The sequence below is a fragment of the Ictidomys tridecemlineatus genome, chromosome 8 (genome assembly GCF_052094955.1).
Source record: "Ictidomys tridecemlineatus isolate mIctTri1 chromosome 8, mIctTri1.hap1, whole genome shotgun sequence".
NCBI lineage: Eukaryota > Metazoa > Chordata > Mammalia > Rodentia > Sciuridae > Ictidomys > Ictidomys tridecemlineatus.
In genome coordinates, this window is record NC_135484.1 from 148,611,374 (window position 1) to 148,683,462 (window position 72,089).

The following is a 72,089-nucleotide window of genomic DNA, read 5'->3' on the forward strand; positions in this document are numbered from 1 at the left end:
AGAGAGAGAGAGAGAGAGAGAGAGAGAGAGAAGGGTACAGGGTACAGCTTCTCCTAAAGAGAAAATTATTGAGATAGAATGATTAACATTTTTAATTCATAGAAATTTGACGTTGGATCCAATGAAAAGGTTTTGATCTAATACTGTTCTAAGTAAACGTTATTCACAAAAATGAAGAAATTAAACAAAAGGCTTACAAATTGGGCTCAACTTTGTTCACTGCTCTGAAAGCCTGGGAAAATCATATTTATGGCTTCAATCTGATCAAATCTTCTGGGATCATTATGTGCCCACAAAGGAGAGTGAAGGGTAAAAGTGAAAGTTAGAGTAAGGAATTCCTAGTTCTGCTACAGCCTGAATATCCCTTACCTGAATGCTTGGGACCAGAAGTGATTGGATTTCAGATTTTAGAAAATTCGCATGTACACACTTGTTACGGTTTGCATACGAGGCGGCTCCCAAATCTATGGTTAATACAGGGATATTCACAGGCGAAATGATTGTGTTGTGAGAGCTGTCACCTAATCAGTTCATCCTAGTTTGAATGGACCAAGTGATGACTGTAGGCAGATTGGGTGGTGGCTGGAGGAGGTGGGTCACAGGGGGTGTGTCCTAGAAGGGTGCATCTTCCCTTCAGGTCCTTCCCCCAACCCCCCTCTCTCCTTTCTGGCCACCATGAGTGGGACAGGGGTCCTCTACCACACCCTTGCACCATGGATGTTCTGCCTCACCTTCGGCCCAGTGCAATGTAGTCAATCCACCATGAACGGAACCTCCGTCAGACACCGTGAGCCAGAGTAAACTTTTCCCCCTCGACGTGCCTTCTATACACATAACCTGCTTTTAATAATTCTGTGTATGAAACTGAGTCTATGTGCTTTGAGCCATCAGACTTGGAGCGTCAGGTTGGCTCTCAAAAAGTTTCAGATTTGAAACATTCTGGATTTGGGATCTTCAGGTAAGGGAAGGTCAGCCTGAATGATTTTTTTTCTGGGAAAATACTTGGCTTCATCTGTTCCCCAGGAAGCAGACCCTGAGATAGTCCCAGGTCTGCAGGAAAGGGCTCTCAGAAACAACTCCCAATGGGGAAGGGAAGACTTGGCAGAAAAAAGAAACGGAACTTGTCTTGAAGTTGTAATTGTCAATCTCAAGGGAAGATTCGAAGCTTGCTTCAAAGATGTCCTACGCTGAGGCAAGAAGCAAGCCTTGTACCTTCTCCAGATAGACATGTCACGGACGCAGGCTGAGAATAACCTTGGTGACATGGCTCCCCCCTGCCAAGAGCAATGACTTGGGGAGGAACTCAGGTTGAGTGCTGTGCAGGCCGCGCTCACACAGCCAGGGAGAAGAGCCTGGGTCCTGGAGACATTTAGGTGTTAACAACAGTGACCACGATGACCCACCAGCAAGGGTGCCATGCTCCCCTTCCACCTGGAGGGAGGGAGAGTGGGGTGATCAATTCAGACACGAGGATGACAGTGCCTCTCCATTATCACAGCGGCCCCGATGCTGTGTCAGAGAGGAGAGGAAGCAAATGCGGAACACGAATACTCTGCTAAGTGAGGTGGAGAAGAGAAGGAGAAAACGGGTAGAGGAAACCAAGGAAACCTGACACAGAGATGCTTTTATTTTATTTTTCTTAAGGCAGGGAGTGCACACCTGAAATCCCAGCAACTCCGGCGTCTGAGGCAGGAGGATCATACTTTAGCAAGACCCTGCCTCAAAATAAAAATAAATCCAAAGGGCTGGGATGTCGCCCAGTGGTCAAGTGGCCCTGGGTTCAGTCCCCAGTACCAAAAAATAAAAATACATGGGAGAGATTTGAGCATATTGATCAATGAAGGAAGAATTGAGTTAAAAGATACCGAAAATACAGATGAGAAAAAGCGACTGGGATAAAAAGTACCGAGAAAGAGGCCTGGTTTAGAACGGAGAGTGCACCCCGGGGCGGGCAGAGAAGCCACTCTCTGAAGGAGACAGGAAAGGTGGCTGCAGGGAGAGAGGGAAGGGCTTCGTGGCCACCGTGCAGCCGTTTTTATTTTTTCTCAGTGTAACAGGAGACCGTCTTCTGCCGAGAGAGACGGGCTCTGGGCAGGTTCAGGATTCGATAGAAGAAAGGATGATCTAAGGTTGCCGCCTTGGGAAACAGGGGAGAGGCTGGGAATGCTGGGATGGTCACGGAACCTGTCCTGATGTGGTTTGGGGTTTTAGGTTTTGCTTTTGTCTGGGGTTATCTATATTTTGGCCCAGGGACAGGAATGGAGGAAATGAAGGGTCGTGGAGATCCTGGGCGAGGGACTGGCTGGGTCAGCTGAGGGAAGAGAAAACTGGGCGGTGAGGAAGGGCGTTGACCAGCTGGGAGTGGGGCTGGTCAACGTGGATGAGCAGAGGGGCCAGGAAAAGGAGAGGTTCCGAGGAGGAGAGAGCCTTGAAATGGTAGCTGTAGACAGAGGAATTCCATCTCAGGTCTGTTCAAATCTTCCTGGTCTTGCCAAAAAAAACCAAAAAAATCCAGGAGCCACTCTGACTACGGGGCCTGGTGAGGGACCATCACATCTCCAGGGGGCTCTGACTCATTTTGGTCCTTCACTCTCTCCTTAATGTTGCTGGAACCACAAGAAGGTCACTATCACACCTCTGCAGCAGGCTGTGTGGTACCCTGGTGCTGCTGGCGAAGCTAGCCCTGCCTCTGGGATTTCCTCCATCTCTCCTCAAAACCGGACCCTTTCTTCGTAGCTAAAGACAAGGAGAAGACGCTCTGTGGCCGAATTGATTTTATCTCAAGACAAAAGCTTTGTGCGAGCCGAATGGATGTTTTCCATAGGGAACGTGGCCATATGCAACTACAATGAGTTTGTACTCGCCTTGGGGATGTGTATGTACACAACAAGACTCATGTCCCTCCCTGCTTAGGCACACGCATTGAGACCTCCTGAGAATTCACTGGAGATTGTGAAATGCTTCTGTTCTGCGGGGTCACATCAGACTCCAGGTAATCTGTATTTAAATGACGTGGAACAAGGTAACCTGAGAACTGCTGCGGCTGTTTTGGGGACAACAGTAGAAACTGGAGATGAACAAGGCCGTTTAGTCACTCAGCACTTTCAGTTCCCTGGCAGAAAAGTTCCGTCCAAAGCCCTCTGCTCAATTACACTTGCCCCAGGTTGGTTTTAACAGACACAAGAAATCAAGCTGCCAGCCCGCCTGTTCCTCGGGACTTTCTTCTTCTAGGAGTTGATGAAGACCTTTGGCCCTGTCTTGCTCTGATTTAATTTGGTTACCGCCTCCCGGCTGAATGGCCTTATGAAATTCCTGAGCATATCTCCTGCTTACCATTAGCTGGGTTTCAAAGCGCCTTCAAGAAAAGGAGAGAGAGAGCACATTCCCTGTGTGGAGGCTTTGGACCCAATGACCCCACACAACCCACTCACATTGACCTAAACCAGAAGCCACCGCAGAGTACTTCCCACTTGCCTTAAAGACCAATAAAGAGAGCATCCCAGGCCTTATAAAAGAGCTGAGAGCTCAAAGAGGAGATGCCATAAATAAGTAATGCACTCCCAGGTCCAATTTCTTTTGTTTAGTTTAAGTGTCCAAATACCACCTTGTTTTATTAATGTGACGATCTTGTTACCCTTCTCAGTTTCAATGCCGATGGAATCAAAACAGAACAAAACAAAAAAACCTGCATCTGTTAACAGACCAACGGCATCGTCTACCTCCCCTTGAAAAGTGCGTTAATTCCATGAAGACATTCCCCTGACCTCCGCGCCCGTGGGATAGTTTAGGGTACGCACCTTCCTCTCCCACCTCGCCCTTTGCTGCTTCTGTACCGTCTTAGATCAGAGATTGCCTGGGACTAGAAAGTTGCTTCTTCCATCTGTGTGATCAGCTCAAGGACAGCCCTGTTCATAAGCCAATTCCAAGTTTGGACCTAGAGCTAGGAACCTGGAAGGGACTCCTGGGGACTCAGAAGGAGCAGGAACCTTAGAAAGGGTGCAGTCCAGTCTCCCTCTAATTTGCAAGAAAACGGGGTTTGGGCAGTTTAAATAACTTCTCCAACATGAACATAAGCTAGTGGCAAAGACAAGAGTAAAACTCAGTCCTCCAGATTTCCCAGTCCAGCACTCCAACCTCAGGTTCTTATACAGACCCACTGAGCAGGGGACGATACCATCATGTGCCAGGAAACAATCCAAGCCATAGCATAAATATATGCCCTTCTTCCTGAATCCTGAACATTACCTTAAGGTGAGTAAGGCAAAATATTTTTTATTTTTAAAAAAACCCATGTATTTATTATGCAGGAGGAAACAAACTCGCAGGACTCTTTGAGGAAAACACAAGCCCCATAGGAAGTCTGAGCTTAGACCATTGTGGGTGGTGTTGCTGCACCCCACTGTCCAGCATGCACCGTGCACCAAGCCTGACTTGGCACCACATGGCCCCCGATGCCCTGGATGCCCCCCCAGGACCACTGTGACTATTTTCTTTTTATCCTAACCATTTTTTTCTACATGAACAAGTACAAATGATTCAAACCCATAGGTACTGAAATCCACTTTATTTTCTTCTTGGAGAGAAGAAATGGCCTAAATGTCTTAACATGTTTTAATTTGGGGGTTTGGGGGGTTTTGATGTTTTCTTTTTCTTTTTTTAAGATATTGCCTAGACTGGCCTCCAAATCCTAGGCTCAAGTGACATTCTTGCCTTAGCCTAATGGGTAGCTGGGATGATAGGCACATGCCACCATGCCCAGCTTCGAATCATTTTTATGCTTCCTTTGCCATGTACTTTTTGGACTATAGATCCAACTTGGAAAAGCCAATTTTTTAGAAATATTAAGCCTGGGAAGGAACTGCTCATTTGTTTTCTTAAAAAAAAAAAACATCTTCCCACTTAATTCTACAGAGTGCTTTCTGGGAGTTTGCATTGTAAAGATGCTATTAAAATCCATATTTATTTTTCTTCAACTCAATTTACTATCACTCCCATGTTTTAAAGAGTAAACACAGGTTTTCTTCTCCTTTCACTTAATTTATCCTCTGTCCTGCAGAAGAAGTTGCTCTTGGAATTCAGTAAAAGCAGCCATGACAGGAAGCATGTCCGAAGTACAAATCGAAAGAGCATTTGAATGCTTTCCATGCCCTTTACAAAATCTCTTCCGGTCAGAACAGCTAGCATGACTTAGGTAGGCATTCCTGATGTGCTTCTTTCCCGAGAAGCAAGCTACAAACATTCATTTGAATTGCTCCTTTTCACTGGTTACCTTGCGTGCATTATATCAATGACTCCGATTCTTCACCCTGTCTTACACAATGCGCTTGTCTTAGAACTTCACAGCCCTTCCTGCCAAGTGGCAGGACAGACTTTCCTGTTCTTTGGTTCAAAGTTCAGTCATGTGACTTGCTTTGGTGAATGGGATCTTAACAGATGTGGCATGAGCAGAAGCTCAAAAGGTGCTTGCACATAACTGCTTGCTCTCTTGTATCTCTCCCACTACCATGAGTAGAACATGCTCAAGATAGCTTGCTAGACCTAGGAGGAAGATGAGAGGCAGATCAGAGCCAACCCAGGAGCTCAGGATATGTGAGTGAGTCCTGCCACAACCATCAGTTGGTCACTTCACCTGAGACTTTTGAAGATTATCTTTCCATTGTTCCTGGCTTCCATTGTTCTGTTGAAAAATCAACTGTTACTCTTAAATTTTCCCCTCAGACTGCTTGCAAGATTTTGTTTTCTCTTCTGGCACCCTGCGATGTGCTTAGATATGGTTTTCCTTATATTTGACTCACCTGAGGTCTTTGATGTTTCTTACATCTGTGGCTTGATATCTTTCGGGGGTTTTGTTTGTTTGTTTTTTAAATTCTCAATCATAACTTCTTCATTTATTACCTCTACCCACATTGTTTCTCTCTCCTCCTCTTCCAAGACTCCAATAATGAATAAATTGATATTTTCAGTATATGCTGTAGGTGTATTATACACTATGTGGTATCTTCCATGTTTTGTTACTGTTATTGATCTGGGGTTCACTGTAGATATTTCCTTTTGATTTATCTTCCACTTATCAAATCTCTTTTCACTTAAGTCTGTTCTGCTAATAAACTTATTCAGGGAGATCTTAATTCCAGCTATTATATATATATATATATATATATATATATATATATATATATATATATATATATATATTTTACTTCTGAAATTATTATCAGGTACATTTTTATGTTTTCCAGTCATATGTGAAAATTTTCATTGGCTTTTTAGAAATTTCCTGATCATTTTTAACCTTATCTGATTTGGTATAATATGTAGATTTATTTCTATTTTTATTATTATTTCTTTTGAGTCTTTGTTGTTTGGCCATGGTCTGTATTCTCCTCTTGTGACAGGTTAATTTTAATTACACATGGAACATTACATGTGAAGATAGCTAAGATAATTTTAGGTTTTGTATGATGTTATATTCCTCCAAGGAGATTTATATTTGTTGCTAACAGGCTAGGCTATGGCATTAGCAATCCCAGATCACCTTAATCTGATCAAAGATGAGATGATTCAAAAGTGGTCTATTTCTGATTCACCCTTCCTTCTAAGATGTAGTTCTTCATGATTCCAATCCAAAGTCTTAGGGGAGAGTTACCACCCTTGCCAGTCCGTAGTTCTCCTTTTGGTCCTCCAGGATTCATGAGTCAGTATATAACTCTTCTCAGATTCTTTCCTGTCTCTTCTGAAATCAACACATATCTCCAAGAGAAAGCAGCCACAAATACTGAGCTCAGCTGTCTGTGTTTCTTTTTTCTTCTAGATCTTGACCCTATAATTCTCCAACGTCTTGATAACTCTTACATCTTCAAGCAGATTTTTTCCCATATTTGTTCTCAGTGGGAGAGAAAAAGAAAAATGATAAAAAAAGAATAATGAGATGCACTAGAAATGTTGAAAGCCAGAAGACAATAGAAAGCTTTCAAGTAATGAAAATGAATGACGTTTTTCAAGCAATGAAAGGAAATAACTGTTAACCTCGTTTTATATTTGACAATTTTTTTTTCAAAAGTAAGTGAAATCAACACACTTCCACATCAACACAAATGGAGATATTTGTCACTATTAATGCCATTATAAAACAAACACTACAGGAAGTTTTTCAAGTGGAAGGGAAATGGTCGCACATACATGCAGGAAGAAATGAAAAGCAACAGAAATGTGTAAATTCATACAAACATTGACTGTACAGAGCTAATAATATTTTACAGGGTTCAAATATATAGAATTTAAGTGCATGACAATCAAAACACAAACGGCAGAAGTGGATAGATGGAGTTAATGTGCTCTAAAGTTCTGTTATTTTCCATGAAAAAGGTAAAAGTATTATTTTATATTAGATTTGAAGGAGTCAAGAATGTGCTCTATAAGTAACCACTAGTAAAAAGACAAAGATCTAACCTACCTGTGGGTGGTAAATAGTGGAGAATAGAAAGACAAAAGAAATAGATGATGAATATCAAAGAATACACGAAATGAGAGCGTGGACAGCATAGGACCAATAAAGGATAAATAGAAAATAAATGATAAAATGGAAAATATAATCCAAACATATCTGCTGCAGTCTGGCTGGGCACAAAATAACTGAGCCGCCATGAGGCACTTGTAGGTTCAAACAGGAACTACTTTTTTGCCCAAACTCTCACCCGTACTCTCACCCAGGAACTCCCTCAGCTCTCCACCAGGCTCCGAACTCTGCGGGAACTCAATGGGAACTCAAAAGTAGCGGGCGCCCGAGGCAGCAGGAGCCCCCCTATTGCTGGACAGCAACTGAATACACAGCCTGCCCCAATCCAGCATCATCCAGTCACAGCAATTATACACAGCTTAACTTAATTATCATCATCTTAATGGCTCGCTGCCCGTCACCTCTCAACCACTCCTTCTGGCAATGCCAGGTGCCATCCCAACTCGGCTGTGGCTCTCAACAATATCTGTATTTGGAAAAGGGGCAGGAGGACGGAGAATGAACGTGCGTGCGTGCGTGCGTGCGTGCGAGCCAATGAGAATTTTGATAATACTTTCAAAAAAATAGATTTTAAAATGAAGGAAAAATAGACAGAGCCACAATCATAGTGAAAGAATTCAACTTAGTTTTTCTTTCTTTCTTCAGTGCTAGGGATGGAACCCTCCAGGCACACTAGGCAAGCCCTCCACCACTGGAGCATCTCCCCCTCCCTTAACTTTTCCATCTGTCTCTGTCTCCTAAACAGAGGTCACATGGTGTGGGGAGGAGCCAAGGCCCTCAGTCCAGTGGCCTCTCAGGAACTGCAGTCTGCCAACCATGAATGAGCTTGGAAGCCATCTTTCCACCCCAGTCAAGCTTTGGGATGAATATAGCTCTGGCCCAGGACTTGACTACAACCTTCTAATCAGCCAGAGGCAGCTAGCAAAACTGCACCCAGATGCTTGACCCAGGCAAACAGCAAAAGAATAAGTGCAATCTTAAGCCAAAAATGTGTAGCAATGCGACACCGATAAACATTCCAGCCAATCAATAAGGAAAAGTCAAACCCTTAGGAAAATGAGTAAAAATAGATGAAGAACTGAGCAAAGAGAATATACAGTGGCCAATAAACTAATGGAAAAGAGTATTCTGGAAAACGTGATTTGAAGTCATAAAGAGCTACCTCAATCCACCCACCAGTATGGAAAATAGATTAAAAGATTAATAATACATGTTTACTCTCATAATTTTTCTAACTCTTCATATTGAACACTTGTAACATTGAATTTCCCTTTGTCCCAGAGCAGACAGTTTAATTCAAGTGATTCAGAAAAATATATGTATATCTGTCTCTCATCTGTCTGTCTATCCAAAAGATGACAAGAGACTAGGTGGACAAAAGATGGGTTAGCAGAATATTAGTGCCAGGAGCACCTTGGCCCCTGGTCTGCAGGCCCCAGCCCCTAAGCAAAATCAGGCTGAAACCAACTTTGTAAATAAAAAGGTTTTAGAACACAGCCACGCCCTTTCATTTAAACATCTATGGCCGTTTTTCACAACAGCAAATCCTAAATTGCTTTTATTAGGTTATAAAAGACTGGCTTCCACAGTGTTAGTGAGGATGCAGAGCTATTGGAACCCTCGTGCCCAGCTATTGGGAGGGGAAATTAAAACAATCACTGGAAAATTGCTGGGCATGTCTACCAAAGCTGAACTACCTTCTAAGTAAGTGCATTCACACCCATTAAACATGTGCCCCTCCCCACATGCATGCACACACAAATCCTAAATTCAGCTAAGAGACAGTAGAGATTCCTTTCAAAGATACATAGAGTTTTTTTTAATTTTTTTATTAGTTGCTCAAAACATTACAATGATCTTGACATATCATACATTTGATACAAATGGGGTACATAATCTTATTTTTCCACGAAACACACATAGAGATTAAAAAAAAATCCTAGGCTATAAAAGAAGTCTCAACAACCAAAGAATTAATATAAAACAATGTCTGTACTATTGGACAACCTAAGGCAGACACAGTCCCTAAGCCACATGCTTGTTGTTTAAACAGAGAGGGGGAGATGTTGAGAGCCACAGCTGAAGGGGCCCCAGCAAACTTTCAGACTGCCAGCTGATGATTGGCTCACAGCGGCCCAGCAACATCTAGCTGATTGGCTCCTCTGCGGTGATGCTCATTGGGCTGTTTCCCTGCCCTTTCAGACCACGGAGCTGCTCACTGGGGGACTTTTTTGGCTCCACCCATGAGACCCAGCCAGTCGGCCTCATGGAGAGGCTGGTGGTAGACAGAGGCTTGTGGGAAGCCAGTGGTGGCAGTTGGGCTCTGAGGGTTTTTCCTGAGGAGCTGTTTTGTTTGGCGTTTGTGGTTCTAAAAATAAAGTTCGTTTCTTTTGACAAGTGGCTCCTGAATTGTGCCCAGCCAGATTGCGGCAAATGTCTGATCACAGTGCATTAAAAATACATTCTAGAAAAAAAAACAAACAAACATTCCTCATCCCCACTGTGTATTTAAGATAAAGAAATGAAAGAGTGATCTTTAATTCATCAGCCAAAAAAAAAAAAATAAATCAAGCATAAATTAGACATATATCCCTAACTGAAATTTGTCAAGAAGTGCATACACAAATACATACAATTTCTAGTATAAGCCTAAGATGAAATTTAGAGGAAGTTCATAATATCAGATGGACTTAATAGAAAAGTAAAGACTGAAAATCAGTGATATAAGTATCTACTAAAAAAGTGAGAAAAAGTAAACATATGTAAATAGAATACCACTTAAGCAGCATTTGATGAAATAGGACACAGTAGCAGCTAACAATGAGTTAATTGTGGCCAGGTGTTATAGCCTGACAACATTTCAGTTAAGGACTGGCCACATACACCCTGGTAGCTCCCTAAGATTATAATGGAGCTCGGAAATTCCTAACACCTAGTGAAGACGTAGCCAGGGTAATGTCTCAGCAAAGCCCATTTCTCATGTGTTTGTGTGATGCTCGTGCAGACCAACCTCCTGTGCTGCCAGTCATGTGAAAGCACAGCAACACAATTACACACAGCACCTCATACTCGATAAAGATGACAAATGACTGTGGCTTGCTTCTGTGCTTACCACATGGTACTTACATCATCATCTTAGCGTGTGCTCCTTCTGCTCATAAACAATGCTCACTGTAAAACAGTGAGCTGGGTGGCGGCAGCAGCAGCAGCTCCACACATCTCGTGCTTGCCCAGCCTCCTGATGGCATCAGGAGGCAACATCAAGTGACTGACCTGGGCCACTAAGCTTCATGTAAGTGCACGTTACGATGTTTGCACAAACCTCAAAGCACCAGCAATGCCTTTATCAGAACCAGACTCCATCATAAAACAACATATGGCTGCTATTAAGGTTAATATCTGTACTCCTTCAAAAATACACAAAGATTTTTTCCACATTGTTGTCTAGTATGCTGTTTTCATCTTGCTTTCTTTGCTAGTTTCTCCTTTCATCCCTTTCCCTTTTGCAGTCCAATTTCTTCTTACTTACATATATCTTTTAGTAGTTATCGAGGCTCTTGTGAATAAATTGTGTGTGTGTGTGTGTGTGTGTGTGTGTGATCACACTTTCATTCCAGCTCTCGTCTTGAATGATTCAGATGAGGAAGGACTTAGTTTAGTTTTAGTTAGGCACAGAATTACATTGCTCCCCCCACCTTTGAGCTTCTATTTATGCTGATGAAAAATCTACAGATTAGTGTCATTGTCATACCTTTGCAGAGAACAGCTCCATCATGAGTATGTTGGGAGAGCAGAGTGACAGGGTACAGCAGATTGCTTCACTGATCTCCTCCTGCTCATTCCATGTCCCCTGGAGAGCTGGCATTTCCATTCTGTTGGAGGGAATCTAGTAAATGTACCATAATTTTACTCATCATTATCAATTCATAAAATTACCTGGTAATTTCTCAAAATGGACTTTATATGTTAGAACAATTTTTACAGAAAAATTGAACAAAGACACAGAGATTGCCCATATGCTTCCCGCCCCGCACCAGCACACGTCCCCCACTTCAATGGCACGTTGGTGATGATGGAAGAACCTGCATCATTATAACCACAGTTCTAGCTTATCTTTAGGTTCACGCTTGTGTTTTGTGTTGAACAGGTTTGAACAATTATATGATGCTGGAGAGGAAAGGAAAGGAAGACTTATGCTTCAAGAATTGCTTGTACAAATTTAAAATAGATAATGATTCACAAATATTTTTGGAAAATAAAAGAACATAAAGAGGAAGATAAGGGTGGAAAATAATATTCATTATGGTCCATAGAGGAGAATCCAGAGAGTCAGCAAAACCTGGTACCAACATGCTCATGCTGTTTCTCTAATAATGCTTCTTTACCAGTTTTTGAGAAATTCTGCTCCCATGACTTAAAGCCATGCAGAATGTTGACTCCTTTCCAGATACTGCAGAGTGCAAACCCAGTAATACCAAGCAGACACCCAGCACCCTCAAGACCTCAGACATGGCAGGCAGCGCCCTGAAAGGCAGTCTTCAGAACCGGGCCATTGTTCATTGTGTGACTTACATCTCCTAGGACTTTCTTAGATGCAAAGCATAACACCCTGCTGATGATCGTCAGTGCTTCCTCTTGCAGGTACAAACGCTCTTCTTTCACCCACAAAACTATTTCCTGTTGGAAAAACAAGAGCCATCTTAGAACCATGGAATTTCCATTTCCTAAGGAGCCCTCCCTCTAGTCACCAGTTTGGGGGTCCCATGGTCTTTTGATTAATCCACGCTTGACCTATGTTAGCTTAAAAAAAAATGGACAAAAAAAAAAAACAATTATATGATGCATACCCACCATGATGGCAGCACATGGAACAGTTTCACTATCCTAAAAATCCTCTCTGCTGGGCCTATCTATCCCTCTACCTAACCCTGATGACCGCTCATCATTTTGTCGTCTCCATAGTTTTGCCTTTTCAAGAATGCCGCGGAGTTACAATGCACATACAGTCTGAGGCTTTTCAGACTAGCTCCCTTCACCTACTGAGAAGCCCTGCTCTGTCCATGTCTTTTCCAGGCTCAGGCTCATTTCTTGTTTAGTACTGAATGACATTTCATTGTCTCCATGTACCAGAGCCCATCCACCCAACTTCTGAAGGACATCTCAGCTGCTTTCAGGCTTTGGCCGTGGTGAATAAGGCTACCATAAACATCCATGTGCAGGTTTTGGGATGAATATAAATTTGCATTTCCTTTGGCTAAATACCAAGAAGCAAGACGACTGGATTGTACGGGGAAAGTTCTTTCAGTTTTGTCAAAAACAACAAAACTGGGGCTGGGATTGTGGCTCAGCAAGGCCCTGGGTTCAATCCTCAGCATCTCATAGAAATAAATAAGTAAAATAAAGGTTAAATATGCCGCAGTCCGGCTGCAGCAAAATAACCAGGGGGGGGGGTGACGAATAACTTGTGAACGTTGATACAGCAGGAGTAGGAGCCGGTTATTGTAAGACAACAGAGCTATTTATACATTTTGCACAGCTTATCTTAATTAGCATAAACTAGATACATCAGTCAACCAATAAGGAATCTCCACACTTAATGGCTCGCTTTTGTTACTTCTCAAACCACTCCCTCTGGCATTTTGCCAGGCACCATCCAGACTTGTTTACGAACTCTAACATTCCCCTGGAAAAATACCAGGTGTTATTTTGACTTGTTTACAGACCTTAACATAAATAAAAAACCTGACTTCTAAAGTGTCTGCACCATTTTGTGTCAGTGGGTGCTGGCCATGTCCTAGGTTGGGGCCATTCCTGTTTTAATCTGAATTTCCTGGTGAGAGAGGGTGAGGAACATCTTTTCATATGCTTATTTTCCAGTGTATGTGTTCTTTGATGAGGTGTCTGTCTGATAAGCTCCTTGATCCGTTTTCTAATGGAGCCATATTCTTGTTGAGTTTTAAGAGTTCTTTGTGTATTTTGGATTAAAGCTTTTTTTTCACATGTGTGTTTTGCAAATATTTTCTCCTGGCCTATGGGTTTTCTTCTTATTCTTTTGACATTGTCTTTCATAGAGCTGTTTTTAATTTCAATAAAACCTAACCAATTAAACTTACTAAATTACTAAATTCTTCTTGTGGTCCATGCTCTGATATCGAATTTTTTAAAAAATCATCCCCACACCCAAAGTCATGTGGTTTCTCTCCTTTGTCATCTTCAAGGAGTTTTATAGTTTTACTTTTTTGCCTTTAGGTCTGTGATTTATTTTCAGTAGGTTGATGTGTGGTGGGGTGAGGTATCCATATTTTATTTTTTACATGTGGACATGCAGTTGTTCTTGCATTGTCTGTTGAAAATACTTTGATGACTTGGATCAGAATTTTGTATTTTCCTCATATATTTTGTTCAAGTTATACTTAAATATTCTATTTTAGGGGTCCTTAAGGTAAATGGAACTATGTTTCTATTTCAAATTCCAAATGTCCACTACTGATATACAGGAAGGTGATTGACTTTTGCTTATTAACTTTGTATCCTGCAAACTTGCCATAATCAATTATTATTTCCAGGAGGGGTTTTTGGTCAGGTCTTTCATATTTTCCACACAGACCATTGTGTCTGTGTGTAGAAAGTTTAATTTCTTCCTTCCTAACCTGTATGCCTTTCTTTTCTGATTGCAGTAACTAGATCTTCCAGGGTAATGTTGGAAGCAATGTGACTATGTTTAATTTGTAAAATAAAAAGATTCATTTTAGTAAATGGAACATTCTTCCTTGTGCCTAATAAGTCCTTCCACCGGGGCCTGCTTCACAGTAGAGGCTTGCAGAGGGAAGGGAGGGGCAGCTACATGTCCTCTGCCCCTCTAAGGCTCACCTCAGCCCTTGACCAAGCTGATTCCTAGATCCTGGGAATGGAGTGGGGGCAGGGCCGCAGAGCTAGTTTCCCGGGAAAGAAGGGTCGGGCAAAACCGCCTTACTTTGTGGATATGGTCTGGCCTGAGGCTTTCTAGAATTTGTGGATTTTAGTGCTGGTTCTTCCACATAGGAGCAATGTGGCACTCTTGTCCCAAGTGAGGATGCACATGGCAGTTTCAACAGGGGCAATACCCTAGTCACTCCCGTAGCCCGCCCTCTCGGCTGCCCCTCTCCTCTGTGGTGGCTTCCTGTGTCCCTGCTGGCTGCCTTTCATGTTGGCAAGCCTCCTTCTTGGGCAGGCTCCCTTCAAGATGGCCCCTGTTCAAGAATCCGCAGTGTCTATTTAGCCCTAGGAAAGATGGAGATGGATTCCAATTTCCACTCTTGCCTCTTGCCTTTCCTGGCCCCTACAAGTGGTTACACTGAGGCTTCTGGAGACTGCAGTTAAGGGCAGGGCGCAGGGGGTGGAATTAATCCCTGTACTTTTTCAAATTCTAGGGCACAGTATCAGGTTCTCTAAGTGATCTTCTCCAGGTCCCTTTTAGTCGGCATGAAATGAGTACACTGTGACCACCCCAACCCCTCCCCACACACACATATATAGGTGAGAATATGGAAAATGCCTTGAATTTTTCCTAAGGAATCCTTTCCTGGATTCTTGAACTCACAGCTTCATATTCTCAAAGTGTCTTTAGCGCTACACTCCACATCCTACCGGGGTGGGTGGGCGCCTCTCTTGTCATGAAGAAGAGATGCTTTCTATTACTTTGTTATTGACCTTATTGGGTCTCAGCAGAAATTAATAATAACTTATACTATGAATTATAAATCAGTAGTATCCAGTATAATATTCTATTGTGTATCTTTTTTCAGGTCTATTTTTCTTTGATGGGCTTCAGTATTGCCCCCATGTCTTTAGGAGTGAGTTCAGTCTTACTCTACTCCCAAGTTGGTGTGCCTCTGCACATCTTTCTTTGTTTTGGAAAAAATCTTCACCCACTCTCTCCAAACACTGTGTCTCTTCCGACAGCATTTCTTCTACCTGGAACTCCTGTTAAACACACATTGGGCCTCATGATTCTGTCTTCCATGTTTCTTAACATCTGCTCTTTTTCCATCTGTTTAACCTCTGGGTATAGTCCCCATGCCCGCCATGTCCTCTGGTTGAATCATGTAGCTCCTTCTTCGGGGACACTGTTATTTCTCCTTTCATCTTCCTTTTTCTTATTGGTCACATTTTCATCTTAGTTTCCTTCATTTTGTAAAGTCCTAGTTTTTCTTTTTAAAATCGACTTTTTGGCCAGGCGCAGTGACGCACACCCCTATGCTCCGGAAGCTGAGGCAGGAGGATCCCGAGTTCAAAGCCAGCCTCAGCAATGGCGAGGCCCTAAGCAACTCAGTGAGACCCTGTCTCTAAACAAAATATAAAATAGGGCTGAGGATGTGGCTCTGTGGTTGAGTCCCCCTGAGCTCAATCCCTGGTACCAAAAAACCAAAAAATATAGAAAATGTTATTAAAAGAAAAAAAATTCTCTTGATTCCCAGTATCATCCTATCTTTCAATGTTCTTTGTTCTTTTTTTTTTTGCCTCTAATAATTTTACTTTATTTTTGATGTTGCTGCTAACTGCTGAGAATGGAACCTGGGACCTCGCTCCTGCTAGGCAAGTACTCTACAACCGAGCTGTACCTCAGCCCTTGAATCATTTTAACCCTGTGTTTTGCAGTTTCCCAACAAGCTCTTGGGTTGGGTACCTGGATGACTACTTGCTTTTATCCACTGACTGACTCTACCATTGCCTGTTAGCTTTCTGGATTGTTGGGCAGGTTTTCTGGTCCCTTTCACACAGAAGCCAAAGCTTCAGGACCCCCAGCTATAATAGGGAATTTCCATCCAAGCTTCCTGCAGATCCAGGTTCCTGTACCCTGTTTCCTTGTGGGCATTAAAATCCCGCCCAGTGTATGGGGCCTGTTTGGGTCTGGTATCCCCTCGAGACTATCTTCATCATTTTCTTCTTAAGACTCCACCTAGAGCTGTTTCCCTCTTCCGGCACTAGGCATTTCCCTAGTATCAAACTAGGATACCAGGATAGGTGTTATATTCTATTATTGACATTTCTTTTTTCTTTTGGTACTGGTGCTTTAACACTAAGCTACTTCTCCACCCTTTTTATTTTTTACTTTGAGACAAGGTCTTGCTAAGTTGCAAAGGATGTCACTATGTCACCCTGTTGCTAAGGCTGGCTTCCAAATGGTGATCCTCCTCCCTCAGCCTCCCAAGTTGCTGGGGTTACCAGTATGTACCACCATACTCAGCTGATTGATGCTATTTCATGTTATTTAGTATCACATGGTAGCTAAAGTTCTGGAATTAGACTTCCTGGATCAAGTCTTAGCTCTGCCATATATTGCCGGTGTGACCATGAGCAAGTTATTCACCTTCTTTAAACATCAGTTTCGTTAGTTATAAAATGAGAGAAAAAACAATACACAGCTCATGAGATGGCTATGCAGATGAAGAAGTTAATATATGCAGAGGTCCTGGAGTACCACATGGCACATATTAAATGTCCAATAAATTACTTACTATTATCATTGTTTTGTTTTGCTTATGATCATTATCAACATTATCATCCTCTGCATTCCCATGAGTTTATTTTTTTAAAAATCCCCCCCGACTTTTTTCATGGACTTGCTACCATATATTTTCTTTTTAATCCAAAAATAGAATCACCCTGCCATCTGTGACACTAAATAAGACTCCCTCCTCCCTGGCTTAGAAGATGCAAATCAATCTTAAATTTAGTCTGTGTAAACTATCATTAGGAAGGGTGAAATTTATGTATTTTGGAAATAATTATAAATAATTTTTATTGTCTCCTCCTGTTGAAGAATGACCTGCATCATGACACCCTGTATCCAGGAAAATCGTTGGGAGACGGCAGTTTCATGTTGGTGACAGCAGCATGGCTCAGCCATCAAAGTCACGCTGTTTGAGTCTCATGCCCTGTTGTAGACCCCCAGAGAGAGAGGCCCTCAGAAGTGAGTCTCAGCAAGAGTGAGCGAACTGGAGCATCATCGGGGAGGCTTTGTAGTCAGATCTAATGAGTGACTGCCCGACATTCTCTGATCTCTGACATGACGGGCATCTGGTGTTTATCAATAAATAAAAAGGATATTATCACGTGGAGGCTGAGGCCATCAGGTTGGGTAGCATTTCATAAGCTGGCAAGCTGTCTGCCCATCCTTCATCCCAACAGGTAGGGTAAAATGAAATGTCTCTGTAAAAATCCATTCGTTGCACATGATAGTGTTGGGTGGTCTTTACTTTTCCCCAAAGACACAGTAGGTCATGCTCTAATCTGTGTCCGTGGATGTCTGCTAATATATTATTTAAATGACACGTCAGGGTCATCACAATCAGTCCTAGGAGCTTCCAGTACACTTCCTTAAACGTATCCCCAGTCTGAAGGCCGGGCATTTCCTGAAGAGAGCAAATATTGCCTGGTGTGGGGTGCCACTGGGCCATCTCTGGGCTCTGTAAAAAAACCCCTCACAGACATAGATCTGAGCCCTTGAACGCCAGCCTGCAGCAACAGATGAAGTACATCAACAAGGAAACTCCAGTAGGAAAGACGGAAGGACAGACTCCCTGTCTGCCTGTTTTCTACATTTAGACTGCATCTGCACACAAAGTTTTGTCTAAACGGTGCACAAAGGGCTGGGGTGGTGGCTCAGTGGTAGCATGCTTGCCTTGCAGGTGTGAGGCCCTGGGTTTGATCCTCAGCACCACATACAAATAAAGAAAATAAATAATAAAGATACTGTGTCCATCTACAACTAAAAAAAATTTTTTTTAAATAGTGCACAAGGTGCAACTTGGATCGTAGTGCCAAATGAACCTTTGACACAGACCTCAAATTGGCCAGTTTCTTAGAGAGAAGACATTACGTCTGTTCATTAATCGCCCTCTTGGATAAACTCTTGGATGTCACCCTTAAATCCTTTCTTTCATATTCCGTTTTCCATCTTCAGGAAATTCTGTTGGTTCAACCTTCAGTGAACCCCAGAAACTTCACCACTTCACACAGCTCTGCCGCCACCTCGGTGAGCAGCAAGAGCCCCCTCACCTCCCGCCTGGACAACAGTGGTCACCTTCTAGCCTTTAAAAAGTCGGATCAGGTCCCATCACCCTTCTGCTCAAAATTCTGCAAGAGTCCCAAAGTCTTGTCTACGAAGGTGCACCAGTCCCTCTGGCCTGGCCTCCCAGGCCCTCTCCCCGACCCTCCCTCTCCCTCACTGTTCTCCAGCTCACCGGTGCCCTTGCGGTTCCTTCAATATTCCAGATGCTGTCCCCAGCCTGAAATCCTCTTGCATTCAATTCTGGAGGGGTATTTCAGATTTCTGTTCAAATCTCCCCTTCCAGTGAGGTTTACCTCACCAACCATCCGCTTAAAGTGAGAACCTCTTTCAACAGGGGAGAGAACATCGGTACACCCCGGCTCAGGGATCCTACTCTCTTCTTTAAATTCCTCTTTACATAGTGGATTTGTTCTCTAACACACTGTACAGCTCACCATTAATTGGGTCCATTGTCTTGTCTACCCTTCCCTTCTAAAACATGGGTTCTGTGAGAGCAGGAATTTTCTTCCAGTGACACGCCCTAAGTACCTGGATTAGGGCTGCTAGATAAAGGTACCCAGTGAAATATAAATTTCAGGGAAAACAATGAATATTTAAAATAAGCATGTCCTATATGTAGTTGGCTTAATGATTTTTATCTGAGATTTGAATTTACCGGGGAATGTTGAACTTTTATTTGCTAACTCTGGCCACCATTACTAAGAATAATGGATAACATCATCAACACAAGCAGCATTAGGTATGACTTACTAAATCAAAATTAATTTAGATTTGAAATTTTAATGGTATTTTGAACTAACCGGAGAGCCCGGGAGTATTAGAGGCAAAACTTTACATCACCACAGTAAGTTCATTTAGGGAAAGTGCAAAGCCAATCAAATGGAAAAGGCTAAGTACACCACCCACAATTCAATGGCCCACAGAGATACATTAAACTGATTTTAAGAATTGTGCATTATGACATTTGGCAAAAGAAAAATGAAACCTTCGGAAACCCAGCCCAAATTTGAGAAATATGTTGGAAAAAATCTCATTAGAAAGAAAATCTAGAGATGTGAGAGGCAGCGTAGTCTAATATACTGTTGCTTCTGTGGATAATGAGGGCAAGACCCACATAAGGTATATACCTGACTTCTAGTCTTCCTTCCCAATCAACCGCTTCCTCTCGGTACTTATTTGACAGGTAATATCAAGGAATGATGTCGTGTCCCACTAAATCTCACTAGTATCAGGGCTGGGGCTGGGGCTCAGTGGTAGAGTACTTGCCCGGCACATGTGAGGCACTGGGTTCTATCTTCAGCACCACATAAAAATAAATAAAGATATTGTGTCCATCTCTACAACTAAAAAAAATTTTTTTGAAATCTCACTAGTATCTCACTTTTATAATAAAATTTATAAGGCCTTCTCTAAAAGTCTGTGATTCGACCAAAGTCGACTCCTGCAAACCTACAAGAAGCCACACGTGATAACAGATAGCACCAGAGTAGCCACTATAATAAGCTGTTCACTGATTCCAAAGTCATACCAGTGCTCAAAACGTTCTTGGCCGTTTCCTTTAGGACTTTTCTTGTAGGAGGGTAATATCAAAGAAATATTCAAACTGGAACCTGCCTTCTCCGGTCTGGGATACACACAAACTTGAACTTATGTGTGGCCTTCAGGGTTCCCAGGAATATGGCAGAGATTTCCAAAGCTCCCTATAGATACCTCATTCCAAAGTTTTTTTCCTTTTTGGTCGTCATTGGTTGCTACCACCTGCCACAAACTGGAGGTTCATGTTCTCCCCAAACTTTCATGTGGAAATGGTAACTGAATGAAGGGACGAGGCCTTGGGAGGTAATTAGGTCCCGAAGATGGAACTCTCCTGAGCAGGGTTTGTGCCCTTAGGAAAGAGACTCAAGAGAGGTCCTTCAGAGCGCTGAGCACGTGCGGTACAGTGAAAATGGGACCCTCTATGAAGGGGAGAGCAGGCCCTCACCAGACCCCAAATCTACTGGTGTCTTGACTTTGGACTTCCAGCTTCCAGAACTGGGAGAAATATTTTTTTGTGTGTATAAGGCACCCCAGTCTGAGCATTATGTAATAGCTTCTGAGAAGATTAGGAGACCACCTTAGGGAGCTGCGATGTTGAACAGTCGCCACTGGAAATTTCTGCACAGTGTCCCAGGACAAAGGTTATCTGCTCTGAGTGAGTTCTGCCTGGGGCCAAGAAAGACAAGCTCAGAGGTGTTCAGGAACAGCCAGACTGGGCTGATAAGGACAGTTTGCATGTGCTGCTTTGGGGGGGATGCGCCAACACCATTTTGTCCTCTCCCGTGGCTGCCGGGCAACTCTGTTAGCCAGGCGCGGGGACACACGCCTTAATCCCCTCACACCCATCAGGAAATGACTGTGAAGCAGTCAGTCCTGAAGGCTGTGGGGAGCCAGGGAGAAGATGAACACGAAGCTCAATGTTCTCATCAAGATGGGCCTGCTTTTAAACACTCCTTGATCGTTTCAGGCCTTTGATGAATCCCTGCAGTCCTGAAATGTTTGACCTTGACCATTTTTGTCCGTGTTGTCCTTGCATCTAAGGGAAAGAACAGATTTCCCAGGTCCACACTCTTCCAATTCCTGGGGAGCTTCTGCTATTCCCCCTCTGTTTAGACCCATTGATTCTTTTTTTTTTTTTTTAATGTTTTTTTAGTTGTTGACAGACCTTTATTTTATTTATTTTTATGCAATGCTGAGACTCAAACCCAGTGCCTCACACATGCCGGGCAAGTGCACTTCCACTGAGTCCCAGCCCCAGCCCCTAGACCTATTGATTTCTATGGATGAAGAAGACAGGTCACATTTTGGACATTTTGTACCTTACTTTTAATACATTGCACATCTTACGCTCTTACCGGCAGCTTCTCCAAATAGAATCCTCTTCAGTGGGGCCCCTCCTTGGGTTTGACATGTGCAAATGGATGATGCTGAGCAGCTCATTGATTTCTATAAGTCCTTTTTTTCCTACGTGTTAGGTGCTATTTCTTGTTAATTTTTTTTTCTCACATAGCTTCCTGAAATCTTTATCTCCTACCCCTTTCCTCCTGGTTATAATAGTTCAATGGGGCTTTGCTAAGCTAAAATATCAGGTAGCACATGTGCAGTCACCTAATATTAAAAACCAGTGTCACGGAAAGCGGGATACATCGTGCCCACCAGTCACTTTTCAAACCAGTTTTCCACTGCCCTAAACCAGTAAAAAAGACATAAAGGGAGGTTGGGTAATCAACCTAGCTTTTAAAATCCATCCTGTCTATGGGTGAATGTGGTCTGAGGATACCATGGAGGATAAGTTAATTTTTAACCCATGTGTTATGGCATTTAGAAAGGATGATTTTTACACATCCAACATGGTTACAGGAAAAAGAAGAAGATTTGAATTTCCTAAAATATTGAAATTCTTCAAACCTGCGATATTGCACTAATCAGAAATATTTTGTTCTTCCCAAACTTTACCTCTGATGATGAGACTTCAACATCAAGTTAGATATATATGTGTGTAAAACATGTAATACACATGTATGCATGAGTATGTGTGTATAAATTAAGAAATTTATTTCTAAGAATGTAAACATTTAATGTCTAAATATATATGTATATATGTGTGTATATATACATATATGTATATATTTAGAGAGAGAGAGAGAGAGAGAGAATTTGGACCTAGCTAATTTATCGGTACATAGTTCTGTAATACTTCTTGCAGAATATAAGATGGAATGCTTTGTCAGCATGTTAATCAGCTTTGCATTGCTGTGACCAATGTACCCAACAAGAAAAACAGGAGGAGAAGTTCATTTTGAGCTCACAGTGTCAGAGGTTCATGATCAGCTAATTCTATTACTCTGTGCCCAAGATGAGGTAGAATGTCATGCCAGAAGGGCGTGGTGGAGAAGTGTTGCTCAGCTCATGGTGACCAGGAAGCAGAGAGATCACTGCTTACTGGGGACCAAATATAAACCCCAAAGGCACACCCCGAGTGACCTCCTTCCTCCAGCCACGCCATGCCCCCCCCCACCTGGCTACGGTCACCATCCAATACTGTACTCCTTTCAAATTATAATCCATCAAATGGATTGATCAACTGATTAGGTCACGGCTTTCCTAATCTAATCCTTTCACCTCTGAACATTTCTGCATTGTCTTATACATAAGCTTTTGAGGGACACCTCATAGCCAATTCATAACACAGCCTAATAAGATGTTTATCTGCTTTCTCCATGTGAAATTACTTATTGGATTTCTCTCTCTCTCTCTCTCTCTCTCTCTCTCTCTCTCTCTCTCTGTGTGTGTGTGTAAAATTAAAAATAGGTTTTTAACCCATAAGAATACAAGATAAAGAGAAGAAAAATTAAGATTGGAAGAAAACAATTACATAAAAAATATTACCAACGGGAGCTGGGGTTGTGGCTCAGTGGTAGAGCGCTTGCCTCACCCATGTGAGGCACTGAGTTTGATCCTCAGCACCACATAAAAATAAATAAACAAGATAAGGATATTGTGTCCATGAATGACTAAAAAAAAATTTAAATTTATAAATATCTCTCCAAAGTTACACAACTATGTAACTGTTTGGTTAGCCACTTAACTGACATAAGCTTTACATCACTGATCCATCACTTGAATCGACCTTTAAAGTTAAAAGAAGTGCTCCTTTAATTAAGATATCCTACGTGGAGGCTGACCCTCAGCGCAAGCAGAAAATGGCCCTGTCCCACACCCAAAAGGAGCCAGGTTTTTCTGCGCAGTGCAGAGTAGACAGAGACAGAACAGATGACCTAAAGTAAGTTACTTTCAAAAAATACTTGGGTCATTTCTCTGTGTTCCTGAGGGACAACTGGATGAACTGCTTTACTTTGTAAACAGAAGGAAATGTCTCCTTTATCTCCATCAGAAGTGCACTGATGACCTTGGTAGCATTACTCTCGCCATCGAGGTGATTTAAAACACAGCGCTCAAGGGTTTTCTGACTTGCGCAAGTCCCCCTCGGAATCACTGCAAGGAGATGACAGAAATCCTGGCTGCACTTCGACTCCTCAGAGTGCTTTCAGCTAATTTATTGGTGCTGGTCTCCCTGGCAGGTCCACTGAGCTGCTTTCTAAATGGAGAAAGCTAAGTACACAGACCGCGTGCTTTCTTTAATAGACACTCCTGCACTCCATCAACGGGCCACCACGCGCTCCCTCAGCTTCTCCCTTTTAGGTCCCAAATTTCCACAGTCCTCCTCGCGGGATAGATACTTGTGATTGTGTAGGAATATTATGAGTTTAAGGGGAAAAGAAATATTCAGCCAGGCACAGTGGCGCATCTCTGTAATCCAAGTGGCTGGGGAGGCTGAGGCAGGAGGATTGCGAGAGTTCAAAGCCAGCTTCAGTTTTCATGAGGCCCTAAGCAACTCAGTGAGACCCTGTCTCTAAATAAAATATAAAAAAGGGCTGAGGATGTGGCTCAGTGTTTGAGTGCCCCTGAGTTCAATCCCCAGTACCAAAAAAAAAAAAAAAAGAAAGATTCAGATGATAGAGGAAACATCTGGACTGTTTTGAGACCCAGAAAATACCACTGGGGGTAGGGAGAGCCATGGAAAAGCACCGTGGTACTCTAACGAAGCCACACATCTGGGAACTCATACACTGCACTTTCATCAGGCAGCCTGGATGTCAGCGGAGTGGGAACTTATGATTCCTCCTGTCCATCTTCCCTTAAAAGGATCACATAGTATACCTAGGCAATATCCGCAAGTTCTTATATCAATGAGCATAAAATTTCTATGCTTGGAGTCGTGAGTATGTCGTTTGGAAGGAACAAACATCTATGGATAAGGGGGAAAGAATTCTGAGGTGCTGAGGGTTTGCCCTTGCGCCTATGGATCTCCTGGGAGAAAACGTTGGCCTTGCAAGTTTTGTCTCCATGTTGACCTGAGTTCACTGAATCTCCTGCATTTTTAGTAAAAGTTTGCTGCGAATCCAATGAAATAAGTGGGATAACTGTTACATAACAATCTTCAAGTCATGTTTGTTTGATGGATTTTAGAAATGAAGAAGTATGTATATTTAATATAAAAGGAGTTTTCACCCAAAGTATCTATGTTTATAATTGATGTTTAAAATTCCAGTTCAGACCACGACAGAGTACCTGGTATCAGACTCCCCTTCACACAGAGCTAGAGACACTGAGAGAATGTATAGAACTACAGCTGCAAGGTTTTGCACAGCAAGCGATTCCTAGGTGCCCCTTCTCAAGAGAGGAGAAATATACCAGGTGAGCCCCACACTCGCTCTAGATTCCCTCCCTGAAGTTATTTTCCATTCTAAGCACAGGGAAGTAGAGGCCCAGAGCAGTTGTATTTGACAGAGGAAGAAGGGGTCAGAGTTTAGTTCTGCTGGTAAAGCTAGGATTTGGCAGACAGGTTCCAGGTAAAGGAGAATTAAAGATGAAGGGACCAAAAATTTGCATAAAAATTCTTGGAATTTCAAGTAAATGGGACATACACAAAAAGGAAGCCTATTAACTCACACACATAGCTTTTGGTATGCTAATTGATAAGATTTCAGAGGTTCCAAAATGCTGTGAATCTAAAAAATGCTAGTTTAAGCAAATACATCATAGGAAGAATAGTCTTGTAAGAACCATTTAAAGAAATTTTTTGCTGGCCCAGTGGCACATGCCTGTAATCCCAGTAGCTTGGAAGGCTGAGACAGGAGGATGGCAAGTTCAAGGCCAGCCTCAGCAATTAAGGCTTTAGGCAACTTAGCAGGACCCTGTCTCAAAAATAAATAAATAAATAAATAAATAAGCTGGAGGGTATGGCTCGGTGGTAAAACACTCGTGGTTTCAATCCTCAGTCCCCAGAACCAAAAAACAAGGAAAAGAGAAGATACATTCAACATAATCATTGCAATTTAGAGCACAGAAGTTAAAGAAGAAATAAAAAGCACGTAAGAGGATAAACATATGGGTTTAAAAAAAAAACCAAAACACTAACAACTAAGGTAACAATAACAAAGCTTTGTGTGTTGTAAAATATATATTGAGGTACTTATCAAAATAGCAAATTCAAGGGGGTAAATGGAATTAAGGCTCTTGCATTTTTTCAGAATGTAGTATAGTTACCAATTTAAGGTGGACTGTAATGAATTAAGAATATGTTTTGTAATTTCTAGAGTAAGTACTAAATATATAAGGTTATGACACACCAAAGAAAAGTGATAGAGGAAATGTAGTGGAATAATGTCAGGAAAGGGGGAATAAAGAGGCAGAAGACACACAGAACAGAAAACAATGAGCTGGTAGACTCAGATCCCATTAGAGCAATAACAGATTGAAGTAGATTAAACAATCCAATTAAAACACTAACAATATCAGATTGAATCCAAAAGAGATATGAGTCTGCTTACAAGAAATCTACCATAAAGACACTGGTGGGTTTAAAATTAAAGAATAAAAAAAAAAAAAAAAAAGATGCCCCCTAAAAACACTACCTGAACATCACACAAAGTCAATCTTAAGATAAAAATTATTATGAAAAAGAAACACATTTCAAAATGATAAAAAAGAACAAATCAACAGGAAAGAATCATAAATTTATATGGTTATCCAGCTTCAAGATATATAAAGCAAAAATTGACAGAACTCAAAGAGAAATCCCCAGTCCTTGGAGATTTTGAAAAACTGTTCTCCGGAATTAATACAAAAAGCTGACAAGAACCATATCAGTGACCTCTACAGGGTTTTGACGACAATTAATAACTTGATCCAATTAACATTCACAGATTCCCATACCGTCATTGCAGAAGGCATGGTCATTTCCAAGTGCACATAGAATATTTATCAAAATAGAGCATATTCTGGGCAATCAATAAGTTTCAACAAGTTTCAAAAGGTCAAGAGAATAAAACCACACAGTGTCTACTTCCAACCACTTTGCAAATCAAATAGAACACAGACACAGAGGGTAACTAGAAATTTCCCAAATGTTTGAAAGTTTATTCACCTGCTGAGCTAGGGATTTGGGATCAACAGAGAGGCACCCTGTCCTAAAGGAAACGCCCATTGAGAGGCAAAAAACACCCAGGAACTCCTGAGCAGCCACTGGGCCCAGGCCCTTGACCCTTGCCCTTGTACAAGGAGGGCGATGAAGAGCACCAGGAAAATTGTCATGGAATTGTGCAACTCTTCCCAGCTCCACCTCAAACCCAGCCCCTAAACGGAGGTCCTCTATACATGATAATAGCCCAAGACCAGCAGGGTGACAGGCGCCTGTAATCCCAAGAGCCGGGGAGGCTGAGGCAGGAGGATTGAAAGTTCAAAGCCAGACTCAGCAATTTAGCAAGGCCTCTGATCTCAAAAAAATAAAAAGGGCTGCGGCTCAAAGCGGCTCAGTGGCAAAGCACTCCTGGGTTGAATCTCCAGTTCCCAATAACAAATCCCAACAGTGCACACCACGGGGCTGTGTTTTGTCACTATGGAGGTGGCCTGCATGCTCCTTTGAATACACATTCCTTGCTTTTGACAGACACATGCTGAAATTCTTTTCTGTCACAAATGCCAACAACCTCGCTAGTTAGTCCTGAGTCAAGTTCTCCCTTCTCTGGGAACTCCTTGGACTCTTCTCCAGAGAAATGTCTTCTCCTGTGACAATACCTTTAAATAAACCACGGGTTAAAAAAAAAAAAAAACTCACAATGGACATTAGAAGACATTTTATGATGAATGAGGATGAAAATAAACGCAACCTTACAAGAAACTTACAAGAAAAGTCGTTTCTCTTTTGTAGGGGTCTGGACTCGGGATTGGACTCAAGGGTGCTTTACTACTGAGCTACATCCACAACGCTTCTTATTTTGGAACAGGATCTCACTGAGTTGCTGAAGCTGCCCTTGAACTTGTGATCCTTCTGCCTCAGCCTTTTGGGTTGCTGGGATTCATGGTGTGCACCCCCGAGCCTGGTAGCAGCTGCCAATGTTTTAAATGACTTTTAGAAGGTAGACTTCCTGCTGTGGAAGAGTAGTCAAAGTAATTAACTGGCACCACCCCTGTTCTCTAAAACACCACAGTAATAGATAAAATACACGTGGCCCTGTGTTCCGACACTCCATAGACCATGAGGGACTACAGTCCCTGAGGGCAGGCAACCCTGAGCTGAACACTAGGCTTGCCCTGGCTCTCTGGGCATAAGTTCCTGACCACACACCGTGAACCCGTGTCAGCAGGGCTTGGATTCCAGTTTGGGGAAGATGAAGTGCCTAAAATCTACGGGGCAGGGCAGGGCATCAGAGACCAGGGAGCCCTGAGAGACAGGAAGGTGGAGCCTGGGGTGGCATGCGGGATGCCCTACCAGTCCTTGTCTGTGGCCTGGGCTGCACCTACATGGGGCAAGACTCCATGAAGTTTAGCAAACAATGGCGATTTTTGGACCAAAGATACCAGAAAACAAGCAGCTGCTGAGAGGTAGAAGAATTTCAGAGCAGCCAATAACTCGCTCATGCCTCATGAATCTCCCAAGAGCCAACTGAGACTCCCAAAACGCTGGGCTGTCGAATTAAGAGCTACACTCTTTTTGTTGGGGGCAGGGCAGGGTATCAGGGATTGAACTCCAGACACTTTATCACTGAGCCACATCTCCAGCCCTACTTTGTATTTTATTTAGAGACAGGGTCTCACTGAGTTGCTTAGCTGCCGCAGCGCGGCAGGCTGGGCAAAATAAGGGGGGGGGTGACGGGTGACGAATAACTTGTGTACGTTGATACAGCAGGAATGGGAGCCGTTTATTGTAGGACAACAGAGCTATTTATACATTTTGCACAGCTTATCTTAATTAGCATAAACTAGATACATCAGTCAATCAATAAGGAATCTCCACACTTAATGGCTCGCTTTTGTTACTTCTCAAACCACTCCCTCTGGCATTTTGCCAGGCACCATCCAGACTTGTTTAAGAACTCTAACATTCCCCTGGCAAAATACCACGTGTTATTTTGACTTGTTTACAGACTCTAACACTTAGCACCTCGCCTTTGCTGAGGCTGGCTTTGAACTCAGGATCCTTAGATCTTGCCTCAGCCTCATGAGCCACGGGGGATTACAGGTGTGTGCCACTGTGCCCAGCAAGAGCTAAATTCTTGATTAAGGCCTACTATAGACCATCCCCAAAAAGACTAAAACCATGTCCTGACAAATTCTTCTGGGGAGATAGAGTTGGTGTGTTGATTCCTGTCCAGTTAATGTGACTTGGGGAAACCCTCCATAGTGCTGCCTTAACAATGTATAAAACAAAATCTGCACACCTCTAAGGTGGTAACTTAACTGCCATTTAGCACAAAAACCAGCAGATGTAACCATGCTGGACACGGAGGTGCACACCTACAATCCCAGCAGCTAAGGAGGCTGAGGCAGGAGGACTACTAGTTGAAAGCCAGCCACAGCAAAAGTAAGATGCTAAGCAACTCACTGAGGCCTTGTCTCTAAATAAAATTAAAATGGGGCTGGGGACATGACTCAGTGGTTGACCCTGGGTTCAATCCTGGTACCCACCCCCCAAGAAAAAGTCTTTCCCAATAATTTTTTTATAAAAAAAGAAAGAAACATACCTGTGTCCAAATCTCTCTGATGTCATTGCCAAATGCCTTTTCCAATTTAAAAAAAAATTACTAGACATGCCAAAATAGATCATTGTGCTCTATAGTTAAAAATAAAAACACTACATCAGTCAATATAAACCAACTCAAAGAAGGCCCAGATATTGACTTAGCAGACAATGACTTTAAACAGAAATATGCTCAAAGTTTTTTTTGTTTTGTTTTGACTCTCTCCTACAAAAAAACTCAAGTTTTAATGAGTGGACAGATATCGAATCTCAGCAAAGAAACGGAAACTTAAAACATGAAGATGTCATTATAGAAACTATCATAATTGAAATTTAAAAATCACTCCTTTGGTTTAACATCAGATTGAAGGCCGCAGAAGAGCCAGTGAAACTTAACAGAGATCAATAAAAAATGTTAACCTGAAAAACAGAGAGAAGACAATTGAAGGATAAAAATGAGCAGAGCCCCAGGGACTGGTGGGAAAATATTAAAATAGTGTAAAGTAGATGTAATTTGAATTCCCGGCAGGGAGTAAAATGAGAATGGCACCAAAAAGACACTTGACAAATAAGGGCCAGAGCCACATGAAACAGGTGGACAGCCAGCGGACACCACGCTGATCCACTACACTGAGCGGTGCTAACTGGACCCTGTGAACAGGAAGCAGAAACCCTGGGGAAACATGGTGTTTCTGAGGGAGGGAAACAGGCATCCAGGGTCGAAGGCATCAGTCAGGCTTTGCTCCTCCAAAACAGAGGACAAACTGCAGCATTTCCCACTTCCCTCCATCTCAAAGGAATTACTCTGGCTGGTGGACCATTTTGGGTCGTGAAGACAAATATCCTTCACCTAGGACTCTCTCCTACTCAGTAAAAGGCACGATGAAAGGCCACCAGCTTTTAGTGGGGGCAGAAGCAGGAAAGAGCACCATGTCCAATCCACACTGTGATGCAAACAGCCCTGTCACCTGGGCCAGACACCCTGAGAGACCCTGCTATCTAAAATATCAGTGATGGGGAAAATACTATGTGACATTTATGGAAAGTCCTCCTAAGAGAATTACAGCACAGACCCCAAGGGTTGCAGGGTGAAGCCATTTGCAGCAGATAATAATACATCTTCTGAAAAATAGCTCTTGGCATGCTACTGGGCCCTGGTACAGGCAGAGTGCCTGACCATGGGAAGCCAAATGACCATGCGCTATGACTCCACCATGAGCTGGGCTGTCAGAACCACTGAGTTCTAAGGGTGCACAAGCCCATTAAAGACGGAGGCGTTACTTGGCAGAGTGGTGAACACAAACCAGAGGACACAATGCTACTTGAGCAGGTGGAGCAGACTGTCACCCACTTTTTTTTTTTTTTTGAGACAGGGTCTCACTGAGGTGCTTAACACCTCGATAAGTTGCTGAGGCTGGCTTTGAACTTGTGATCCTCCTCTCCGCCTCCCCAGCTGCTGGAATTACAGGCAGGTGCCACCATGCCCGATCTGTCACCCACTTTTGACCTGCACTTCTCCCTCAACACAGTCTTATGCTTAATCCTTTAGAACCAACTGACAAAAGGAAAATCCCCAGCCTAGCTCATGGATGTGGAGAAGCCAAAAGCTACACGGCCCCCTCTACTCCAGCCCCACTCAGCCGTGGCCTGAAGGACAGAGGTGAAGGGAACTCCTGCCATGGTACGTGGCTCTGGTAGTACCCAAGGTCATCCACTTCTGTGTGGATAAAAGAGGGGTCCAAGGTCAGAATCCATACAGATAGGTGGCAGCAACGATTTGGCCATCCTATTGGAGATCAGAGTCTAGAAAGTCTTGAAAGGAAGAGGACCTAGAAAGCTATCTGACAGGGACCCAAAAGCGTGGAGAACTCTGGAGCATGTGTTAATGCCCTTGAGCCACATTCAGGTTGACAAAAAAGGCTAGAGTAGTTGGTGTCAGCCACCTTCTGTTGTGAATGACTCTGGGCCGGCACCATGGGCACCCGGACAGACTCTCTATGGTGGCCTTACCGTTCTTACCGAGGCTCATCAGGTAACTAGGGGGCTGGTGGCAGATACCCACGCTGGGTCTGTTAGACCACGACGCAAGAAAAGACCACTGACTCCAATTAGAATCAAATTAAAGCAAGCTTATTATTTCGACCGGCCGGGCCGCCTTGCCCATCAAAATCGTGGGAGCCAAGGACAGCCCCGAGGCTTCTTTGCGGCCCAGTTTTATAGCCCAAAAAGTTACACCAAGGGGGGTTACAGATAACAACACTCTAAGGAGCATAACACAAGTTTACATTTTTGCTGGCCCCGGCATCAGAATTTATGGAGATTTTAGAGACTCAGAGAGAGTCGTTATCCGGCCAGGGAAGGCCAGAATTTATGAGGCGTCACTAAGGTTTAGGAAAGGGTTGTTATATGGTCAGGGAAAACCGGACATGGGTGAGTTCAGGGCACAGGCAGGCATTCCAATCAGCTTTACAACATCAACCGATGGCCAGGCCATACAGACATCCTGATATTTTTACAGAAAACAGAAATGAATCCTTCATAACTTGTGACAAGCTGGCTTCCGATCTAATGAGATAACTAGGCTAGGTATATCAGGTCCACAATACACCCCCTCCCCCTCGAAGAGACCAACCAGTCCCTTGAAAGCAAGTTGACCACTTTGGACTCAAGAAATTAGATCTTGGGAAAGAGTAGAAATTTTGGAAGGGTGCAAATAACTCTTCGAGAATGAGTCTGCCTTGTGTGCCCACAGGATCTAGCCCAGGACCCCACCTATTATGTTTGGATGTGAAGTGTCCCCCAAAAGCTCACGTGTGAAACAATGCAAGAAGGTTTAGAGGAGAAATGACTGGGTTGTAAGAGTCTTAACTCAATCTGTGAGTTAATCACCTGACCCGATTAACTGAGTGGTAAGTGGAGGTGGGAGGGGTGTGGCTGGAGGAAGTGGAGTCCTGGGGGCATGCCTTTGGGGTACATATTTTGTATCTGGAGAGTGGGGTCTCCCTTTGCTTCCTGATCATTAGGTGAGCTGCTTCCCTCCACCACAATCTCCAGCCTCAACTGAACCCTGAGGAAGACAGCCTCCTGTTCATGGACTGACACCTCTGAAACTGTGAGCCCCCAAATAAGCTTTTCCTTCTCTATGATTATTCTGGTCAGGTCTTTTAGTCACTGCAGCATAAAAGCTGACTAAAACACCACCTAACTGCAATGGACCAACAGATCCACTTTACCACAAAGAAGAAACGAGGCTGTGAGGACATCCCACAACTCAGGACCCATTGAATCCGTTGAAAACAGCAACACCCTATCTCAGAGGTAGTTCCTGGTGAGACCAGGACAGGGCACATACTTTAAATCAGTGACCCTCACGTGGTGACTTGTTCCTGCATGTTTTCTTCTGATACCAACTGTGTGGTGTCTTTTCCAACAGCAACAAGCAATTCTCACACTCTGACACCAGCATCCAACATCCAACATCTGGGCATCCAACGATTCAGTTCAGTTCTAACAGTAACTACCCAGAGTTAGGGTAGACGCCACAGGTCAAGGGTGCAGGGGGGCGCGCCAAGTGACCCTCACTGCCCTGCTGACTACAAATTCAAAGGTTCCCACAAATCCTTCCTCGGGGTCAGTAATGCGCCTGAATGAGTCATGGAACTCAGGGAAGTGCTTTACTTATGATTTCCAGTTTATTATCAAAGATGCATCTCAGGAACAGAAAAATGGAATATATGCATAGGGCAAAGTCTGGAGGGCTGGCCAGCACACCAACAGGTCCATCAACCCTAGGGGTCTCTGAGCCTTGTCCGTGTAGGGATTTTGTGGAGATTTCCTGACATAGATGCAGTTGATTAGATTATTGGTCCCTGGCGATGGAGCTCAGTCTCTAGCTCCTCCCCCTCCCTGAAGGTTGGAGGGTGAGGCTGAAAGATCTGTCTAATCCTGTGTTGGATTTTTCTGCTAACCAGCCCCCATCCTCAAACCCCACTTCCTGTGAGTCATTTCATTAGCATATAAAGACAATAAACTCCAAGGGTTTGAGGAGCGCCCCCCCCCCAGGAACTGAGGACAAAGACCAAATATTTGTAATTTATGGGTCTTAGAACCAATGAGTAAAATTTAGAGGGCCCTATTTGCCATCATCCCCTAGGACCCTATATGACAAGTTCTGTTTCCTATCTCTGCGACTCAGAGCTCTTTCAGTTTAAGAACACAGCAAAAATCACATTCAACTACCAGCAACATTGCCAGCAGGGCACTTGAGCCTTGTTAGGTCCGGGCATCAAGGAAGGAGAGTATTGACCCCAGTCATCAGAGGAAATCGGCTGCTTCTTTCCAGGAGGCGGGAATGTGTCTGGCATGATCCACTTGGAGGAGGCTCTTGGTACTCCTGTGCCCCATTTTTGACAATTTTAAATAGACAGCATGTAATAAGAGTGGCTTGGTGATTGGGGGCTCACATCCCTCAGGATTGAAGGTCTGGGTTCCACCCTGTGATGGTTATCTTTATCCATCAGCTTGGCTGGGCTATGATGCCCAGTTGTTTGGTCCAACACTAGTCTAGATGTTGCTATGAAGATAGTTTGTAGATGTGATGAAGATCTAAATCAGTTGACTTTTAAGTCAAGGAGATTATTATCAATAACATGGATGAATCTTGCCCAGTTAGTTGGAGGCCTATAAAGCAAACTCTGAGATTTCCTGGAGAAGAAAGAATTCTGTCTGAGTTTCCAGCCTTCTGAACCTCCTACAAATTTCAGACTTGCCAGCTCACAGATGCATTGGCCAGTTCCTTAAGATCAGTCTGGATAATGGATGGATGGATGCATAGATAGATAGATAGATAGATAGATCCTATTGATTTTATTTCTCTGGAGAATCCTGGCCAATACAAATGACTAGGCAAACCACCAAGTTTAAGAGAAATGACAGCTTAGGGGTCCAGAATGGATAGAAAAGAAGATGATGATGAGAGGAAGAGGCAGCCCCAAGGTCACCTAGAGGTTGCAGTTCATCCCATTAACCTTCCCCTTCTAAGTTCTCTCAGGAAAAGGAGCATGAGAATCCAGGAGGAGCTGCCCCTGACTTCCATGAAGACTTACATCCAAGAGGCAGCAGAGGGAGGCCATGATGGTTGGTGTGACCCTTGGCCCGGGGAATGAAGGACTGCTTTCCTCCAGTGTGGGAAAGGCTACCAGCAGAAAGCCCCTGCTGTTAGCCCTGAAGGGGAATACAGTATCCCCTCTTATCCACCAGTGACATATGCCAGGACCCCAGTGGGTGCCTGGATCCAAGGACAGTACTGAACCCTATGTACCCTGGTCCTTTTCCCGTTTATACAGACAATAAAGTTGAGTTTGTAACAGGCACCACAAGAGATTAGCGGCAATGACTAATAGTAAATTAAACAATTATGGCAATATGCCGTAAGAGAACCGCTATCCTCACTATTCTCGTGCCTCCAGGACATTATTTAGTAAAGCCAGGGTCACTTGACCACAAGCCCTGTGATCCGGGGACAGGCAATCTGACAATTGAGATGGCCACCCTTGACTAATGAGCTCAGACTCACTAGACAGAGGGCTGACTCCTGTCCTGGTCAGAAGAGAGAAGCCCGGCATGAGACTTCAGAGTACTACTCACAACCACATGCAATCCCAAGCCAAGAACCATTTATTTCTGGAGTTTCTCATTTAATATTTTGGGGGGCTGCAGTTGATCACAGATAACAAAAGCCACAGAAAGTGAACCCAAGGATAAGGAGTCTCTACTATACCCTGGCTGAGGGTAAAGGTGTCCATCGCCCATGCCTGTGCCTCCTCCTGGTGTGACCCACCTCCAGGGACTGTGGGTGGAGGCTCTAGAGCTGCCTCCAACTTGAGAGCTCCCCAAGGGGTTGGGGGTCAAAGCCCCGGGTGAGACTGTGGGGCCAGTCACCTTTCCCTGCACCTAATCCTGTTAAGTCTCCACCTCCATGAACCGCCCAACCCAGCAATCAGGAAAGAGTAAATGCTCAATGAATTGATTTATAGGAAAGTCAAGGACAGGCAAAGCTGGTCTATGATAAAAGGAAGAACCGTGGTTGCAATTGGGCCTGCATGTGTATGGGGATTGTTATCCACTGGGAAGGGCCAGGGGGGGTCATATTACTTGGAAGTGTTCTGCATCCTGATCTATCTAGGACTTACATGGGTGTAGACGTATGTGAAAACACCCGTTGTACTTTCGGATCTGTGGAATTGGGTATACCCAAATCATATCTAAATTTAACAAATCGTTTTTTAGAAGTAAGTTGAGCTCATTTAAATCCCCGTTGAGAAATTATATCCCATCTATCTATGTATGATAAAGTGCATAAATGCATTCTAGTGTCATGTATAACTAAAACAAATAAAAAATAAAATAAAATGAATCCCCCTTGAGTCCTTTGCTAGAAGGATGACCTTTAGGTAGCCATTTCTTTCCTAGGCCCTTTCTTCAGTTTTTTTCAATTCCAAAATAAGGAATTAAACTGGATGATCTGAATTACATGGCATACATCTGTCAAAACAGGTCTTTAAAGTGTTCTTACAAATTAAAGGGGGGAAAAAACCACCAAAACCTCATTTTCAGGTCTGAAAAGAAGAACAAATAGCCCAGAGATACGGCGGGGTGGGGATCAAGTGACACAAAACTTTTACCCTAGAAAATACAAATATTGGAATATTAAATGCAAATAGTCCGTGTCATTTTTTTGTTGTTTACAAAGCATTTGCTGTACCCATTCTTCTTCACCCAAAGAACCCAGAATCTCTCAACCACAGGATTTGGTGGGATTCATCTCAACCCCAGTACCAGGGATGGGCTACGGTGGGTTAACTAGTACCATTTCACCTGCTAGGCCTCAAAAATTTGTGTCATATTGGAAAAACAAAGTGGAGGCCAATCCAAAGCCCACCAGCTATCAGATTCCTTTGGCCTCTGAGATCAGTTTGAGAGAGTTCACAACAGAAGATGAATCCAAGGGAAGGTCAGATGTTTGATAATTGGGAGGAAGACATCTGATCCGCCCCTACCTTCTACCTCACCCCTCCTCCACAACTAAACAAGGAAACTTGTAGCCTACAGCTACTGGAAGCCTGGTCTTGGAGCCAACTTAAGAACAAGCCACCCACCGGGAAGGCAAGGCAGGAGGATCTCAGCAAAAGCAGCCACAGCTTTGGAGACTCCATGAACCTAGCACTCAAGTCACCAGACTTTTCAGTGAGAGCAGACAATAAATTCCTTTTTATTATTTAAGCCAGTATTGTTCAGGATGTTTCTCACTTGCCTCACTGTTGACAGCAGTGTCAACGAGGATTCGGGGAAACTGACATCAGTGTGCTGCTGGTACAAATTGAATCTGAAGCTACTGTTTGGAGGACAATTTGGAAATATGTACTAAAAGATCTAAATATGGGCATACCCTCCAACCTAATATATAAACTTGTAAGAATGTACTCATTCATTTGACAAATATTTAAGCACTGACTATGTGCCAAACACCATTCTGGGAGTCAGGGCTTTTGCAATGGATACAACAAAGTCCCTTATAGGACCAGCCTTAAACAGTAACAGAGGATGTGTAAAATATCTATTTACAAGAGTATTAACTTCATAGCCCTTTATGAGTTGGAACAGGAAAAAAAAATTAAAATGACCAACTAAAAAAATTGCTTAAATAAATTTTGGGGCATTGACATGATAAAATGTTATTTAGACATTTAAAATGAAATATAGAAACTACTTGATGATAAGGAAAAATATCTCACCATATTAGGTCAAAGAAAGCTGATAGCAAAAGAGAATGTAGAATGTAACTATGTTTGTAAACTTATGTGTGTGTATTTATAAACTCCCAGAATGATGTTTGGCACATAGTCAGTGCTTAAATATATGTATAATATATGTATAAATATATGTATTTATGTATAAGAAAAGCCTGGGATTAGTTACTTTGAAATGTCCAACGGTTATTCTCAGGAGTGGAATGGTGGATGATATTACTTTTTTTCTTTGCCTCTCTTGATGTTTTTTTCCTAATTTCCTCTCATGAATATACTTTTCCATTGAGGTCAGAGAAAAACACCAGTCTTACAAAATGATCTTGAGTCATTTAAATTAAAAAGTAAATAAATAAATAGTACTCGAGTACTAACATTGGGTTTTCTCCTCCATTATCAGGTGTATCTACTCAGGGAAGACCATTAAAGCTCTTTCCAATACATTTACGCTTCTCTCTGATGTGCATTTGTTTGTTTGCAGTGCTGGGGATTGAACCCAGGGCCTTAGGCCTGCTGGGCAGGTGCTCTACCACCCAGCTACCCCCAGCTTTCCATCTGTGCTTTTTAAAGGGATAAAACCAAGTGATGAGGCTAGGTCCTAAGTCTCTGTCTTGGATTCAAGGCTAGTTCCACTGCTTTGGACCCTGTGCCCGGCACACCAGCAACATCATAAGAAGCTGTTGTGGAGAAAGAGGTAATTCAATACATAGGGAGGTACCATCAGCTCCCTAAAAATAACTTGTCAGCTCAGAGTCTCACTATTTGAAGACTTAAAACCAAAGCCCGCCCTGAGTTTGAAATGTGTAGCAGCACATAGTGGGTTTAAAAGGATCGCAGTCTCTTCCTTGCCTTCCCCAAGGCCACCTCTAGCCAGGCAGGAGGAAACTATTCACAAGGTGAAGTTCAAGTGAACTTCATGTCCACCCTGAGCTTCAATTTTGCCCTTGCTGATGCCCCAAATTAACCTACTCTGCTTTCAAGTAGGGGAATGTCTGATTAAAAGCATCATGACTTTGATGAATAGAAAACCATTATAAATTTCCATTTTACTTTATGTTCACAGACTCTGAAAGGAAGGTAAAACATTTTCAAACAACACAAACAAACAAACAAAAATCTCACTGAAGCCATATTTTTATTTAAAAGATAAATATCTGGCCTAATTCTACAAGTAGCCAGTTCCATCCAGAATGGATTTCTTCCCATCAAGCTGGAAGGTAGAGATCTTGAAGATATTAATTCCTTTCAGTGCATGTTATTTAGTGCTATGTATAGACCTTTGTCTTCAATGACCTGCAAGAGATCCTATGACACCCAAGAGATCGTCCTACCCTCAGGCAGCTGATTATCTAGAGCACTCTTGTCTATGAGCAGGAGTTTCAGGGATGAGCCAGAACAGTGCTTCTCAATCTTCATGAAATATTTTTCTATTTTTTCAAAATTCTTGTAAACACTTATAATCCTGGAATTACTCTCCATGACTAATTGAGGTGGGAGGGGGCAGAGAAAATATATAAATGGATGTCACATTTTTCAGTTTGGTTTCAGCCTTTCTTAGTCAGATAAAGATTTTTGAACAAAGTGGATAATAATTTACTACAAGTAATAAAATAGGATCGATCTTGCCAAGGAGTGGGAACCAGGAATCAGGGCAATCCATATGTACTAATTTGGATATGACAAACTTGGAACCTATTTATAACTTATACAGTATTTTATGGCTCTTTCTTAAAAAAAAAAAACACATCATACCGCATAATTCCTATGAATATACAAGTGTCCTTTGCCAAAAGCAGCTGAAAAAGCAAAAGGATTATCAAAGCATTGTTTTTCAAACCTGAATTCATAATGGGCAATTGTACAGAAATATTTGGTACTTAGTAACCTTGAAACTTTGAATTCAGAAAGATTTTATGGCCCTAGATCTACATGAATTGATGACGCAGGTTCATAAATTCACCAAAGATGGATCTGGCCATTGTAACCGGGCTTACCTTTGTGTAGATGTAAAACAAAACCCACAGGGGGTATCAATTATGCCCAGCACACTGCTGCCTGCTACAGGGAAGACACCACCGAGGCTTGGGAAGCCAAATTGGATATGAATTATGGCTTCTATTTAAATAGGTTTGGAAAATAAGGAACCACTATCCCTCTTAACCTTTGTTTACAGAGACTCACATAACATCAGAGGATTAGTAATGCTTTAATTACCTCTGGAATTCAAAATTAGGGAATATGCAAGTATGACTTTGTATAAAATGAAACAAAGTTTCAAATACAACTAACAGATGTTTACTGATCCCTTGAAAGAATAAAGACACACAAGGAGGTGTTGTAGGAGGGACTGGAAGGAGCCATGGCAGGGGAAGTTCTATGACAGCTAACCCATTCTGGGATCAGAATTTCCTTTTGGATCTCACCAGGTCACCTAGTGAGTATCCAAGCTCCTGGCTACACTCCCAAACACCCTCCAGGCTGGACTTCCTGTCCAGGCAAGAAGGCAGACAAGACAGCCAAACTCAGCCTTCTAAGGCTTCTTGCTAAGTAGCTTCCTCTCAGGCACTACAGGATTTTTGCCCGAGCTTCATCTAAGTACTGCAATTCTTAAGTGACACTGCAGGATGAATGTTAAATATCAAAAAAACAGACCTCCTCTCTTTCAGGGCTTGCTTGGTTTCTCCTAAGTTTTAAAAATTATCTTTCATCACCAGCACAGAGTCCCTTTTCAACCTGTATTTAAGGAATAAGAAGGGGGTGTTGTTTATATTTCCACTTTCTGGCTCTCATCTATCTGTAAAATACTTAATTTTTTAATCGGATTAAAGGAAAGTTTTTAACTTTAGAGAGATTTCTTTTTTCTCCATTTCTCCCACTGGGGGGTTCAAACTTCAAGAACCTGATAACCTCAAAAAAATCAACCTCAAGCTGAAGTCAGCAGGAGGAATTTCAGGTTTTGCAGAAGTACATTTGCATTCTCATTAGCTTTTGCTAACCAGTAAGTAGTTCTCATCCTCCTGACAAGGAAGGTGCCCTGGAAAGAGAAACAGCACATATGTGCCTCTCCAACAGGTTAACACACTGACCTGCTTTAGAGGGAACAAATGGAGTGGCTCCAGGCAATGACTGTAGGGACTTCAAGGGAAACTCCGAATGGAAAGGATTTGAAAGGAAATCGTACACTGACAATAAGAGGTGAAGTGTCTTGCTCATATTAACTATTTTCGCCCAAACCTCAAATATGACTGATGTTAAGGTCTTATTGAATTGTACTCTTGATTAAAAGAAGTTGCAAAATTCTGTTTCATTGCAAAAAAATCAATAAATATATACATGGGGAGTACTGTGTTCTACAAGTGCTTGAAAATCTGCTGGTAGAAATGAGTGATTATGTAACAAGTTGATTTTACAAATTGTACCTTTTTCAATTACATCCAGACAAAACAGATAAGGTCAAATCACTAAACAGCTTTGTAATTCAAATAGAAGAAATTGATACTTTGGGGGGAAAAAGAATTTATAATGAGTGGCTGTCCTTACCTATCTGAATAACGATGTTAGGGGGAAAAAACATAAATTTGGTGACTGTGGGGGCTAAAGTACTAATTTATGGTCCTCTAAAATAAAAGACGGTGCCTGATGGACATAGGCATCTACATCAGGCTGGGCTGTGAGCAATGAAAGTTAACCGTTCTACCAAACACACCCAAGTGCTAAAAAAATTTTTTTTCTTTTTTTTTTCCCCCCTTTTGGCTCTACCTCTCTGGTTCTCCCCAAGCACTAGCTCTTGGGGCCAAGGAAAGCTGGGGACCCTCTTACTCTCCAGGCCTGAGTATCCAGCTCCTCCGGTAAGGTAGGCAGAGCTCTTTGGTACCAGGTGCCTGGGGTGGGGGGGGCTGCCTCTTTTATAACTGCCCCCGGGCCTGGGACCCCCAATTCGCCAGTCCAGCACGCTCGCCCTGTCGTAGGGGCCTAGCGCAGAGAGCTCGCGTCGTCGGCTTTGAAAAGCAACGCAGCTCCCGGCTCGGACGCAGTCTCCGCGCTGAGGGTCCGATTTGGGGCCGCGCCGGGTCCCTAGGACTGTGACGGGTTGGATCAGGCGACGCCAGGAGCAAGGCCGTCTCCAGCTCTACCCCAGCGCCAGCTACAGAGCCCAACGCGGCGACCCAGCGCGGCGCCGCGCGGGGAGAGAAGCAGCTGTTCCCAACAGCTGGGGGGCGGCGGCGCCAGGCGCCCCAGGTGCTGTCCCGGCCAATCGCAGGCGTCCGGCCCGCCCCCTCCCCAGCCGGGCGTCGACCCCTGGGCGGCGGGGGAAGGGAGCAGAGAGGTGGAGAGCCGTCCTCCGCACTGGTCTTCCAGCTTCCGCGGCGGGAGGGACAGCCCGAGTCGGAACCGCTCGGAGCCCCCCACCCGGGCTGCCGCCGCGCCCCCCCCCCAGCTTCCACCTCGGCGCTCGGACGCGCTCACCGCGACCCGACCCACGCCCCGCCCACGACACTTAATTCTTAAGAAAGAAAAATCTACCTCTAAAGGCACCCTCTTCTTCGCTCGAGGACCACCCTCTGCATTTCTACCTCCCCGCGGGGTGAGCGGAACCGCTGGCCCATTCTAGGGAACCAGATCCTAACCCAGACGATCCGGAGAATTTGTACCGTGACCGGCAGGGGGGGCGGGAGGAGAGAGCCCAGGCAAGTCTCCGGGGCTGCTGGCGACTTCGGAAGCCGCGCGCCCAGCGCCCTCGGCCACCCCCGGCCGCTCGCCCCCGCCGCGCCGCCGCCCTCGCCTCCGCGCTCCCCCTTGGCCCCCGGCGGCCGCGAAAGGGTGCGGGAGACGCGGAGCCGGAGGAGGACGCGCAGCCGCTGCCCGAGCCGCAGCCGCAGCCGGAGCCCAAGCCCGAGCCGCGGGGCGGGCGCGAAGATGCACACGACCCAGAAGGACACCACGTACACCAAGATCTTCGTCGGGGGGCTGCCCTACCACACCACCGACGCCAGCCTGCGCAAGTACTTCGAGGTCTTCGGCGAGATCGAGGAAGCGGTGGTCATCACGGACCGGCAGACGGGCAAGTCCCGGGGCTACGGATTTGTAAGTTGCACGATGGGGGGGGGCGGGGGACGGAGAGCCCCGCGGGGAGATCGAGGACCATGGAGGAGGGGAAGGACAGAGTGGCGCTTGTCCCGGTGGTCGGTGCTAGGAGTGAGGGGCTCCGCGCGGCGGTGCAGGGCGCCCGGCCCTTGTGAGCTGCGCTGCCCCTTCGCTCCCCGCTGAACAGAAACTTTGCGCGCGGTGGAGCTGGAGGAGGGAGGGCCGGCGCCTGGCTGGTCCAGTACCGAGAGGACCCGACTTGGTGTTGTGTCGGGGAGCCAGCGGGGCAGGAGGGTAATGACTGCTGGATTTGGGGCGCTGGGGGCCGGGCAGGAGGGGCCGTAGACCCGCACCATTGCCTTCCCCTCCTGGAGGCTGGTGGATAAAGCGCGCTGTTGCTTTGTAAAAATGCGTTGTGTCTTCTGGCGTTTGGGCTGGGATAGGGAGGGGACGCCCCAAGAGGTCTGAGGCTCTTCCCCTCTAGTCACACCCCCACCTTTTTAATTGCAAAGGTAGGTTCTTTTTTAAAAAACAGAGATAATCCTGTGGCTCTTGGACAACTGAAACAGCACATTAAGCTTCCCGGAGATTTAAACGTGCAAATTCAGCTGCCGGAGAGCTGGGAGCCCCCAGTGTAGGACAATAGCTATTGTCGTTGGGGAGGGAGTGTTTGCCGGTGGTTGGTAGCCTGGGGCAGATGCGAGGTTGTACTTTTTTTTTTTTTTTAAAGCGATCGGTGCCTCAGAGATCTGGTGGGACCTGGGGGCACACAGGGGTGATATCATTGGGGGAGAGGGCAGCGCGGGGTGGGGGGATCTAAGAGGAGTTATAAGAATTCAGGCTTCCAAATCTCTGCTAGGCCCGGCTAGCACCCTCAGGACTTAGTGGAAGTGGAAGGTTCCTTCCTTCTTTGCTTCCTTCCTTTTTAAACGGAAGATCAAGGAGCACTGTCCAGCTTCACCCCACCCCACCCCCAAAGAAAAAGTTGAGTGTCCGTTTATTGTGAGTGACTTCTCCGCTGTGATTCTTGGTTTCTTCAGGGGTTAATTTAGAGCTTTGTATGTATGTCTGTATGTGTGTGTGTGTTGCTAAGGTCACCATGGCTGACCGGGCTGCTGCGGAAAGGGCCTGCAAAGATCCCAACCCCATCATTGACGGCAGGAAAGCCAATGTGAATCTGGCATACTTGGGAGCAAAACCAAGGATCATGCAACCAGGTAAGAAATGTCTACCTCCCCTTCCCTGGCAGACCCCCCCCCCCCCACTTAGGGGCAGAATGTACCCTGATCCAAAAAACATCAGCTTCTGAGAGAATCTGTAGATGTTTTTGGTAAACTTGAACTGTGACTGGTTACTCTACCAAGGCATTAAAGATAAATGACAGTTTTGCTCCTTTTAGGATTTGAAATGTGTGCAAAAAGGATATCTTGGGGTCTAGGTAGTTTGGACAGACACAAGAGTTCATTTGATTCATCTCATTACTTTTTGGTATACATTTGTAGTCTGCACTCAATTTTCCAATTTTTAGCTAGCCACCTGTAGCTAAAAATGTGAGTCATGTGGATGATATGGGCCAAATTTGCCAACTGCAGCAAGCATGCTCCCTACTTAATGTTGTGTTTCCTTTTATCACCAGTTGCAGGGTGCTCAGAGCAGACAGCCTGCCATGAACATGACCTAGAGAAACATATGGGTGGGGGTGATATCTGGGTGGGTAAAGCTTTAATGCAAAATCTCACAATACCTGTAATTAAAGAAAATAGGTTTCACCTACCCATGTTCCCGATATTTTAAATGACAGTCACTTAGAGATGAGAAATAGTTCAAAGCTATTGTGTAGCTGTGAGTTGCCAAAGGGGTGCAATATTTTGTCTGTGTGAAAGTATGACCTTTTGGATTATTTACCACATTGTCCTTTGCATGAGCACAAGTCATTGAGAGTTGATTATTGAGCACATTAGTCATTTCCTTGAGCAAGCAACTTTGACTAAATCACATACTCTTCACTCTTTTCTATCTGAAATTTAGGAAAGAGGTTGACACTTCCAACCACGTGGACTTAATAGAAAACTAGATTGTCAAGAAAGTGAGATTAAGTTCAAATATCCATGGGTGTTTAAAAATATGTGCTTGTCCAATATATTGTGTGTCTGAACTATTCAGAAAAGAAGGAATAGGGAGTTTGTTTCTATGAATTTTTATTACTATAAACTGTAAAGCCCATAATTTTCCAAAGCACATCCAAAGAGTTCCAGAATGTCCTGTATTGCAAAGACTTTTTATCAACTGTCATTCAGAACTACAAGAATTCTGTTAACAAATGTACTTCATTGTCAAATCCTGTTGTTCTTGGTTTTACTAGATAAGCATTTTCCCCTGGTCATTTTAAATGTCTAAGGTCTTATTCAGTGTCTGTCAACTAAACTTTGCAGATTAAAGGGAAAAAAATTTCCATTTTTAGTCTTTATTTTGGATTAGTGACCACATTGATAAAACCAACTTTCAAAAAACATACACATACATATACTCCTCTTTAAAGTGTTCTCCTTTTTAATCAAAAGTTGTGGTTGCGTTTTTTGTGTGGTGATAGTAAATGCCCAGTCATGCACGAATAGAGAATGTGTTGTGTTTTGTTGCTAGGTTTTGCCTTTGGTGTGCAGCAGCTCCATCCAGCCCTCATACAGAGACCTTTCGGGTAAGTCCATTCATCAAGCCCTCTGAAGTTTCAATATGGCTGTCATTTGATCACCTGCCTTTTTATGATAAGCAGAAAAGTTCAACAGGTCACAAAATGTTCCTGGTTCTCCATATTTACATATGTTTGTGTATTTTTAATGGTGATGCTATAAATATTTTTAGATGAGTCAAGTTATCTGACCAAGTATGCAGACTCCAAACCAGACAAATGTTAAGCTTATGATTTTAGCAAAACAAAACGTACCAGGTATGACTTGTGCACAAGACGATTGTGTCCCGTCACCGTGACTGCTGTTCAACTTGACTCAATTTTATTTATCTCTTTCTAACCTGACAGGGCTCGTATACAGTTAAGCTAACTGATGAGAAGGATACGATGATAAGAGGTGGAATAGTTCTGTTTGGAATTAAACTCTGTAACCAGTAGACTCAGACACACAAGCTCAGATGGTGATTAACGATGCATGGATGTTGGTGTTGTTGTTTTTATTTTTCACAATAGTCAATAGCCCTCCGTGTGCTTTATTTTATTTATTACAGTAATGAAGTGGTGTTGATAGCTAAACTGTGTGCTTTTTACTTAATTGAAAAGAGCTGTAGTGAAAGTGTTTTCTTCTCCTCTGGGAAGGGGCTCTTTGCGGTTTGGTTTTGGTGGTGGTGTTGAGGGTTTGACTTCTCACTTTGCCATGAGAAGCAAAGGGCTTTTTTTTTTTTTTTTTTTCCCTGCTTTAAGCTCTAGCCTGTGACTTCCATTTAACCGTCTTTTTGTAGTGAGTGCTAAATTGTGTGATTTCTCTCTGTAAGATTACAAATTCATTGCTTGCATGTCCTAAGTTTCTGTTCTACGGGAAGTTTTCTTTCCTTTGCTGCGTATATCTACTTGTAGGCTTTCTAGTTTAAGGTTTCAATGACTCTCATCAGATTTCATTAACACTAGCCAGTTTGGGCAGTTTCTTAAATTTTTTTTTTTTAATTTTTGTTTTGAGTAGCATAGCACTAACCTCCATCCTTCAGACCTAACAGGTGGACAGCCTGCTCATTTGTGTTGTCTCTGGGTTCTGTCATTACCAGCTTTCCTGTCCTGAAGTCCCCAAGTCACTTCCACTTAGACATGATCTTGTGGGAGGTCACCGCTTAAATTTATCCTGGACACTGGAGTCTGAACTATATTCTACCTGTCAATATTTCTGTAATTCCAATGCCACAGATTTAAACTTCCTTTTTAAATAATCTAGTTGTTCAAAAAACATTTTATCCTCAGCACTAATTTCTTCTTTAGCTTAGGACCTCAACACCTATATATGTAACCTGGAAGGATGGAATCTGTCTGTACAGATAGATGTCTGCCTTCTATGTCTCTGAAAATAGGCAAAATAATAATAATAATAATAATAATAATAAAAATAGTAATTTGACTGAGAGTCAAGTTATATTTTCCATGAACACCTTATTACCTTCCCTTTAACATATTAGAGGTTCACTTTTATTGCCAACTCCAACATTTTTTTGTTTGTTTAGCTATAGAAGAGTCTTTTGTCCACTCTGATTAGAAAGGGCCCTCATATATGCAATAGCTGTGTATCAAACCCATCCAAGCCAACTTGGATACTGATAACAAATTGTGGGTCTGATCATCTCCATGGGTTTTCATTGATCTAGACTATTTAAATTGGAATTAGAAAGAGAAATATATGTCTGAAGAAGTGGCGGGGTGGTGAGCCTAGTAATGATCTTAAAACAGTTCTGAAACCAAATCCATCAACAAATATTAGTGTATATTTATGTTTTCACTGTGCAAAGTGAAAAAAAAAATTGTGCACTCTTTGGGAAGAAAGAGAACACAAACCAATCAATAACTACAGATTGCTCAATGACTTGGTATTGTTTCAAATACAGGAAGAATTCAGAGTAGCAAGAAAATAAGAAATGAGTTGAATGCTCTGGACAGGTCAGTGTGGGGAACATGCTTGCATTAGACTCACACCAAAGCCATGTCCTGGATGAGTTAAACGAAAACTGGTTGGGTCTGACGGCTGTACCTTTCTAGTCCTTGAGGATGGAGACAGCATAAATGAAAGTCTAGTGCATGGAGACCAAACTGTGTGGAAGGTCCTGAGAGCCAGGATTGCACGTTTGGCCTGGTCACAGTAGTTATCACAGATCCTTAAGGAAGAAAGTAATACCAGGGAGATGAGAACCACCAGGGTAAAATGTGTTATGGAAATTTTAAACCAAGCATGTTTTGATTTAGTAACCTTTTGTTTTTCATCTCTTCTAATGTGAACTGTCTTGATAAAGGATGGTGATTATCGCTATGTGCATAAATTATTTGAACTTGAATTCTTATTAGACATAGATAGCGTTCCAGGTGGGCCAAGCGAACTTTCTCTTTCTTTTTTAAGGGGTTCTCAGCACCACTCTAATTCTGAGTCTGTACCCAACAGATCACACCTGGTCATCCTAAATTCTATGTGAATGCCACATGTTCTTATTTTAGGCCTGCAAAGATGCTTGAGGATTTTTTTTTTTAATTTTACTTCACTTGTTTGAAATTCTAGTGACTTTTTTTTTTTTTTTTTTTAATGTGATCCTTACACAACCCCCAGGTGACTCTGGATCTTTAAAGACAAAACATTAGCCTGAAGGAATTTCTACATCTACATGGTCAGATGTAGAGAAACTGAGGGATTTGCTGGAAAATAGCTTATAAATAGCTTGTGTTTGAGAGAAGCATTTTCTTGTAGAAACCTTGGAGGAAACTGCTGATCTGGAATAGAAACTTCTGGGCTAGTTTAGATCCGGTGGAACTTACACTGCGGTATTTACTCAGTACACATTTAACAGCCAAGGCCTTTGGTTTTTGTACCAGGAATTGAACTCAGAGGCACTCGACCACCAAGCCACAAATCCAGCCCTATTTTGTATTTTATTTAGATACAGGGTCTCAATGGTTTGCTTAGCGCCTCGCTTTTGCTGAGCCTGGCTTTGAACTCAGGATCCTTCCTTCTCCGCCTCCCAAGCCACTAGGATTATGGGCGAGCCTCATCATACCCAGCTTAAGTGCTAAGTTGTATGCAAGGCATAGTACCCTGTTCTAGGTATTCATCCCGTCCACTACGTGGGGCAGGATAGACTGTAACTACGGTTGACCAAGCATCCACTACCTGCATGGGACAGATAAAGGATTTACGTAAATTACATCATTTAATTCTCACAATAAGTATTTGTCAAAGACACTGTTAATGTTATTTTCTATGAGCAAAAAACCCTAAGATGCTGAGAGTTTAATTGACTTTCCCCTGATCACAGGTCTGGTAAATGTTGGAGTCTGATTCTAGATTCAGGATCATGGTCTGCCTGACTTCAGAAGCTGTGTTCTTTTCTTAGTGTCAAGTTATAGCCAAAAAAGACACAATTCCCTTCTCATGATGTAGTAAGATAGCGGTCCACGTGGCTTCAGACGAATAAGAGTGGTCAGATCTGTAGGACTCAGGAGGTGTTCACGAAGGAAGTCCAGGGGGGCCTGGGTCTTACAGGGTGATGAGGCTAGGGAACTGTTTTACTGCATAGCTGCTATACTTGTCATTATAGGCCCTTCCCATAGAGTTTTATTTAATGAGCAGCAACTCAGGGTTGAAAATATCAGTCCATTTCCCATGCAAAAAGGTGAGACTAGAAGGTAAAGCAAATTTCCAAAGCCTCCTACTGAGCGAGCGCTAGAGCTGGGGTGGATGGGACCTGGTTTACCAAAGGTAGCGGTGAAGTGCGGTGGACATCCCAGGTGAGGGATGAAGGCATGAGCAAAGAACCCTGTGCATATGCAGGAACCATGAAGGAGTCCAGCTGACCTGCGCTCAAGGAAAGGCAGAAATGCCAATAAGGTATTTTGGAGCCAGATACATAAAAGGCCTAAAATGGCAAGGCTTAAAAAAAAATGTGCACTTAGGTCTGACGCTAGGGGCTGTGGATTCCTTAGAGCTAGTGAGCGAGATGGAGTCTTGATCAGCAGTTTGTGTAGTAAATTGGAAAAGGAAGCCAGGATGCTGCCCCAAAGTCGGAGAGAGGCATCAGAGGGACCCAAAGAGATGGGGAGAAAAAGGAAAGGTAATTTTCTTTGAAAATTCCCCACAGTATCTGCTTTGCTCTGGTGCTGTTGAAACTGCCCAGCGTGTACATACAAGGATTAACTGCCGGAAAGTCCACTGATAATAAATATAGCAGGAGCATCAGGCACAGTGCACATGTCTGAAATCCCAGCCAACTTGGGAGGCTGAGGCAGGAGGATTCCCAGTTCAAGACCAGCCTCAGCAATTTAGCAAGGCCCTAAGCAACTTGGCAACACTGTCTCAAAATAAAAAAAAGATATAAAAAGGGCTGGGAATGTAGCTCAATGGTAAAACACCCCCTGCGTTTGAATCCTCAGGAAAGGAAGGAAGAAATGTGGTAGGCGGGAGATTTGCAAATGGCCTCAGGGAGTTCTGTAGGCTATTAAAAGAACTCGCAATGCAGGGACTGCAGCAGAAATGCCACTGTACCCCATGGTACTATTCTGCCTTCCTCGGGAACTGAAATGTGGCAGGTTCTCCACAGTCTCCTGGGTTCTCCTCTTCCTTAAACCTTCCAGGGCTCCATGATTCCATTTGCCCTCCAGATGTCCTGCTCACCATTGCCAGACTTCATGTAGAAGTCTGATCTTCCTGCAAAAGTTATAACTCTCATTGGGTGGCTTTATCAGATCAGAACTGTTTCTTAATAAAACGTTAATGCAGAGACAAGAGTACTGTAAGCCCTCTTCCTGTGTTTCAACGTGTTCTTCAAACACACACACACACACACACACACACACACACACGTTTTTACTTCTTTCTGAGACAGGAACCTAGTAACCACTGTGTTGTGCTGGGAACTTCAGGAATACAAAGGGTGCATGCCTGGGTATCAGTGAGGTCTGTGCTGCTGGCTGGCCTTTGCAGCTGATAGATGTTTTACTTTAGCCTTATAAAGACATTTTACCCGCTGGAAACCCTGTCGCATGACAGGATCAAAAATAGCCCGGCTGCAGCCACTGCTGTCCATCACCACGTGTAAACTGGCATTGAGAGGAGGCCCTCTTAGCCGCGTCTGCACATTGTGGACGTGGCGGCTCCAGGGACAGTGTTCCATAAAGCCACACCTGTTGCCCTGAGTGAGCCAGTCACCTGATCCGCAGCACAGTCCCACGTGTGTGCATGACCCGCGCGCCCGGTTTGGGACAAGCAGTTAGAACATCTCTCAGTGTCCTCAGAAACACCGATGACGTCGTCTCCCTGGGCACTGGGAAAGATCTACAACTCTAGTAAAATTGACCGTATTTTTATCATGGGGGTCAAAGTTCACTACCATCTGTGAGGAATTCATCCTTTCCAAGGCTGTTTGTTAATAAGGGCTTTCACTACCCCTCTGAAAAGGCAAAGCAAAGTCTGTGTTTTTGAAAAATCCAATTATGAAATTTTGTTTAGAGTCTTGAAAGTTTTGAAGAATTGCTCATACAAGAAGATTGTGTTTATACTTCTTGTAAGCTGGGCTTGTTGATACCGGGTAGCAGTCTAGTATCATGTTTTAGGGATTATGCTAGAGATTGTTTTAAAGAAAGATAAAATAAATTGTATTTGAGGTAGTATTTTACAAATGGTCAGTAATCAATCTCAAGAGTGAGAGCTGAGAGGCATTGGATTTTTTAAAATACCGCTTATGATTTATTTTTCAAATTAACTTTTGAGTAATGTCACTAGAGTCTGTTTTGTATGTTACCCGTGAATGTAAACTTTTAAGAGGAACTTGACTTTGTTTCACTTTCTTGAACTTTTTCAGGATAATACTATATAATTGAATTTTGCAAAATATTGACTAATAGGGCAGATGTAAAGTGGACATACTAATATATCTCTTTCTATTGAGTTGGAGGACAAAATAGGACTTAGCTGACGTACAGAGTAAACGTTCCTTATAGCATCCATATTTTAAGTTTCTATTAATGTTAGAAATATTTAGCTGTATTTCCCTTCCTTTTCCCTCACCCTCCTCATTTCCCCAAAACCCCTTCTGTCTGTCTTGCATAGAGATAAACAAGCTGGCTGACCCTCAGTTGCCTGATAGTCAAACAGGTTTGATTGACCGTTGTGTCCTTATGGATTTTATGGAAAAATTAAAGAAAGAAAGAAAGAAAGTGTGCCGCACATCTCCTTGGGAATCACTGCCATGAATGTTAATAGCATTTTTATAGCTTCCCACAACAGCCTCTTGTGAGAGTGAGCTGCACTACGTTCGTTTGAGACGTGTGATTCTGCTGTGTTTACCACACTTGTGAACTTTTAAACTCCTTTTTTTTTTATTTTGTCGCCTGCTTTTTTTTTTTAATTATCATTTTTAATAAGGGTGACTGAGGTTGCAGAGAGATTAATGTGTGCCGAGTCTGCATAGCAATTTCAAGTAGGGTTGCCATGATAATAAACAAACCGACTTTGTTGAAATTCAGTTTTGAAAAACTGGCCATCACCGGTTACCTTTCTAAGTCTTATATTCGTAGCTATGAACTTTCATATTTGCTAACCGTTTTGTTTTGTTTTGTTGGTTTTTTTGTTTTGGGGGAGTCTTTTTTGTATGCACCCTTTACAAAATTATCTTTAAAAACCTTAATCAATCAAGCCTTTGTTAAATCTCATATGCAGCACTAGTCATTATGAACCTTGATTTGGTCTCGGAACTTTGGTGAATCCGTGCTACTTAAGTAATCATAAGTGAAAATTCTAGCAGGGAGGGTCATGCTCCATGACTTTGGCTCCTGCCGGAGTTCTTTGGATGGACTGCTGAAAGTAGATATTATGGCAACCCTATACTCATAATAACCACTAAATTTGAGTTTGTCTCATTTCTGATCAATGAATGCAACAGGTGGGAGGCGACGGCTGCCTGACTTTGTTTCCTATTTCTCTACAGGATTCCTGCCCACTATGTCTACCCGCAGGCTTTTGTGCAGCCTGGAGTGGTCATTCCGCACGTGCAGCCCACGGCCGCTGCAGCCTCCACCACGCCCTACATTGATTACACTGGAGCTGCCTATGCACAATACTCCGCTGCAGCTGCTGCGGCTGCCGCGGCCGCCGCCTACGACCAGTACCCCTATGCTGCCTCTCCAGCGGCTGCAGGATACGTTACCGCGGGGGGCTACGGCTATGCAGTCCAGCAGCCCCTCACCGCTGCGGCCCCTGGGACAGCTGCGGCCGCCGCTGCTGCTGCTGCAGCCGCTGCAGCCTTTGGCCAGTATCAGCCTCAGCAGCTGCAGACAGACCGAATGCAGTAAACCAGCCATCTGATCAAAGTTGAATTGTTTTCTCTTTCCCTCCCAATTTTCCAATTTTTAGTAGCTATTAAGAGAGTTAACATTGACTTAACAGCTTTAAAAAAAAAAAAAAGTGATGCTATTGTGAAGCAGAGTTATTATTATTATTTTTTTTTATATATACTCCAGGTAGTGTTCTAGATAAGAAAGAGGTGAGAATGAGGGGCATGGGCGCAGTTTTGGAAATCAATCCCAAAGAGCCTGAGTCACTGAAGGCCACCACGAGAGGATGGCAGGCGCACCGATGGAACTTCACTTTTGTAATGGGATTTTTATTTTTGCTCTTTTTATAGTATCAGGGAAGCAAACTGCCTTTTACAAGTTAGAAAAAAATGCTATTTGAATCTAGTTGAACCAGGGAATACAGAGTGAGCAATATGTAGCTTGAAATGCATTTAAAAAGCAGATTTTTTTTTTTTTTAAACCAACAAAAACGGGAAAGCACTGATTGTCGCTTTTAGCAGTCACTATTGGCCTCTAGGACTTTTCTGAGGAAGAAGGTGGTGTTTATTCTATCTCAAAAATGGGCATCGAACAATCAATCCGGGAGCGTGGCAGTGGGCACGGTGGTGGACAGGCTCCCTCATCTGTCCGCTAGATGAGTGGGACCGTGTGGCAAGTGATGTAGACTTACTGGGCGCCGCAGTCGCTGTACAATCAGTCACCCACGGTTCTGGAAGGAACACATCACTTGTGCTTGTTTGATGAGCTTGTCACATCCTAATCCCTCTCCCCATCCTGTTTCAATTTTGGGAAACTTGTATCTGCTGGTGTCAGCAACTCTGATCCCTAAACAGGATCAGACTTTTACTACTACAGCCTTCTCTTTCTATTTATTGTGTCGACTCGAGGCTTAGGAATAGAGGCAGGCCAAGTTTGCAGACGCTAAACCCTTAAGAGCTGTCTTAAGGACAATTTATTTTTCCCCCCCTTTTTAAATAATTTTACACTTTTTAGTATCTATTTCAGAGTCCTATTTAAAACTATTTATTAGTGAATACAGTTACCTGAGACAACAAGGTTATTGAGATTACAATTCTTCAGCGGTTAATGATAATGTGGTTTATACTGTGCCTTAATAGTAATGCTATTTAAGATATTTATTTTTAAGTTTTACTATGCTGCACTCTAAAGAAAGGAACTTTAGATGTGACACTGTAAAATTATGTATTCATCTCATGGCATAAATTATTTAGTAGGTCTAGATGTAGCATATTAAATATTAACCTATTCAACTGAAGATGTTGACTTGGATTTATTTAAATTCATATGTGCACTGTATAAGAGAGTACTCTTACATTAACACATCTTAGTTTATTTTAGTTGAGATTTTTTTTTAAAACAAGCTACATTGCTAGTTCCATGCTTTCTTCTCTGATTTTTGCTCGTGTAGATCTCATTTATCAGTAATTCGTTCCTTTAACACTATTCTTATGTAGTTTATGTAGTTTTTAAATGCTGCTTTACGTTTTTCTTCTGAAACCGCAATACTTGCAATTTTTATTCTTAAACTAAATTGAATACTATTTTACACTGTATTGGATTTTTATACTTGAACAATTTCATACAAGGGAAGACAGGTTAGCATTTTTATGGACTTTCTCCATTATCACTGGATTTACTTTTAAGTATCCCCGTACTAGACAGTGTTACGTGATGTAGACATGACTCTCCTGTGCAAATTATTTATTCATTGTGTATATTGCTTTATAACATTTCAGATCTTCTAATCTATTCACTTGTATTAAATATAATTTTTAAAAACTTCTGTTGCAGTGATCATTTCTAATTCTGTAGTAAAAGCGACGATTTCTCCTTTAGTGTTAATAGCCATGATTCACATGAAATTCTTTCAGCAAGCATAAAACTTTCCCAACCCCCTCTTTTTTTGTACCTTTAAAGTTCACCAGTTGTCTACCTCATCCTTGGCAAATGATAAGGGCATCCCCCAGGAGTGAACCCTAAAGGACTCTTGGTATCCCTCAGAATTTTTTGGATGAAGTTGGGTGGAAAGTAGTGGGTTATGGCAGGGACCAGTCCGAAACTGGGATTTGGAACCATAGCCCACCATTTTCTACCAATGTAAGTGGAGCAGACTGCTCTCTGATCCCCATTTTTTCTTGAGGTTTTTATGGGTTAAAGATACCAGTCTCTCATAATTATTTAAATATTAAATAAAATACACCAACTACTTGTCACAGAGCCACATATGTGGTAAGTCAATATGTAATAGCCATTGTTATGAAGCCCTACCATGAGGCTGACCAAAAGAAAGGAGTTGGTTTACGATTTTTAAAATTTCTTTCCACAAAGGTATGGTAATATCTAATGAGGTGTGTGTTAGCACATCGAGTGAGAGACGTCACATCCATCGCCATGAAGCATGTGCTCTATTAATTGTAGAATGGGTTGTTGATCTCTGTCCGCATGTTTCCGAATCCATGATAGATCTTTTCTTGAACTCCATTAGTTTCATGAACTCCATTAGTTTCAATAACTTTGAGCAACAGAAAACGGTGATAACAACAGACTTTTTACTTCATAATTACCACCCCATTTAGAGACATCACAGGCGCAGATTTTAATTGCCTATAATTTTCCAAGGAAAAATAGATACCAGGGAGCGGTATTATTGCACTCCAATGTGTTATTTAGGATCAATAAAATAATTTCTAAGCTACTGAATTCAGTCAGTGCACCAATGACTATATTCTAAAAGACATGATTTACTTTTAAATTTTTCAGGTTTATGAAAGGTCACTTTTCGTCTGCAATAAGCCATCTGTTGCAGAACTTGAAATGAAGCACTATTTGATTTATTGATCAAAAATAGGTCGGACAGTTCTGGAGAAAGCTTGTCAAAAAATAGCTGTATTCAAGCATGTTAAAAGTCCACCCTTCTCTGGACTTAACTTTCTTGGATGTGTCTCCTGACATGTAGAAATAGCGGCAAGATTGTCACATTTAATGCTAAGGCATACATTTCTAAAAAGAAACAGATTGTAACAGGTGATCCCGAGAACTGAGGAGCCATGACTTAGAGTCATCATTTGTCTAGCAGGCGACCAGTACTTGAGTAGGAGTGGTGTGTCTTGGGATCCCAAGTGCTGGCTGAGTCCTGTTTTCCTTACTTCCTAATAGGGTGATCTGCACCTCTCCAAACTAGTGAAACGTGAGTTGCTCATACCCAACACGATGGCTCGCTCTGTCTCTGAGGTTATACTGATGAAATGAATGCTACGGTTCAAGTGTAATTGTTATTTTTTGGTCACTCGTGTTGAAAATTTGGTCCCCATTATGAGATATTAGGAGGTTGGACCGAGTGAGTCTAAGAGGTAGTTAAGGCTCTGACCTCATGAGTGGATTAGCTCATTCGTGCAATTCACGTATTAATTGGTATATTAGCTTTTCATTGCTCTGACTAAAATACCTGGCAAGAACTCAAGAGGAGAAGAGGTTTACTTTTGGGCTCACAGTTTCAGAGGTGAAGTCCCTAGCGGGCCAACCCCGAAGCTATGGTCCCAAGGTGAGGTAGGCCATCATGATGGAACTGTGTGGCGGAGAGGGGCTGCCTAGTCCATGGCAGCTGGGCAGCAGAGGGGGAGCAGGAAGCCAGGACCTTCCCCCAGTGACCCACCTCCTCCAGCCAAGCCCTCCCTGTCTACAGGAACTCCCAGCACTCCATTCTAATCATAAACCCACATAGTGGATTAATCCACTGTCTAGTTTACAGCTCACATAACCTAATTACTTCACCTCTAGACGTTCCTGTCTGACTTGAGCTCTGCAGGGACACCTCACATCCAAACCATAACAACAGGTGAAAGGGTTATCTGGAGAGTGGGTTTGGCTAGATCTCCTGTGCGCTCCCCGTCTCTCACCCTGTGATGTCCTGCACTGCCTCGGGACGCTGTCAGTGAGGAGGCCATCACCAGGTGTGGCCCCTTGACCTTGTACCAGAACATTAGGCCAAAATAGACCTCTTTTCTTGCTAACTTACCTAGTCTGTGAAGTCGTGTCATTAACCACAGAAAATGGACTAACACAGTAAAGTCACTTGATAGGAGAACATTTTAGAAATTCTAACGCTTTGGACAAATAGCCATGGTTATACTCGGGTGATATGTATGATATTGGTGACTGACTTAATCAATGATTAAGTGATCCTTTGAAAAGGAAGACACAACTGCGTTTCACGAGATTGTGTGAAATATGATTTTATGCCAAATGAGTCACAGATAAACAGCAGCATGAAAGTCACATGGAACGAGAGAGAAATCGCCCAGATCAGGGAAGGAAGAACAGACGAAAAGATTATGGAATCCATTTCTCTCGTGGAGGAACTAAATTTAGTCCTTGGTTTGCTCCTGTCAAATATGGTTCTTAATTCTCCGCGAGGCTTGAAGGCGTTCATTAAGCTGACAGCCTGAGGTTTAGAGGGGCAGAGGTGAAGAGGAGCAAAAAATAAACAAATGCATGTTCAGCCTTACCCTAGCGCTCCCTTCTCCTTCAACAGTTCCAGGCGGTTTCCATGGAAATTCCAACTTTGTTTTTCTTCAGCACTTCAAACAGAAGCGATTTCATTTTGGGTATTTGTTCTGAGTTGAGTTTCAGTTGTTCAATCCCAATTTTAGCTAAATCGTTTAAATCTCAAGCTCTCTGTTAGTTTTTTTCTATTTGTCATTGACGTAATAATTGAATTTATTTATAGAGTGTGATGTTTTGTTATGTGTACACATTGTATAATGATCAACTCAGGGTCATAAGCCTATCCATCACCTCAAACGGTGAGGTGGTCAGAGCATTCAAAATTCTCTCTTCTGGTCAGGGGTGGTGGTTCATGCCTGTAATCCAAGCCACTCAGGAGGCTGAGGCAGGAGAATTGCCAAATTCAAGGCCAGCCTCAGCAACTAAGGAAGTTGCCAAGCAACTTAGCAAAACTTTGTTTCAATATAAAAATATAAAAAGGGCTGGGGATGTGGTTCAGTGGTCCAGCGCCCCTGGGTTCAGTCTCTAGTACCAAAAAAAAAAAAAAAAAAAAAGACTCTCTTCTGGCTATATTGGCATATGTAGTACATTATTGTCAACTGCAGTCACTCCACTGTACAATAGATATCAGAACTATTCCTCCTATGTAACAACCAACCTCTCCCCATTCCCCACTCCCCACGAACTACTCCAGCCTTTGTGAACTACTATCTACCTCTGCTTCCATAAGATCTGTCTTCTAGATTCTACTTACAAGTGAGATCAAGCAGTATTTTTCCCTCTCCCCCTGGACATAATGTCTCCAGGTACATTCATGTTGTTGCCAACGACAGGATTTTGTTCTTTTTTTGTGGATGAGTAGTACTTCACTAGGTATGTATGCCACTTTTAAAAATCCATTCATCCTTGGATGTACACAAGTGATTCCATATTTTGGTGACTTTGAGTAAAGTGCAGATAGCTCTTTGATAAACTGATTTAGTGTCCTTTAGCACACTGAGTAATAGGATTGCTAGATCCTGTAGTTCTAGTTTCAAATTTTAATAGTGGTGATAATCAGTATTCCCACCTAAGTGCATGCGGTCCTCTTTTCTCCACATCCTCACCAACATTTATTCCTTGTCATCCTAACTGAGGGGAGGTGATATTTCATTGTGGATTTGGTTTGCTTTTCCCTAATGATTACTGAAGTTGAATGTTTTCTCATCTACCTATTGGAATTTCAGGTTTTGAAGTACCAGTTGTAAATCAAGAAGAAAGAACGAGACAACCCATATACAAGTCCTTTAGAATTTTTAGATAAGAAAAGTGATCTACATTTTCTACTTTGATATAAACAATTCTGAGTAATTGTGCTGTACTGGGCCCTTCTAGACCGACTTCCTCAAGGATAAGGTCTACAAAGTCCTCCTGTCTGGGCCACTGTCTCCCACAGGACAAATGCCATTTCTCTCTTACAATCAACGTGCCGCCACTAATCTATTAATATGCTTTAAGTGGATTGGAGGGTACACATTGATTACCATTCTGCCACTGTTAGAGGTAATTCCAATTACATTATGACAGGGATTGAGTACAAATCGTTATTTCTTTTCATTTAATCGCTCAGAGAATGCATTCATCAAAGGGCCGATATCTAATTCTGACTCCCAACGTGAATTCTAAATGCAAAGGCATGGTTTTGCAAAGCAGAGAACGGTGTTTCAGCTCTGTTTTAAAATGCTGTTCATCGGACAGTCCCAAGCAGCTAAGGACTCGTTTACTTTGTAAATACTCCTGCTCTGTCACCTGTCCTTGTAGATGCCTCAAGAAAAATAAAGGGACACCGTGAGTGCTCCTTGGGGGGCCAGAGCAGGCACTTTGCATTCTGCCTGCACTTCACGTGCATTTTGAAATTGAGAAAAGGGATTACAGAAAGGATGTTAAAAATAAATAAATAGATGAAGAAAGTGGTTGCTGAAATCAAAAGCATCTCCTAAAAGTAGGAGCATGAGATGAAGGCGTGGGGGTCACGTGGGCTGGACCTCCTTAGTCTGCCACTAGGGAGACCATGCAGGGAAGAGGGGTGTCACTTGCTGAGTGCTACGAGGTTAGCTCTGATGGTGCGAGTAGCGGGACAGCAATTGGTTGCATGGTTTCCTTCTGTTTAATAATTGAATCAATGACATTTGGGATAGCAGCTGAGTTCCTTTTAAATTTTTAAATCTTAATTGACAAAAGATAATTGTATATATTTATGGAATGCATTGTGATGTTTTGATTGGAATCATCAGTTTGGGCTAATTAACACATCCATACCTCATGCACTTATCATTTAGGGTGAGAACATTTAAAATTCACTCCTTTAGCAATTTAGAAATAGACAGCACATTATAACCATGGTTACCTTACCATGCAATGGATTTCCAGCATCTGTCCCCCCTGTCTAATGAAATTCTGTCTCTTCCACCAACATTTCCCTTTTCCTCACCCACCAGCCTCTCACCAGCCTCTGATAACTTCCATTCAATTCTCGGCTTCTATGGGCTGGACCTTGGTAGATTTCACATGTGAGATCATGAGATATTTGTCTTTCTGTGTCTGGCTTATTTCACCAAGCATATGGACCCTGGATTCATCCAAGTAATCAAAATGACAGAATTTTGCCCTTTTTAAAGGCTGAGTAGTATCCCATTGTGTATATACACATTTTCTTTGTCTGTTTGTCTGTTGACGGACACTTAGATTGATTCCATGTCTTGACTTGAACACGGGGAGTAGATCTCTCTTTGACGCGCTGATTTCAGAACCTCTGGCCTCATACCCAGAATCAGAGCTGCTCTATCATAAGGTAATTCTATTTTTAGTTAACAGCGGAGTTCCTGAACTATGTTTTTCAAAGGTTAAAACATGATAAAAAAAAAATATGTGCTTTGTAACTGATAACTCTTAGGAACAGAGAATTATAGAGCCTCTGGCAGGTTTAGATAGATCCTGGTCACGGACCTTGGAGCTCCCAGAGACGGAATGTTGGCATCATTTTAACGTTTCGATCATCTTTTCCCATTTTAAGCAGAAAAGCAAGTGAGTCGAAATGGAGGAGATTAAAGGAAATGTTTTCACCTTGCCTTTAGTATGCTTTATTTCAACATTTTAGAAGCTATTTGTAGCTGGGAAACTCGAGCTCTGATATCTCTTTGCAGGTGATTTGCTGTTCCGGTCTCTGGCTGGTCTGCCTTCGATGAGCCTTTAGAGAGATCAAGGACAGTTTGTGGTGGGATGGACCTGCACCCTCACCACCTACCCTGTCCCTGTCCCTGTATTTAATCCTCATAACAATGACAGGCAGGCCAAACCACCCCCCTTGTTCAGACAAAAGGCAGCAGCAGGCACCCAGCCCAAAGCCACAGCATCGGGACGTGCAGAACCCAGGTTTCAAGATGGGGTGACGGAAGCCAATGCTCTAGGCACGTCAGCACACCCTCCTGCTTCCTGTCTCTGTCCAGGGATCCCTGGGAGCTTCACCTGGGATCCCTTAGAGCCACCAGTTCCTGTCCTCTGCCTCTTATTCCATGTGAGAAGGCAAGCTCTGACTTGGAGGAAATGGACCTGCATGAAGATTTGAGTCATGGGGGAGGACGGAGAGGGAGGAGGCCAAAGGGGCTACAGAGCCTTCAGTGGTGCCCTGAATGGATTTGATTTATTCTGAATCTGCTCTTTTTTTTTTTGTTGTTATTCTGGGGATTGAACCCAGGGTTACTTAACCACTGAGCCACATCCCCAGCCCTTTTTTGTATTTTATTCAGAGTCAGGGTCTTGCTAAGTTGCTTAGGGCCTCGCTAAGTTGCTGAGGTTGGCTTTGAACTTGGATCCTCCTGCCCCAGCCTCCCAAGCCTCTGAGATTAAAGGCGTGTACCACTGCACCCGACTGAACCTGTTCTTCTAATCTGACTTCCAGTTGTACTTTCTGTACCTGCCTTGGACTGGGAGACCATATTTTTAAAAAGTTCTTTTAGTGCTAACTTTCCACGTTGCATCTCCTTTCTCAGTAATATTTTCAAAACACTCTGTATGCTCAGTCACGTACCCTGTTTGGCAGTATTTAACTAATGCTTGGTGGGAAGATAATATGTTGGAAATGTGCAACTGGGTAAATGCAAAGTAAAAGAAAGATTCTGAAGTTCCAGGAGGACTCCAAGGGCTGACGTGAACAGAGAGCCTGACCTCATGGATCCTTTGGCTGTGGCTCTCTCTCTTTATCTATCTATCTCCCTCCCTCACTCCCTCCAACTCTTGCTTCCATTTCCATTCCAAAAAAATTTACAGAAAAAAAATACTGGTCGTCATCAACATCAAATTGAATACGCTATTACCATCATTCACCCCTTCAAATATCTATCTAGATCTTGGCTACAACTTTCTGAGCATCCATTGGTGCCAAACACTAAAACCTCACGGCAGCATGAGGTTTCAAAGTCACAGCGCAAGGTGGTCGAGTGGTGAGGGGCAGCCCAGTCTGGCTGATGCCAAGGACTCCCTGCCCTTGGGATATTTCATCAGTCTTTTTCTCTGTCACTAGGAATTGTCTCAGAAACTAAGGAAAACTGAATAAACATGCTTTCAGTTTGGAGATCAAAATCAAATGTGAGGGCTGGGGCTGTAGCCTGGTGGCAGATCTCTTGCCTAGCACAGGTGAGGCATTGGGTTCGATCATTAGCATTGCGTAAAAATAACCTAAAGGCATACTGTCGGTCTACGACCAAAACAAAAATGTACATATAGGATCAAATCCTTAATAAAGACGGCAGAACATAAACGTGTCCAGGCTCATTTTCTTTGTTTCTTTCTTCTGGCCACGTTTGCTTGGTGAGAGTACTAAAGCGCATGGTGACTGTTTAGTCATCTTGACCTCAACTCACTTGAGCTTTTGCAGGGAAAATATTATACAGATGCTGTGATTAATGATGGTGAACTGTTATAAAACTGAATGAGAATATAATAAGAGCCTCATAAAAATCAAAGACAAGTAAAATTGTGAATTTATGTCAAAGGATGTCGAATAATAGCACGCGTTTCATGAACATTGCCAGGGAGGTCCGTGATAACCTTGGACTTCCCTGCAGAACCCAGTTGCTACAGGTAACTACAGGCTGAAGTCCCCTCCGCCCTTCGGGGCTAGACCATTCAGATAGGGAGGAGACTGAGGAGGGATGGCGGCTTGAATGAGTAATGCCAGAGGCAGGAGCCAGGGTGCTTTAGGAGTAGCAGAGAGGGGCAGGCACAGCATCGGACCTTGGAGCCGGTTTGAGGAGTGAAACTGCCAGGCCAAAGCTGGGACCGAGCGGTGCCTTTAAGGGCACATGTGGCCGTCCTGTGTCCTGGGCATCCTGAGAATCTTGATAATTCACACCTTCCCTGCAGCTGTTTTTCTTATCGTCTTTGGCTACTTTTCCAGCGTGCACAAAGCCTCTTATCTCGACAACAGGCCCTCCCTGGCAGGCCAGTGTCTCTCTCAGCTGCTTAGAGGCCACATCCCTGAGACCTCCCAGCTGTCTCTCCTACTCCCAGCCCTTCCTTCTTTTATCTGTGTTTTTAAAAACTCTCGCCCAGCTGCCACTTTTGGCATGGTGCTTGTCTCCCAGAATGAGACATTTCAGCAAGGGGACGTGGCGAAGGCTCCCAGCCATTGGAACAATGCTTTTTCAAATTTAGCCCTGAAATCTATCAAGGAAAAAAAAAAAATCTCAGCTTACATCCGAACTAGGCTTCCATGAATCAAACGTTCATTTCTGAAAGGATGAGACGCCCCAGAGACTCCTACAAAGAAATGGATAAGAGAGAACCACGGGGCACTGAATGGTACCAAGTAAGAGACCCTTAGAACTAAGAGACTCTTAGAAATGCAGAAGCTCTGGCTGCAGCCCCCCAACTCTCATCTCAGCTGGATGAAATGCCCACGGGGCCTTCCCACTGGGCACAGAAATGTAAATGCTGGGAGCTGGGAGAAATTTCATTTCATACTGGAAATGATCTGCCAATGGAAAAACCTAACACCAATACCTCTGGTAGATTCTGGCCTTGACTCAACGTGATTGTCATTCTTCCAAGAGAATCTAGATGGTTCCATGGGATTACAAGATGGTCACGAGGTAATGAATTCTAAGGGACTAAGTGAAATTGCATGCTCATAGTATTGGGGGACTTTTATAACTATGCAATAAGGGCCTGAGGACCTCTGTGAGCAGAGGGGGACAGTTCTCACAGTGGCACTGCTGGGCACAGGTAGGCAGCGTTGGCTTGGTAGTGATCCCTTCTTGATTCCCATTCAAGAAAAGGCTCACAGAGGACCAGCATGTTGGGTAATAGTCTAGTTCCTTTTGGGATTGGCCAATACCTTCTATATTAACCCTCCAAAAATGTGAACAGATTTGTTCAGATATCTTTCTGTTGCTAAGGTAAATGATTATCCCAAAGAATGATATCAACCAATATTAGAGGTAAAGCTCTTGAGTGTACAGAGATCCCTACCTACCATATGTTGAAGGAAGTGGGAATATTTTGTGTGCTTCATTCAGCCCAGGTTCTCAGAGTGAGGAAAGTCAGGAGGTTAAGGTCTCTCTAAGCTGGATTTACTGGTGCTGGCTACCAAGCTAAGTCAAGCGCCACATCTGAATGTGTTCTGTAGAAATCTGCACTGATTACCGTACGCCAGAAAGAACAGTTGAACAAATACATACACACACACATATGCATCTCCAAGTCACAAAGGACAAATTTTTTTTCTAGCTGTTGCTAATCAGATAATAATTTGAACCCTGATAGAAACTCTTTGTATTAGAAAGACAGAGGCTCTATAAACTGTAAAAGATGGATTGGTGTCATGGTGGGGATCCTGCGTATGCCCATCCCCTTCCATTACTGAAACAAATGTCTGAGGCAAATCAACATAGGAAGAGGTCAGGCTCACTTTGGCTTAGAGTTTTGGAGGTTTCATTTCATGGCATAGGGTCCCGTTGCTTGGGTCCGTGGTGGCAGAGAGCACCATGGTGGGAGCACATGGCAGAGGAAAACCATTCCCCTCATGGTGACCGGGGAGCCAAAGAGAAAAGGAGGAAGGGGCAGGGGGTCCATTAGCCCTTTCAAGGGCACATCCCCCGTGACCCAAGACTTCCCAGGAGGCCCCTCCTCACAGTTCCACCATCTCCCAGTGGTACCAGTCTGGGGACTAGGCCTGTTACACATGGGTTCTTTGGGGAACATCCCAAACTATCGCAGTTAGCTCAGTCCGTGACAATCTCAGGGCAGCCAAATGATGCAGCCGGTAGAGGCTACGAATTATTTATTATTATTATTTTTTTTTAAGAGAGAGAGAATTTTTAATATTTATTTTTTAGTTCTCGGCGGACACAACATCTTTGTTGGTATGTGGTGCTGAGGATCGAACCCGGGCCGCACGCATGCCAGGCGAGCGCGCTACCGCTTGAGCCACATCCCCAGCCCAAAGAGTCTACGAATTATAACTTACAAAGTTGTAGTTAGTTTTCACCTCCAGAGTTGTTCTTTTGTCTTTTTGTCCTAATAGTGCTCTCTATTCCTGTTCTAATAAATTAATATCAATACTAAAATCAAATCTTGATTGAGCATGTACTATACATAAAATACAGTATGGAAGTGGGTCACTGGATTTTGCTTCTATAGAATAACCCGTCAGCATTGGCTTTCCTGGATTACATTATTAACGGTTACCAGGTCTCTGAATAACTGACTTTCAAAAATCTCTGATTAAAAGAAGTAGGAGTAACTACAAAGGAGGGAGGTTTTGTTGTTGCTTTTTGTTTGTTTGTTTTGGGTGGTGCTGGGGATTGAACCCATGGCCTTGTGCATGATGAGCAAGTACTCTACCCACTGAGCTATATCCCCAGCCCCAAGCTTATTTCTGAAAAGTAAACTTCTCTTTGTTTTACAGATCAGTTATCTTTCTTACAGTCACTCCAGAGGAATTATTTGCTATTAATCATAAAATGTTAATCCTTTTCCTGAGTTTGATTATGTCAAGTTAGATATAACTAGTGTGGGTTTGTAGATTTTTTTTCAGATACAAAGGAGATGTCAGTTAAAGCTACAGAAAGACTATGGAAGCCGGTAAGTGCATCAAAGAAGAAGGTGAAGCATTCTCTAGGAGTGACAAAATAAAAACAATGTGTTGCATGGTTGAGGAATTAAACATTTGAACAAAGGAAAGCACCAAACTGTTTAACTGTCCCGGTTACCTATTGCCATATAATAAACCACCCCCAGCCTCAATGATATAAAAACAAGAAGGGTCGTTCTCTTGTGCTCACTGTCTATGGGTCAGCAACCCTTAGGTGCAAGGCACAGCTGCCCCCTGCCCTTCAGTGTCTGCTGTGGACTCATCCAGGAGGATTAGGATGGCTGGGGGTGACGTTGGCTTGGTGGCCTGAACAGATAGGGCTGGAAGACACTTTCAAGACGGCATCTCAGCGTGGCCTCCTCGTCCTGTCACACTACCAGGTGGAAGCTGCATGTCCTCCCTTGGCCTTGCTCAGGAAGTTATGTCACATTGCTTCTTCCCCATCCTGTAAGTCACCAAGGCCAACCCAGAGTTGATGGCAAGGAGCTGAGGACTGCCCCCTCCCCCCCCCCCCCCCGCACCTTTGTTGAGAACCAAAAAAGTACCTGGTGCCATCTTTAAATCTGCCACAGTAAGAAAGTTTCTCTTTCCTAAATTCACCTTGCCTTTAGTGACATTTTCACTCCAATATCGAATTTGTAAAAAAAAAAAAAAAAAAAAAAAAAAAAAAAAAAAAAAACCCAGTTCTCTTCTGCTTTCTGTAGGTCTATTTTCCCATTTTTGAAGGGTAGGGATAAGTGTGTTGCATTATGAGTGGCAGAGCCCCCGGATATATCTGCAAGAGGTTACTGCTGATATAGTACTAATTGCTGGTAATAGTGAAACAGAGATCCAAGTGTCAGTAGGATTATGTTAAACAGTTATTACACATAACTCATCAGCCACTTTTTAAGAGACTGACACTTTTTCTAAATGACACTTTTCTAAATGACGACCAATATTACAGGCATGAAGAGGTAGGACTGGAAAGCCAGAGGCTCCGAGATCGATCCATGCCCTCCCGTCATCCCCGTTAGGTGCTTGGGAAAGTGACGTGATTTCCTTATACCAGTGTCCTCGTCTGTAGAGTTGGGACTGGGTGATCTCAAGAGTGCTTTTCTCCCTTTTCTCTTATAACTAGAAGAGCATTATGATTTCAGCTCAAGTTGCTCCTACACCTCTTCTAGCAGAGCAGTTCTTGAAGTATGAAAAGAAGATAGGAAAAATGATTAGGCATGCATTCCTTTGCTAACCTACTTTCTCTTACAGAAGCTCTTGTAACACTTTGTATTTCCATGTATTCTTCCACATAACAAAATGTCTAAAGTAGGAGAAGGAAGACTTGAGAAAGAGACAGGAAGAGAAGGTATTCTGGGGCCACCAGGTGAAGATGTGGAGTCTGGAGAATGCTGCCCGGCCATCCTGAGAAACATCCATAATGATGTCTGTCGGGGAGATGGCGGCCATGGCCAGCATCCCTCCCCACCCCGGGAAGCTCACCTGATACCTCCACTGCGCACACGGCTGCCTTTGAGCAGCAGCTTATGTGGGAGCCACCTCCCACTGCCTTGGGTGAGTACGCACGTGGGTGCTCTCAGGGGACATCTGTGCTTGCTCAAGGAAGGCTGAAGAGCCATGCTGTGTTTGTCTAGGGTGACAGGCAGCCTTGCCTAACGGAGAGACCCATCAATAATCTATGGCTCAGTGGAGAAAGAACCCCATGAATAAGAAATGCTGCTGTTTGGAGAAGCCTCGCCAACCATGCCCTGGTTCCAGGGAAACAGAATATGCTCAGGGTGACACAGCGCTCTCTGAACTTTCCAGTTACGTCACCAGATAACTTAGATCAGGAGCAATTTTAGAAGATGCATTCAACATGCTAATGCCCTTTCGGCCAGCTTGATTCCTTGGGGTCAAAGTCTGGTCAGAAACACACTTGACCAGAAGTTTGCTTCTGTGTTTGCCTTTAAGACTGGTCAAGGACACTGAATTATTTTTGGCACACTCAGCTCCACATCAGGTCACTGTGTAAGTATAGAAATGTCTATCTGGGTGGTTTTAGATCCAATATGGAAGACTGAAAGATCAACATAATTCCCAAATATATTTTCGATTCCATTTAAAGCTCACGATCTTCTAGGTCTGTCTAGTTCTTCTTTATGGTAACATTTAATTATTAATCCTTCCTTACTTTTAGGATCTAATTTAAGAGTGCATTAATAGATTGCTCACCAGGGAGTTTGTCAAAATCATGGCTGGACGGAGTCGTCAGCGTGTGAGGGTTGAGTGTGTGGATTTGGAGGCAGGTCGACCTGTGACGGAGTCTGGGCTCCCCCACTCACCAACTGCCTGACCTTAGGCAGATTTTGTCTCCTTCTTCATAAGAGGAGGCCGTCTTGTAAAGTACGCAAGCACAGAGCAAGGCGAGTAATGAATTTTCAATCAAGGTCAGGCATTTTTAACTGTTCTTCTTAGTTGTTCATCCAACAAATGTTCGTCGAGTGTTTTGTAGGGGCTAGTGATTGGGGACATGGTAGTAGGAAACATACAATGTGGGCACTCTTAGGGCTTCTATCCTGGAAGTAGGGTAGACCAAAACCAAAAGTAAGTATTATTTTCTGGGTTGGGTTAAAAACTAATTTAAAAAAAAAAAAAAAGTAGGTAAGGCTAGAGAATGCTAGAGGAGGTAGGGAGGGGTGCCGGCACTGCCTCAGGTTTTCTGATGACATTTAAACCGGGGACAAAAAAAAAAACAGTAAGGAAAGAAGCCAGGTCACAGAGATCATTTCAGGCACAGGGAACTGCTTGTGCCAAGGCTCAGCGGCAGGAGTGTGCCTGGAGTGTTCAGGAAGAGCAAGAGGGAAAGTACAGCCGGAGTGGAGAAAGCAGGGGGAGGGGAGGGGGGCGTGTTAGGGAGGAGGCGGGGAGCAGAACACGTAGAACCATGGGGGCTGTGACAAGGACTCCGGATTTTACGGCCAGTGAGACAGGGAGCCACCAACAGGTTTTGAGCTCAGGAGGATCATGATATGATGGTGTTTTGATGGGATTCCTCTGCCTGCACGGAGAAGCGTAGACTGCAGGGGGGGGGGGTCGGTGGGCAGACAGGGAACAGGAAACCAGGTAGATTGCACCTGCAATCACCTGTGAAATAGAGGACAGTGGTTTGGACAAGAATGGTCATAATAAAGAGGTGAGAAAAGGTCATATTTTGCATGTATTTTAATGACAGAGGCAGTAGGATTTTTAGGTAAAGTGGGGTTTGAGAAACAGAAAAAACCCAAAGATGACTCCAAGCCTGAGTAGTAGACACTACAGTTCTATTTATCACAATGACAGACAGGGACTCGGGAGTCGATTTGGCCATATAGAGGATGAGGGGGAAAGAAATTGAAGATTCTGATTTGGGTATAGTAACTTTGAAGTGCCTATTAACTACCTGGAAGAAGATGCCAAGGGTCAGTTTGATACACTGGTCTAGAGCTCAGCAGATACCAGGGTCTGAGACAAAACGGTGAGAACTCACCAATATGGCCGGCTCTGCTGCAGCTGGGTAGACCTGTACTTCCTCCAAGTTAGGCATAGCCATGTGACATGCCTTAGCCAATGAAATGAGAGCAGAAGTGACGGACAGCTCAAGGCTTAATCTTTAACAGCATGATTCACTATGTCCTGTTTTCCTGGCCAGGTGATGGAGGTGTAGGCCCTGAGTGACCAAGTGAGCAGATGTCCTTGCTGATTTGTGATGGACATTTCAAAGTGAAAGACACAAAATGTGTGCTGCTCCAAATCACTGAGCTTGGAAGGAAGTGTGCAGAAAGATCCAGCCTATTCTGACAATTGGGTATGACATGCAGACACAGATGGATTTTAAACCCACGAACCAGATGAGGTCACCTTCAGCACAAGTGTTAATGACAACCAGGAGGGGCTTGAGGGCTGAGCCCTTCAGTGTCACTGGGATAGGAGAAGAAAGGAAGTCCAAGGGAAGGAGACTGTTAAGGACTTAATGTTTGGTCCCCACAAAATTCGTGTCATTCATTGCCTTGATCACCTACCTGAAGAGTATATTTACTGGCTGATTTGTTTCCAGCCTTCCCTGTTCCCGTAACTGAAGCTTCATGAGGACCAGAACTTTGTGCTTCAAGGAGGGAGAAGCTCTATAATGAAGACCTAGGAGTGTGGGTGACTTAAGAGAACCAGACCTTTGGACAGCTCAGAAGGCCCAGAAGCCTAATGGTCATGAATTAAAACATCACCTATTTAGAAACGTGCCACTCTGTAGAATTGTTCTGTCTTGTTTCTGCACAGTCGCAAGAGGTTAGGAGAAGAAAACCCACGAGATGCCTGATGCTTGGGTTGCCCCTTGAACAAAATTGTGGAATATGTTTTGTGAGCCCCCCAAGAGTAATAATTAGCCAACTTTGCCCCCAAGATACCTGTCCACACCAATATCCCACATTTCCTATTAGACACTGGTGTTTTCTTTTTAGGAAACTCAAAGGACCCATCTGGACAGACTATGTCACCCACGTTACAGAAAGCTGAACAACCAGAAAAAGAAAAAGAAAAAATTTTAAAAGCTGTACAAAGTTTGAGTGTTTGATTTACCTCTTCAGGATGAAGCTACCTTAAAGACCAGAAGAGTCTTTGTTTATAACAAATGTAGTTTTGTAATAGTGGCAACTAATTTAAGAGGATCACAAGGCAACAGTAACGTCTCACTTGCCGAGTGACCAAAAATGCATTCTCTGGAACAAATTAAGACTCATCCAGGTCATGTTCTGTCCTTTCTAGGAGCTGCCTTGCGTTCACAAAGAATGTGGCTCTGGTGGCCCAGCTCCTCAGTATCATATTAAACTATTGTCGTGCATTTCCTTGCAGAGGACACTGGGCCCAGCATCCCTGATCAGCCCTTGGAGGTGTGCAATGTGAACGGATCTCAGAGGCTTGGGACAGCTTGAATCCTCCTCCAGCCCTGAGAGCATCATGGCTGGCTGCAGCTGTGTCATGTCATCTGCTCTACAGGACCCAGGACAGCCCAGCAGAAACTAGCTGAAAGGTAGCTGGGCAGGATGGAGGAGGGAAAACAGAAAGCACACACTGCTCGTGAACTTGTACTCGGATATAATACACATGACTTCACGAAGCCCATTGTCCTGTTTCACAGGAGGCCTGCCTTGGGGGTCGAGCTGACATCGGCGTGTGGTGATACAGTCTACCAAGGAAGAGTCATCCCTGCCTCCTCTGCTGCATTTCTAGAGCTTCTGAACGCTTCTGTTATAAAGGAGCCTATTATATTGTTGACCTGACCATCTCCCCAATCAAACCAGGACTCTGGGAGGATTAGGATGGCCTTTTATTGTCTTGTCGCTTACACAAAGCCTGGACATGGTGAATGCCCTGCTGAATTAAATGGGACTGGATGGATTGATAGGGATTGGACGAATGAAATGAGATTAGGTGGTTGTGTTGGATTAGAGTAAAACAGAGTCTCTGAATCCACTGGTTGGTGCACGGTGTCAGTAAATGACCTTGGGGAGAACGTGGCATAAGGTTGAACTAGCCTGGACGGGACCTTGGATTTGGATCGCCAGGGTGCTGGGTGTGGGAGCCAGCAGATACAAGGACGGAAGAAACAGACACAAAAGACTTCAGGTGTTTGGATGATCAGAGAATATAATCAATGGGCCAGACACTCAGGAGAGAACTCGTGGAATCCATGGGTCAGTGATGATACTTACAGGTGAGAAAATTGAGGCCCAGGTAGAAGAAATGAGTGGTCCCACGTCATACAGAGTCATCATCCAGTCTGCTATGACTTGGATGTGGTTTGACCTGCAGCAGTTCCCATGGAACCTTGGCCCCGGTGTCCTGCAGTGAGGAGGGGGTGGACCCTCAACAAGCGAGGCCTCGTGAGGAGTGGCCACTGGGCAGGCTACGCTCAGGAAAAAACCAAGGACCCTGGTTATCTCTCAAGAGAGGGCTGTTACACAAGAGCAGAACTAGCCCCTCCCCAGTCTCCCTATCTCCATGTGACCTCTCCCTCTCAATGCACTCCTGCCATGATGTCATCCCCATGGTATAATGCAGCCAGAGGGGATCTCCCAGAGTGGGCACCAAGCTGTTTGGACTTTCAAGTTATTTACTGAATCATTGAATTATTTTTGCTTTCTACTGACCTCCACAGTCAAGACTGACACCTTTCCAAACTGTCTTCTTTTCTCCACTAACTTATCATGAAATTCCCCTTTAATGTGTTTGTTTTTCTCACCTGTTCCTCGTGCCTCGATTCCTCCCCACTTCTTGTCTTTTGATGCATTTGAAGCGACACTTCACTCCTACGAATTTCAGCACACAAACCACTAACTGAGTCAACATTTGTTTCCAGTTCTCTTTTTGGAGGATATAATCTAAACACCAGGAAATATACATATTTTAGGTTTATCAATGTGTCCGTTTCGAAGCTATCAAGACAGTGGTCATTAACGGGACCCCAGAAAGTTTTCTTATGTCCCTTGTTCAGAGCCACTGCCTGCCGCAGCTCCAGCTGAGGCATCAATTTTTCTGATTATTTTCCTTACTCGAGGATCTGGGCAAGCTCTATTTGTATGAATATAATCACATCATTTGTGCTCTTCTGAGTGAGGCTTCTTTCCCTTGGTCTCATGTTTTTGGATTTCGTCATGCTGTTGTGTGTATCTGTACTGCGCTCCTTTTTGCTGCTGGCTAGTATTCTATTGTGTACATATACCACAACCTGTTTATCCATTCTGTGCTGATGAACATTTGGGCTGTTTCCAGTCTAGGGCTCTTATAAATAAGGCTTCTGTGAACATTACCATATAAGTAATTTTGGGGACATTTTGTTTTTCTTGGACAAAGACCTCAAAAGTAGAGTTGCTGGGCCACAGGGTAGGGTTATGTTTAGTTTGCTAAGAAACTGCCAGACCATCTTCCAGAGGGGCTCACAGTTTCATTCTCCCACCGACATTGTATGGGAATTTTGTTTTCTCTTCCCCTTCACTCAACTGAAGATCCACCCCTTTAGGATCTGGTCTTTATATGGGGTTTTCTATTTTACTTGCACTTTGGGTGGGCACAAGACTTCATCTCCTTCTTCTGTGCCCTGAGTATCAATCAAAACATAGGCTCCATCCTCAAAATTGAGAAACTTCCCTTCAGATAAAATGCCCTTCAGTTTTAGCCACCCAAAGACTCCTAGAGCTAATAAACAAATTTGGCGAAGTAGCAGGTTACACAATCAACACATGAAAATCAATAGCTTTCTTATAAACCAACAGTGAATCTGCCGAGAAAGAAATCAGGAAAACAATTC

General features: G+C 43.4%; 1 protein-coding gene and 1 long non-coding RNA gene across 4 annotated transcripts; one reads left to right on the forward strand and one right to left on the reverse strand.

Annotated features, from left to right (window-relative positions):
• Positions 1-6,891: 6,891 nt before the first annotated feature.
• LOC110598541 (uncharacterized) lies at positions 6,892-41,721 on the reverse strand. Of its 3 annotated transcripts, XR_013425465.1 has the most exons (4): positions 41,517-41,721; positions 12,089-12,193; positions 11,268-11,402; positions 6,892-9,980 (listed from the first exon to the last, which is right to left on the reverse strand). It is a non-coding gene; the product is annotated as an uncharacterized LOC110598541 (long non-coding RNA). The 3 variants fall into 3 exon arrangements; XR_013425464.1 differs by lacking the exon at positions 6,892-9,980 and having other exon boundaries at positions 9,985-11,402; positions 41,517-41,716; XR_013425466.1 differs by lacking the exon at positions 6,892-9,980 and having other exon boundaries at positions 9,985-11,388; positions 41,517-41,709.
• Positions 41,722-41,759: 38 nt separating this feature from the next.
• Rbm24 (RNA binding motif protein 24) lies at positions 41,760-53,916 on the forward strand. The gene is made up of 4 exons (XM_005329140.5): positions 41,760-42,077; positions 43,171-43,294; positions 44,718-44,772; positions 51,750-53,916. The coding sequence occupies exons 1-4, from the start codon at positions 41,910-41,912 to the stop codon at positions 52,111-52,113; spliced, it is 711 nt and encodes a 236-aa protein (XP_005329197.1). The 5' UTR covers positions 41,760-41,909; the 3' UTR covers positions 52,114-53,916.
• Positions 53,917-72,089: the final 18,173 nt, after the last annotated feature.

Coding starts and splice junctions, on each gene's coding strand:
- Rbm24 (XM_005329140.5), top strand. CDS start 41,910: ATGCACACGACCCAGAAGGACACCACGTACACCAAGATCTTCGTCGGG. Junction 42,078..43,170: donor AGTCCCGGGGCTACGGATTT/GTAAGTTGCACG, acceptor TGTGTTGCTAAG/GTCACCATGGCTGACCGGGC. Junction 43,295..44,717: donor ACCAAGGATCATGCAACCAG/GTAAGAAATGTC, acceptor TTTTGTTGCTAG/GTTTTGCCTTTGGTGTGCAG.